We start from the raw sequence: 72,089 nt of genomic DNA on the forward strand, positions 1-72,089 counted from the left end.
ATATATTCATTCCAGACCACAAAATTAGGAAATGAAGTAGGTATCACTAGAGGATGCTTGATATCTGATGATAGGTTACTCTTCTGTAGGTACAGGGAGAAACAACTTTTTGTTTGTAAACTTGATGGATCGAATTCCAAAAGGATTGAATTGGATTATGCACCACAAAATATAAGTTTATATGACAAAAACTATGCTGTAGTAGCTGTAGGTGGTGCAGATATCCAGATCATCGACCTCACATGATTGAAGCCTGATAGGAGAATTAAAATTGAAGGAAGCTGGAGTGGAATCACCAGTGTGAAGGACAAGATATGGGTAAAAAATCAATATAATACTAAAACAATTGTGGATATCAATGGTAAAGTTCTTAAAGTATTACAAACAACATTTGATCCTTATGATATATGTGCCAATCAAGATGGGGATGTATATTGTACTGACATAGCCAGTAATGAAGTATTTTTAGTTTCTTCGGATGGAAAAGAACGTGAAATATGCAGCAGTCCTAACCTGGACGGTTCTTATGGTGTAGCCGTAGATGACCGTGGGGATGTGTATGTAGCAGGATATACATCAAACAACATATATAAAATATATAATGATGGACAGAAACGTGACATTGTCTTTTCAGCAGACGATAGCATCGATCGACCGACCGGTTTATCTTACAACAATGAAACAAAAGAACTATTAGTCGTAAAGGACTATCGTCGATCTATCAATATTTACAAAACCCAATGCACATATGAACACTGGCTAATGAACACTAAAATGTGAGAATTGGTGATTAGCCGAAATATAAACAATAAGTTTTTATATCTTAATGACAAATTGGTTTATATAACCAAGTTTTCTAATGTTGCTTTTGCTTGAAACTTTTTCAGATTAAACTGTTGAACCATACCGAGAGTGATACAATACCTATTAAGTTATGAAGTGTAATGAATAGGAAACTTTTTATAATAAATAATAACACATTAAAAAATCTAGAAACATATATTGATATTTTTTTTGTACTAGTCAGAAGTAACTTTTCAAATTTGCTCAAAGAGGAAGAGAAGAATAATGTAAAGATGGGTATGCATATCTCGTTCACACATTCTATTTTAGTTCATAAAAGACCGAATTGTGAATCAGTAACTTGAGACTTCTACAATTAGATCAAATATTTAAAAAAAAATATACCTGAATGTTTCCTCATTGAAACTAAACAAATTAAAATAGTACCACTTGTTAAAAATAAAGACAAAAGGCTGACTTTTCAAAACCAATGTTTTTTTTTATTCTTTCATCTATTTAGCGGAGAGTAATGTATAAGTTACCGAATGGCCTCAACAATTAGAAACAATAATGTGTCCCCAGTACACGGATGCCCCATACGCACTATTATTTTCTATGTTCAGTTGACCGTGAAAATGGGGGAAAATCTCTAATTTCGCATTAAAAGTAGAAATATAATATCATAGGGAACATGTGTACCAAGTGTCAAGTTGATTAAACTTGAACTTCATAAAAAAGTACCTCCAAAATTGTTTTTTGGTTTTTAACCAAAACTTTAACCAAAACTATAATCTGAAGCGAAACAGACGGAAAAACGGACGAACGGAATATCGAGAACTGCGTCTGTTTAATCTATAGTTCTGTAATGTTGAGCACTGTGTCTGTTTAATATATGGTTCTGTAATGTTGAGCACTGCATCTGTTTAATGTATAGTTCTCTTAGGTTGAGCATTGCGTCTGTTAAATTTATAGTTCTGTAATGTTGAGCACTGCGTCTGATTAATTTATAATTCTGTAGTTTTAACTGCGTCTGTTTAATTTCTAGTTCTGTAATGTTGAGCACTGCGTCTGTTTAATTTATAGTTCTGATATATCAAAAACTGCGTTTATTTAATTTATAGTTCTGTATTATCGAGAAGTGTTTAACATTGTGTTTATTTAATATTCAGTTATGTTATTGCTTAAATTGAATTTGTTTTACCTAACATAAATGTGTTTAAGTAAAATGTTGTTTGTCTTTTGTCATATTTCGTATTTTGGATTGGCGTTGTCCGTTGTCTTTGACCTGTGAGATTTTCATTTCCCGTTTGGTCACGTTCGCCTTTCTCTTTCGTGAAATTCTCTTTTTGATACCAGAAGAACAGAAATAATAAAAGAGGGGGATACCATAGTGCGAATGAAATACTATATGTTAAAGAAAGACAGACTTCTAAATGGACAAACAATAAAAGACGAGGAGACGGATAATTTATAAACACAAAAAAAGCCAGGATGCATTTGAAAGGCTGGGAACGGTTGGGAACTCTAGGTCAATTGATGATACTCCTCAAAATGACAAGTTAATGGTCAGGATTCATAAGGCTATACCAAATGACATACCTTTCGAGAGTTAAAACAAAAATCTAACAATGCTAAGTCCAATCGGAATTCTCAATATGTAATACCGATTCGCTGTCAGGACAGTGGATGGTTTTTAACTAATTTCTATCAAGAAACCAGTTCGAACACGAAAGGAGGTGTTGATTACACGTAACACGTTCTCAATTCTTTTGAATTTAAAAACAATCAATTATAGTTATCACCCCTTAATATGTCTAGATGTAATTTTCTCCATTATTAAACAATTGAAACCTCTTAAGCCAATTACACTTAAAAAGTGAATAGACTGTTAAACAACCATTTTGCAAATGATAGCAAAATAACATACAATTCCTTTATGAAGATTAAACTGCAAGTAATAAATTGGAAAAATACCACAGCAAACATAATTTTTATTGAAATAAAATGTGTCACGTCAAATCTAATGATTTACTCCTCTAATAATGAAGTCTAACTGAAGGTGAGGGTACCGATCTTTGTCGGATACTGGTCGGCAGTGATGTTCTCCTGAAAAGATGGACTTGTTCATTCATAGTCTTAACGGAGCAGAACATAAGCACTGCCTGTTCCAGACACCGCTATGATGTAGCTCCTGCTCGGCTACATATTGCACAGGAACATATCAAGCCTGCATCAGTTTCTAAGGAGTGAAGCAAAGAGTAGGTAAGCAAGAGTGGGTAAGCACGAGTAGGTAGGCAGCAAGAGAGAGAGATAGAGAGCGAGAGTAGAACAGAGCGATTGAGAGAGTGGGAAAGACCAAGAGTAGAACAGAGCGAAGAGTAGAACAGAGCGACAGTAGAACAGAGCGGGAGTAGAACAGAGCGAGAGTAGAACAGAGCAACAGTAGAACAGAGCGGGAGTAGAACAGAGCGAGAGTAGAAAAGAGCGAAAGTAGAACAGAGCGACAGTAGAACAGAGCTAGAGTAGAAAAGAGCGAGAGTAGGAGAGAGTTGGACAGAGTGGAACAGAACGAGTGTAGGTAAGCAACAGAGAGTGAGCGAGAGCGAGAGTACAACAGAGCGAAGAGAAGAACAGAGCGATGGAGAGAGTGGGAAAGAGCGAAAGTAGAACAGAGCGAAGAGTAGAGCAGAGCGAAGAGTAGAACAGAGCGACATAGTAGAATAAAGCGGGAGTAGGAGAGTGGAAGATCGAGGTAGCTAGAGTGGGAAAGCGAGGTAGCGAGAGTGGGAGAGGGAGAGAGTGGTAGGGGAGAGATTGAGAGTTGGGGTGAGATTGAGCGAGAATGGGAGAGAGTGATTGTGGGCAAGAGTGATTGTGGGCAAGAGTGCGAAATTGGTAGAGAGCGAAAGGGAGAGTCGAAAAGGGCGGATTGAGTGAAGCGAGTGGACGAGAGAGAGCGCGTGGATGAGAGAGAGTGAGGATGTGAGATTTAGAAACTGAAGGGGAGTGAAGGCGATGCTGAGTGTTAGAGTAGGAGAATTAGCGAGTGTGAGTGAATGGATGCCTGAGTGTCAAGGTGGAAGACTGGGTTAGAAACCGGGTAGATAAGTGAAAGAGCGGGTGAAACAATTAGTTAGTGGATTGAATGTTTAGTGGGTTAAAGGATGAGAGTGAGAGGCTACGCAAGAGTAGGTGAACGATATAGTGCATGGATGAGTGAAACGGAATGAGTGAATAAATGGGCAAGCGAAACATTGAAGTGAGTAGATGAGACAGAGACCAAGGAAATGACAGGGTTTAAGTTGATATGCGGCAACATATTGAGTAAATGGAACAGTTAGATAATTATGAGTGAAGAGTATCTTCATGAGTCAGCGAGAGAAAACGTGAGTTGTTAGTGGATGACCAAGCGATGAGTGAGCGAGAAGCTGTGTGTATGAACAAGCTAGAGAACGGGGATAAACGTAAGTGGTAGAATGAGCGAAAAGACAAGTGAGAGAATTAGATGGATGAGCGGGTGAACGGTTACACAAATGTTTGAGAGTGAGTAAGTGAAGGAGTAAGAGTAAATAAAACAATTGAATACTTTAATAGTATTTAGATTAAAATAAATTCTATGAAATACAATATAAACAATAAAAAGAAAACCAACATGTGAATAGATGCCGAACAGATATAATGGTTTACATTTTTCAAATTGTAACAAGGCCTTTTTAACTTTTTTTAATATGAGCGTCATACGAAAATGTGGTATGAGTGTCATTGAGACAACTCTCCACACAGTTCACAATTTGTAAAAGTAAACCACCATAGATCAAAGTATGGCCTCAAAACGAAGCATTGGCTCCAACCGAAAAAAAAGCTATAAAGGGCACAAAACAAAAGTTTTGATTGAACATTCTGTCCGGATAGTCTACGAGTTGTATGCCGCAAGAAGTTTTGATTGTACATATATCCAGATAGTCTCCTAGTTGAGTGCCGCAAGAAAATGTGATGGTACAATCTGTCCGGATAGTCTCCTAGTTTTGTGTCACAAGACATTTTGATTGTACATTCCGTCTGAATAGTCTCCTAGTTGTGTGCCGCAAGAAGGTTAATAGGTTATATGTTCAATTCCTAGACAGGTCAAACAACAGATTTTAATACAGTTTTTGACATTTTTTTTTATAGGTTATAAATTCCCAAAAGCCAGGTCAAATCAAGCGTTAAATTAGTCCAAGATACAAAAACGTGTTAAGAGAAATGTCTTTAGGTTTAGTGCAAACTAGCATACTAGCACAAAGCAAGGTTCATAATATGACATTCTAATGTACAATTTTCATATATACATTATAAAGTTCTAGGTTACATAGAATTTCCCGTCTGCTTCAGGTAAATGCTTAAAAGATATTGACGAAACTTGACTTTTACAAACGCATAACTGGTATAAAGAGTTATCGCCATGACCCAAGGTCTATCCTTAAGTAATTGTTAGTCTTTCAATTTCTTTGAGGTAAATTCAGCACTGTTAAGACAATCTGGTTGTTGTCGGTTAATAACTGTTCAGTCTATGCCTAGACTTTCAGTATCCTTTTGATTTTAGTTGCAGAAACCAACATCATACGTATTTTTTTCTGAAAAGTATCTAATAAGTATTGGAATAATTTCAAGCGAAGTGAACATGACTGAACGACTTGATTGTTCAAACATTCACATGCTTTTCAGATAAAACTTGGTTTCCTGACACAGGTACATGTATTAATGCATAGTAATCCAGGAATTGAATATAAGCTACTATTTTTCGAAGATAAACATAGATTGATTTGTTGATTACTGAGTTCCCTTTAATTTCTTATCTTTTGGGTAGATGTTCTTACTATACGCCGCTCTTAAGACACCGCTAATGTATCCCTGCCCATTCCCATTCCCATGAAATCACTGTTTATTAAAGATGTGTAATTTAGTATATACAAAGCTTGCAATCAATTTAATTATGGTGCAAAAAATAATATATTTCCCTTTTCTTGTCATATGTTTCGGGTAGATGTACGCCCTATATACAGATCTGAACACGCAAAAATAACCCGCTAAACGGTATGTTGTGTAACCATTAAGGCAACTATATAAGCGACAGAACATTTGTAATGACCCATTTACTATAAATAATTGTACTCACAAACTGGTTAGCTTCACGGTCTTTAAATATCTTTTTCTTTTTATCAACATTAATACAAATGCGATTTAAATTTAACCACCGATTCAGTCAAATCACCTTTGGAGCATTTAAATAATCTCCCTTTAATTGAATGGGAATTTCCACTGAAAACGAAAGTAATTTTAAGTTACCTTGATTGATAAAAGCAAAAGACAAAGTTTTTGTTTCAAACAAACTGGATAGGTAAGTTAAATCAAACAATCATATTTATAATAGAAAAGTAAAACTTCTAATGATAAAGATGACAATACAAATTGTTTGTTTACGTCGGTCACCAAGGTTGTTCAAAGTAGCTTACAAACCGCAATTTCGAAAATAACATATAAAAAATATGTATGTTATGATTATTTGAAAACTACATGCAAAGGCATTTTGAGGTGTTTTTATTTTTAATTGAGATACTGAATTGTCTGGATTTTCTTTCTGTTTAGCCACGGCGTTGTCTGGTTTTTTTTTCTTTTTTAGCCACGGCGTTGTCTGTTTATTTTCTTTTTAGCCACGGCGTTGTTTGTTTATTTTCTTTTTAGCCACGGCGTTGTCTGTTTATTTTCATTTTAGCCACGGCGTTGTCTGTTTATTTTCTTTTTATCCACGGCGTTGTTTGTTTATTTTCTTTTTAGCCACGTTGTTTGTTTTCTTTTCTTTTTAGCCACGGCGTTGTTCGTTTATTTTCTATTTAGCAACGGCGTTGTTTGTTTATTTTCTATTTAGCCACGGCGTTGTCTGTTAAATTTCTTTTTAGCCACGGCGTTGTTTGTTTATTTTCTTTTTAGCCACGGCGTTGTTTGTTTATTTTCTTTTTAGCCACAGCGCTGTCTGTTTATTTTATTTTCAACCACGGCGTTGTTTGTTTATTTTCTTTTTAGCCACGGCGTTGTCTGTTTATTTTCTTTTTAGCCACGGCGTTGTTTGTTTATTTTCTTTTTAGCCACGGCGTTTTCGTTTATTTTCTTTTTAGCCACGGCGTTGTCTGTTTATTTTCTTTTTATCCATGGCGTTGTTTGTTTATTTTCTTTTTAGCCACGGTGTTGTTTGTTATTTTTTTCTTTTTAGCCACGGAGTTGTTTGTTTATTTTCTATTTAGGCACGGCGTTGTCTGTTTATTTTCTTTTTAGCCACGGCGTTGTTTGTTTATTTTCTTTTTAGCCACGGCGTTGTTTGTTTATTTTCTTTTAAGCCACGGCGTTGTTTATTTATTTTCTTTTTAGCCACGGCGTTGTCTGTTTATTTTCTTTTTTATCCACGACGTTGTCTGTTTATTTTCTATCTTTGAGTTTGAATGTGACGTATATAATTTTTCTGACGTCAGACACTCAAATCAATCCATGTGTTCGTAGATAGTAGATGTTTTTGTGTCCTGTTAAATTGTTCCTTTTAAAACTTTTGGATTCTCATAAATTCTATGTATAACTTTTGGACTAGTTTGAATCTCGGTCTATTTCTGTAATTTATTCTTACATACTTTTGATTTTTTAACCCTGTATGCGTACATTGCCTATGTAAATTTTAAAATGGTTTGTATGCACATTGAACGACAAATGTATGTGACGTATATAATTTTTCTGACGTCAGACACTCAAATCAATCCATGTGTTCGTAGATAGTAGATGTTTTTGTGTCCTGTTAAATTGTTCCTTTTACAATTGTTATACGATGATGACTGATGTACCCATATTTTGACTATTTTATTAATTGTGACTGTTTATTTAACGCATCATTTAAATGTAGCGGAATTTGATGAGACTGTTATTAAAGTGAGAGGGTTAGGGCTATAGAACCAGGTTATATCCACCATTTCCTACATTTGAAAATGCCTGTACCAAGTCAGGAATATGACAGTTCTTGTCCATTCGTTTTTGATGCGTTTTGTTTTTTTGATTTTGCCATGTGATTATGGACTTTCCAAATTGATTTTCCTCTGAGTTCAGTATTTTTGTGATTTTACTTTTTCCTCTGCAAGGTATCTTTGGCCCTTCATTTGTAGTATGCTGACATTTTCAAGAAAGACGTTATTCGTTTCTGCATTATAATGAAAAGATATGGAGACATTATAATGAACACGCAAACACTAAAGCTGTGTTCATATACCAATTTTTCCCTTGAATTTGATTATGCATGTAGTTATTTCACATTAAAAGTGACAGTGTTAATCTCTGGTAAATACAAATCGATATTATGTGTGACAATGTTTTTGACATTTGTCTTGACCAAATACGCTAATGCACGGAATCCCCTCCCGAGTCCCATTTGTTTTAATTGTTATAAGAGTTCATTATTTTCACTATTTGATGTTTTCTTACGATATTAAGATAACAGTATTATATTTCCGTACTATGTTCTTTACCTTTTTACTCGTCTATTTATTCCAACTGATATTTTATTTTTTCAAAAGATTTATTCCTAGAAATTCTTTACACTCTTAATAATGTGAAATATATTTTGTAGTGTCACAAACTATCATGTTGTCTTATATAATATGGAGAACTTGATGTACTGTAATTGTGTAACATTTAGTTTTTGACCTCATTCTTGATTTCTTGTTTTTTCTTGAAAACTTGCAGTTATTCAGCTGTTATCTGATAAGTAGTTGGGACAGGTCAGAGTGATCACTCTCGCTTTAAAAGAATAATTTTTTTTTTATATCTTTTCTTCTGAAAAATGCAATAAGATAAAATACTATCTATGTTTATATTTTACAGACTGATGAGGTCAAAGAAGGCCGCAACACTTTTCATTCTTTTAGTGAATATCTTAACTGCAGACGCTATGTTTTTTTATTCTTACAGAATGGCGGACAGTAAATTCTGTGCTGGTTGTCAGCGTAGTGATGAAGACATTACAGCTGTATCTTGGTGCAGTGACTGCAGTGAACTTGTATGCAAGACGTGTTCTAGAGTTCACGAAAGGATGTCCCCGCCTCACAAGGTAGTACCAATGAAAGAGATACAACAACTCAGTTCGTCACTTCTTACATTGTCCAAGAACTGCGACAATCATCCAGATCAACAGATTGCACTGTACTGCTGTCAACATGACAAGGTAGTCTGCGTGTCATGTGTTCCGATATCACATCAAAATTGCAAGTCTATCATTTCAATTGAAAAAGCTGCTAGAGGCGTGAAAGATGGTACCGCTATTTCTGATCTAGAGAGAAGGATTTCAAACCTATGTCAAGTTACAGAGAACAGACGGAGTCAAAGTGAGAAAACCCTTGTAGATTTGGAAAAGATTCGTACCAAAATAAAGACAAGGGTGTCTGAAATCAAACGGAAAGTCATTGCTTATTTAGATACGTTAGAAGCAGAGATACATAAAGATATTGATTTTAAGTATGCAAATTGTACTGAGAGTGTGTCCCGAAATAAAGATAGCATACAATCCAGTGCAGACTCGCTGTCTACATGGAAAAGTGATCTACATTCACTGAAGCAACATACATCAGAAGTTCATTTATTCCAGGTGGTAAAATTTCTAGATGCAAAAGCTTACCAAAAAGAATTAGAAATCAGAGAAATCCAAACAGCTACTGTTCCGATACTCAAATATCATCCGTCAGAATTTAAGTCGAAAATGAAGAAACTAGTCCAAGACTTAGGTACAATAACGGTAGAAAATGTCCAAGTCCAAATGCCTGTACTAGATATCGATCAACAAGGTCAATTTCTCAATAGGGATAAAAGAAAGTTATCACTGGCACATTCATTCCCGACCACAAAATTAGTTACTGACGTAAGTATCTTTAGAGGGTGTTTTATTTCTGATAATAGGTTACTCCTCAGTCAACAAGTTGACAAGCAACTTATTGTTTGTACACTTGATGGATCGAATTCCAACGTGATTGATTTGTATTATACACCACACAATATCAGCTTATATGACAAAACCCATGCTGTAGTATCTGTAGGTGATGCAGGTATCCAGATCATCGACCTGACATCATTGAAGCCTGGAAGGATAATTAAAGTTGAAGGAACCTGTAGTGGAATTACCTGTGTAAAGGATAAGATCTGGGTAAAAAATAAATCTCACACTCTAACCATTGTGAATTTCAATGGTAAAGTTCTTAAAGAAATACAAACAACATTTGATCCTTGTGATATTTGTGCCAATCAGGATGGTGATGTGTATTGTACTGACTGGGGTAGTGATAAAGTATTCTTAGTTTCTTCAGATGGAAAAGAAGATGAGTTATACAACAGCCCTGACCTGAAAGGTGCTAATGGTATAGCTGTAGATGACCGTGGTGATGTGTATGTATCAGGATATTTATCAAACAACATACATAAAATATCTAATGATAGAAAGAAACATGACATTGTCTTAACAGCAGATGATGGCATCGATGGACCGTTCGGTATATCTTACAACAAAGATACAAGAGAACTGTCAGTCGTAAACGGATTTGGTAGCTTTATTAATATCTATAAAACCCAATGAACACTGGCTAATGAACACTAAAAAAACTGTGATAATTAGTGGTTAGCTGAAAGATAAACAATAAGTGTTTATATCTTAATGACAAATTGATTTATATAACCTAGTTTTCTAATGTTGCTTGAAACTTTTTTTAGATTTAGCTTTACTGACAAGTCGGACCATACCAAAAGTGATCCAATGCCTATTTGAATATGAAGTGTAATGCATATGAGACTTTTTAATAAATAATGACTTTAAAAATATCTTGATAGTTTTTTTGTACTAGTCGGAAGTAACTTTTCAAACTTGCACACTGAGCAAGAGAAGGGGACTATAAAGGTTGGGTATGCATATTTTGGTCACACATTCTATGTAAGTTCATGAACGACTAAAAGTGTGAGTCAATTATATGAGACTTCCATAATTAGATCAAATATTTAAAAACAAACACCTGAAATTTTCCTCATTGAATCAAGACAAAGACATATAGCACCAGTTGTTAGAAATAGAGACCAAAGGCTGACTTTTTTTATTCTTTCATCTATTTAGTGGAATGTAATGCATAGGTTAGCGACTGGCGTTCAACAATTGAAGAAAAAACGAATACTGTATAAACATCAATAAATGGCCCGACATGAAAACCGCGAAACGTGTCCAACTAACGGTCAAAGTTAAGTGATATAGATACAATGGATAAGGGTTGATTTGAAAAAAAAACCATGAGCCCGGAGGGCGAATGGTTTGTTTTTCATTAATCAACGCTTGTCCATTGTATCTAAAATTTACAATGTTGTGTTAATGCCGTTGAAAATTTAACTCCTATTCTGAATTAGAAGGTATTGTAAGTGAGTTTAAATAACCATGTAATCGTGTCTAACGATCCATTACATTAAATTAAATGTTACAATTAAAATTATTTTAATTGTAATTAAAAAATACAAATACATTATAACACAAAGCGTCTGCCCTTAAAGATCTTCATACTATCAGGCAGCTTAATATTGCCGGTTTTTACAAAATAAAATATATTCGAAAATATTTCTATTAAAACTGGAAACTAAAAATGGAATTGGAGAATGTGTCAAAGGGAAAACAACTCGACAAACAACATATATATAGTGCATAAATAATAAACATGTTTCCGAAATTTCTAACAAAAGCCTAATTCTAGTCACATCACGATTTTCTAGCATAGGAATTTGCGAATTAACAGTTGTAAAATAATGTAGTAAAACAGATGAAATCATATTATATTAATTTATAAAACAGAATATAATCATTTTTTGTTTCAAACATATGGAATAGCCAACAATTATCCAAAATTGAACGACCAAACTCGCTTTTATTACACAAAATATTCACAATAACATACAAAACAAGAACAAAAACAAAAAGTGCAAAACTAGAGAATAGGGACAACAAAGATAAATCAGGGATACGAACCTAAACAGACAAGTCCGTACCTTAAACTCATGTATCGTACAATGTTACCAATTCATACTATCAATTGCCTATTATGTATAATATATATAGGTACAAGCCCTGTCTGTCAGTTGTACCGATGTATATTATATTTTCATTCATATTATTAATAACACCTTGTGTAAGAATCATGGATTTTGATTGGTTGATAGACAGTTTATTTTTCACCAATTTCCTGTTATCAAATGAATATCGTTCATTTTTTAACGCCGCCGGGGTTTTTGCTAAAAGGATATGCCTTTTTTACCCTCCCTACCGTGGTTTTGCCAAAAAATACTCTATCCGACTGGGCGCTTGTAACGTCACGATCATCAATGCGTTTTTGAGCATTAACATTCAGTGTAATTAAACAGATATAGCATGTTCTTGAGGGGTATTTGCGAAAAATACCAGTCTTGAGAATGAATTTCTCTCGCCTTACGGCTCGCGAAATTTAACATTCTCTCGACTGATATTTTTCGCAAATATCCCTCCTTAACATGATATATCCGTTTAAAATTAGACATTTAAATCGTAACCGATTGGTAGCCCAGAGGTTTCATGGAAATGTTGATGTCATTAACATCTATACTATTAAACGAGAAGACCTCATTTTTTGTGTTCCTTCTCTTCCTTCCACAATAAATAAATCATCATGCCTCTGTGTCCTATAGGTAACATGCACAGTCGCATTTGTCATCCATTCTTATGATTATTCAGATTGCGTTATTTTGGGAGAAAAACGACAAAAAGGAGTCCGGAAATGATTCCGTCATCAGACTGACTTTTAGTCATAGATCAGACTACCTGTGCGAAACGAAAACATGCACAAAAAAACAATCGTATAACAGATAACAAAAAAGAAAAATAGATACACCATTCAGAGCGTTCTCCATATAATGGTGTTTAGATCGCAAGAACCACAACTATTATACCTCCTTAGAGAGGATAATTATTTTTCGCATTTATCTACATGTAAACTACAATAATACTTTTTTAAGATATAGAGAATATCTGTATTCTGTCTACTGTTTTTTTTAATGTTTACTATTCAAGGTGTCATGGCATACCAGTTGTATTTATATTAAGATAAGTAAAACATGTGACACAAGTACAACCAATCGAAGAGCGTTCTCCTTATCATAGTGTTTAGATCGCAAAAATCACAACAATTATATCCCTTAGAGAGGACAAATATTTTTCGCGTTTATCTACATGTTAACTACGATAATACTACTTTAATATATAGAGACTCTCTGTATTCTGTGAGGGAATTTCTATATATAATTTATTGTTAAAAGGGAAAATAGTGATTTGGCAAAAAAGAAAGTAAGGTAGAGATTAGAGGGAGGCATGACCTTTTTCGGGGCGTCGGGATCGGGTGTTTTAAGCTCGGGGTTTGTGGATTGGTCCTTACGGGATCCGGGAATATATTTTTCGATTTCAGGATATGAATTTCTTTAAATAATGCATCTCGGGATATAATGGTTTTAAGCCCGGGATTTCGGGGTAAGGACCCCTCCGATCGACAACCCCTCAAATTAGCCTTAGTCGGTATTAGTAATTTATACATGATTCAAATCCTACCATTTGCATGTTAATAAGGCTCTAAAAAAAGCGCTGATGGATTGTCATAGAAGCATATTTTTTAGACTAATAATGGTCTAAAGTATGCATTTGTTTAGGGGCCAGCTGAAGGACGCTTCCGGGTACGGGAATTTCTCGCTACATTGAAGACCTGTTGGTGACCTTCTGCTGTTGCTTTTTTATTTGGTCGGGTTGTTGTCTCTTTGACACATTCCCCATTTCCATACTCAATTTTAGATATAAGCAGTTACATTTATTTCATGTTTGAAACGTAGCAAAGGAGAGGAATAATTGTGATCGTAGATCAGAAACACGAATATAATTGAATTTAACAGAAAGGAAACAAATATCGGACTTTGGAAAAAGGGAGATACCTTTTATGTAATTCTCAATACATAATATCTTTTACAAAAAAATCATCCTACAACAGTTCAAAAGCTGTATATGCCCGCGATTTCGCGGGTGTGTTCTAGTATAACATAATTCATGGACGGGTTCGATTCCCAGTGAAGGCATGTGGAAATTTCAAGATTTATAGGTAAGTTTTTAAAACAATTCCACTAGAGAGCAAAAATCAGTAAATTAGTCAATTCAAACTTAATGAAATTAGGCACACAAAGGAAACAAAGTATATAACATGGTGAGCTCATTTCAGCGACAGAGTTACAGTGGGATTTCCAGTGACACCAGAACAATAGAAAAGTCACTCTTCTTATGAAAGAGATAGAAAAGGTCTAAAAACCGGAGAGACAATTTATGCATAAAACCCGATATGCATAGGGATGAATATCTCTTAAAACACAAAACCATTATATAACTTTTATACAACCACTATAAATAAAGTATTTGTTAAAGCTAAATTTGTTACTATATGATTTTTTAATTGCCAAACATGCTGTTAATTGAACAGCCTATTGTTCAACATAGGGGTGTGTAAAAAACTGCCACATTTGACTGCATATTTTTCTTTATTTTTGAAAAAAAATATATATCAAACCTTAATAATGTAGCTCTCTGGGTATCCAATTTTTAACGTGTTCCGAAATGTAGTTTCGTCACAAGAATTTTTCAAAGTTGTGTCATTTTGTCTATATGAATGTCGGTAAATTCGTATGATCGAGCACACCGACAAGTATATCGTTGGGACAACTCGATATAATGTAATCAATATACGATTACCTAATGTGAAGTTTATCAAAATCATCATAACATAATTGATCAACACATTATGTTTGAACAACAAGAGTCCTACAATATAAGATTTTAAAGGTGCATATCATTTACATTCAACGTTTTTATTGGATTTTTTTTACAACAATGTAACCTCGAGGTTCAACGTTGATAGTAAAAAAAAATACCAGAAATTTTTGAATGATATTGTAAATGATATTAACCTTCAAATTCTTATAATATCGGAATAGAAAATATGTGATCCGAATTAACCATGCACGTGTGTTACAGAAGATAATGAACTTTTATGATGAACAGGGGGTAAGGGTTTTTCTTAAACAATATTATTATCCCAAATTTAATGAATTTTGTTTGGCAATATTTAAATATAAACACTACATATAGCAAAGTATATATTAAATCTCAATGTATTATTATTAGGAAAAATGTTTGACTCGGTAAAAAAAATCTCCCCCTCCCCCCGTATTGCATGTAAAGGTTGAAACCTAAAGAATTCGCACTAACTGCCTAAAAGGGGTCCGCTCCAGTCTTGAATCATTAATTTTGTTTGTCATAAACAAAATATTGTCTCACACTGAAAGAGGCAGCCGGTCAACCTGTACAGCCCAGCTTGTCAAAACAACTAAGATTTACAAAACATTACAAACAAAAACAATCAGTTGGGCAATCTTACTGGAATCTGATTATCTCTACTGATAAATAATGCAACACTTATGACACATTTAAGTTTTGGAATGATTTTATTCACAAAGAATGTTTCTCATTGGCATATACATTTCTATGCTCTTGTCTTTTCGGAGTTTATATTGGAAATTAAAAATTGCTGCATGAAGGACACTAGCTCCACATTCCTATGCATATGATTGTCGTATGTATGAGAATCATTTTATAAAATATCCGTTTGATATCCTTTCAATGCATGACACTGTCTAGTGGTTTTTCTGCCACAATTACAAGGAAAACCTGGCTAAACTTGTGCTAAATCAAACACTTGAAGGCATCGCTATTGATGTTAAGCATTTATTTAAAGGGCCTTCCGGAACTGTTGGGTTTTATGACAGTCTTCCTTCCATACAGACCATCGCTGCAAAATAATTTGAACATTCAATTAGATGATTATAATATTATTTGACAATCCAAAGAGAACCTGAAAATATCAGACCATAATTTACAGACCCCCCAAAAAAAAGCCAATTTTACTTTACAATGAAATTGAAAAAGTAGTTAGTTGCATGTCAAATCATCTTTTGGCTATCGACAACAAATAAATAAAATCTAAATTTCGAAGCATTTACCCCCCCCCCCCCCTTTTTTTACTGAATTTGTTCAAGGTATGATGGTTTTACCAATTTTCAAATTTCAGTATGTCATGTTGTATATCTTTTATAAATTAGATGAATTTCTAGCAAGTTTCTACGATATTCTTTATCATTTGACAAAATACTATGCATCTGAATGAAATTGTTTACTATTTGAAAAAGCCCGCCTTCTTTTACTTTAATTTACTTCCCTTTATTTCACATAGCAACAAATATTAAAAACTGCCACATTTGACTGCATATCTTTTTTTTCCCCCAAAAAAATATATGTCAAGCAGCATAATTAACTTTACAAATTGGGAGAAAATCAAGATGTTCCGACTATAGGTTAGTATCAAAAAAAAATTATGAAAGGATGGCAAGATTACAGGTTTGAGCCCTGACGACACTTAAAATCGAAAATTTACTTATTTACCTATCATATGAAAATACGATGATGTGATAAACTTAACAATTTATAATTTACCTGGAGCATTATCATATTCACATTACGTTGATACGTCTTAGTTTGTCTGTGTTAGCTCATTTCAAGCTCGTAAACAATGTACAACATTTTCCGCTCTTCTTTACCGATTACCTCTAGTCATAAGAGCGCACTGTTTACAGGGGAGGTAATATTTTATCACCGGTTCACGCACTGTTAGGGAGCGTTGATTCTATAAAAAGAATTTACGGCAAATGAATAGGCTGACGTCACCACAGTTGTTAAACAACACTTTAGTTTGGAAAAAACAAATATGACAGACATAGATAAATGACAACCACTGAATTACAGGATCCTGACTTACACTGTAACATGACTTAGGAGAGATACATAAAAAAGTAGTTTTATTTGAAACTAGTAGTCAATAGTTAAATATAGTAAAAGTCGTGGCGAGCTCATTTTGAGGGATAACATTATTGTAAGGAACTGCAAATATAAGCAGAGTACCCGTCCTCTTAAAAGAAAACATGTTATCAGAGCGCCACTGATAATTTTACTGCAGGCATAATGCGCACCTGTCTCGTCTCACAAAGTAATACATTTTATATCTTTTCAAACTTTTTCAAATTATTGACAATTAAAGACTATTGTTTGCGTTAATACTGACTTTTTACTCCGCAGTTCATATCTTTTAAACAGGTTACAGACTTCGCCAGTTGCACATTCTGGTACACTTTCAAGTAAGAGCAAATTTTAATGATCGTATAACGATCGTGTAGATCGCGGTAAGGTGGTATCACGGTCGTGGTGAGGTCTTCAAGATCTTGAAGATCGTGGCCAACATTGAACATGTTTAAAACAACCGTGGTGCGGTCGTGGCGAAATCAGGTCGTAGTAGAAGCGTAGTGTGAGCGCACTAAGATCGTAGTAAGATCGCAAAGGTCGCTGTACAATCGTAGCGAGAACGTAGCGAGAGCGTGATTCTATTCGGAAAGATTGCGCTACGATCTCACAGCGACGTTATCACGACCTCACTACGACCATCACGTTTTCACCACGACCCAACTTTGCTTTCACTACGACTATTTAACGCTGTTCCAGCCATTGTACAATTGTAGCACGCCCTTACCGTCTTTATCACGCTCACCCCATGACCTGACTACGTTCACACTACGACCATCATTCTCATTGTCATGGTTTACATGAAATATATAAATAAAAAAACTCCCTAGATTTTGTTTGTCTGAATGTAATTATCCATTTGCTCTAACGGCACTACCATGCTTCTCTTTTTTATACAGATTATACCGCTTGTTTTCCCGTTTAAATGGATTTACACTAGTATTTTTGATCTGGAGTAATTACATAGTTGTTTTTCTGCCGATTGAGTCCAGATTGCATCAAGATCTTGTCGATTGCGAACCGTTTTTTGCCGAAACCGTCCCGTTATTAATACGAAATTAATCAATGATTCCCACGTTAGAGTCCCGACAGTAACAGAATACAATACGACTGAGACCAGACAAAGCCGTTTGCAATGCGATAGAGCGGACCGTGATAGGATTACGTTCCGACAGTACCTGATCATCCCGAATATGCCGACAGTTTTCTAACGGTAATCTTCCGTCAGCGTCGGTTCACTGTCTTGTCACTGTCTGATCTCTGTCGGATTACTTTCGGTAGAGTCGGGACGAAGTCGTGGCATACTCGGTCGAATTTTACCTGGCGAAAATTACAAATCGGGTTAGAAACGGATTCAGAACGGGATTATCGGGACTAATTCGCTTAAAAAACGTTGAATATCGTCGATTCCTGAGCACTATCTGATTGTTGTCTTGATCAAATTATTTTTTTTTTATAAATTTTGATTTAAGTTTGAATTTCCATCCACGATTCACAGGATCTTGATCAGACTTTTGATAAATTTTAATCGGGAATGGTCCTGTCGAGGACGGTAGTAAAAATCGTGAATGTGTGACCCCAGCTTAAGGTCGCAAATTAAGCGCGGTGAGAACGTAGTGTAATCGTAGCGGGATCGTTGTAGAAGCGTAATGAGGACGTAGTAGAATCGTGTAAGCAACGAAAATTTACATTTTCATGCCGCTCGTACCGCGACTTGACCACGATCTAAATGTATTTTTTTAGATCGCGGTGAGCGTGGTGCGATCGTGGTCTAGTTTTACTGGGGATTTGAATGAGTCTATTGAAGAGTGAAATTGTCAATTTTAAAAGCTTTTTTTGAATCATTATTTCCAATTATACATCTTCAATACTCGCAAGAAAAAGTAAGCAACATTTTGTTAAGATTGAAATGCAAATATTACTATCGAATTTATAAACCAATCAAAATTATCAACTAAGTAAAGATTACTATTAGCGACAAGGTCGAATTGTGATAATTTCTATGTAAATATAAGTCACATATTTAGATCTGTATCAACGATATTTAATCAGTATATGACGAAGCATTTTTTCAAACTATCTACCTGTATTATACCTGTAATAAGTATAACCACAACTATCACAGGAGGATCTCTGTATAAAGAAAACTAAAAAGGAAAAAATAAAGATGGGCGTCAAAGTTCATGTAGAGTACTGGTATGTTATTGTTTTTTTATTCACATTTGTTGTTTAAATATTTTTTTAAAATTAAACGGATTCAGCTGTGATATTGATTTTTCACTAGTATAGTTTCAGGTGAATTTCAATTTAAATAAATGAAAAAGCAATGTGCATAATACCTGGAATTGAATCTATAATTATGTCGGTCTAGAAAATATATGAAGGTCCCATTGCAAAAATAAAAATTATGTTTACACTTGAAGAAATCGTATGATAGGTCAAAATGTACCACTGATAAAAATGTCAGAGCTTAAGTAATGGTATCATTTGAATAAATAAAGAAGTGTGTGTTACTATTTTAATTAAGCAACAATTATAGTAACAATGCGAGTATTTGTTTGTATGTTTCGGAAATAAGTGCGGCATCTGATGTCTCTTTCAAACATTACCCGTTTCCATTTTCTAATAATTCTATCTATATTTTAAAAAACATTTGTTTTTATCAAATTTAAGTCGTTTACCTTAAATATCAATTTATCATAAAATCAATAGCGAATTTGACTTGTTTTTAAGTACAAGCATTATACAAATTGAAAACTTTCATAAATATCGATATATAATGCATGACCTAGACTTCTTTTCTAATTAAGTTATTTTTAAAGGTATATAATACATTAAACACATAGTATATGCTATATTATAAAATGGTCTGTGAACATATAAAGGATTATTCAGTTAATCATGACACAGCAAGTTTTTAATTTCGAAAATAATACCGGAATAGGTAGTAATTCTATATTTTATATTTTAAATTCATATGTTCCTCGACATGAGAACACCATCAGGGTTACAATCAATTAATCGATCTTCCGACCTGTAGTAAAGCGACAACCGCATCCCCTTAATTAGGGAGGGGTAAATTAGATGCCTCATGTATAAATAGTACGTCGCTCAATGCAAGTGATGAAACTGTCGAAAACCGGGGGGGGGGGGGGTGCTATTGCAACGAATCATTCAACTGTCATACAATTGTGAACTTTAGCTAGCTACAAAACCAGGTTTACTCCACGTTTTTCTACAAAAGAAAATACCTATACCAAAACAGGAATATTTCAAATGATATCCATTTGTTTGATGTGTTTGAGCTTTTGAATTTGCAATTTGCTTAGGGACAATCCGTTTATAATTTTCCTCGGAATTTGGCATTCTTATATTTTTACTTTTTATATATAAATTGATAACATATGACTTTACTTTATTTTACGTTTCAGTTCATTGAGGTTAAACAGGCAAGCTGACCATGGTATGGAACCAAATGAGTTATCAACGTGCAGGAAAGCTAGTTGTGTGATTTATTAAACCGGGATGTCATTAAAAAGACGGGCATAAAAATGAAGCATTTTGCAAAATGTAAATTTTTTTTCTGCTTGCAATGACATTCATAACGTTAACTGAATGAAAGAAAAGATGTGATAATAACCAAACATTTAACAAACTAAATTTAAAAAAAAGTTGAACTCTGAATAAAAAAAAAAAAACCCCGAAAATTGAATATTTAATCTTTGTATACTAAACTGAAACTTTACGATACAATACAATAATTGTGTTTCTGATAAAGCAGTTACAGTCTATGGGGAAATAAAGTATGATAAGTGATGGAATATTTTGATAAAGATTTATACATCTTTACATTAAAAACTTAAAACTATTCCGTTACTTGTATAGACAAATAAATTGGCGAAAATCTTAAGGAGACAACCACTACATTAAACAAAACTAGATTTAGTTGATAAACTACACAAGACGAAACTATTCGTCTTTGGTTAGCTCAAATCAAAATTATAAAAAAAAAGGTTCATCAAAAAGTCGAGTTCACCGTTCATATTTTTGATTTTTTTAATCGCTCTCATTTTATCAATAAATGAAAACTGTGGTAAAAAGCGATGAAGCCACAGTTTGATGTAGACTTGATGAATGACAGGTTTCTTAATCAATCACAAACAAAATTGTTCTGTATTTAGACTCAAAATTATTAAAAACATTAAAAATGAAAGTGTTTTTTGTCTGTTTCTTTATTTATACTATGTTGAACATTTCGTCTGTTCTGGTTTTTTTTTACCGGAAAAAAATAAATGACGATAAAGGGGGTAATACCATAGAGCGAATACAATTATACTATATGTTGAATTCTACAGACTAAACAATCAAAGACGAGGAGACAAATAATTGTCGACAAAGCACTACATACTACATGTTAAATTACCGAACATCCCCCTCCTAAAAAAAAGGTTGGGAACGGTTGGGAACTCTAGCTATATATATATATATATATAGGTGAATTGATGACACTCGTCAACATGACGAGTTTACAAATAGGATTCATAAAGCTATACGAAATGACATACATTCTATTGGCTTGTCGAGAGTTAAAACAAAAATCTAGCAAAGCTAATCCCATACAATGTAGGAAGACATTCTCACTATGGAAGACCGATTCGCTGTCAGGACAGTGGATGGTTTTTGACTAATTTTTATCAAGGAACAAGTTCGAACACAGTAGGAGGTGTTGGAACTTACACGTAACACGTTCTCAATTCATTTGCAATCACAAATAAAACAACTACAGTTATCACCCCTGAATATGTCTAGTTGTAATTTTCTCAATTATTAAACAATAGAAACATCTTAAGCCAATTACACTCAAAAAGTGAATAGAATGGTTAACAACCATTTTGTAAATCAAATCAAAACAACATGCAGTTCCTTTATGAAGATTAAACTGCAAGTATTTAATTGGAAAAATACCACAGCATACAAAATTTGTATAGATATAAAATGTTTCACGTCCAATGTAATGTTTTGCTCTTCTCCTAATGAAGTTTAACTGAAGGTGAGATGCCGATCGGATACTGGTGGGCAGTGGTGTTCTCCTGAATACATGGACTTGTTCATTCAAAGTCTTGACGGAGCAGAACAGAAGCACTGCCTGTACCAGACACCGCTATTATGTATATCTTGTTCGGCCGTTAATTGTGCAAGGACAGATCCATGACATCGGCTTCTAAGAAGGGAACCAAAGAGTAGGTAAGCAAGAGAGATTGTGAGGAAGCGAGAGTGGGAGAGAGAGGGACAAAGCTAGAGAGCAAGAAATTAAGAGAGTGGTACAGAGCTAGTGAGCCAAAATATGAGAGTGTTAGAGTGCTTGAGTGGGAGAGAGTGATAGTGCGAGAGAGCGAGAGTGGGAGAGAGCGAGATTGGTAGAGAGCGATAGTGGGAGAGAGTGATAGTGCGAGAGAGCGAGAGTGGGAGAGAGCGATATTGGTATAGAGCGATAGTGGGAGAAAGCGAGAGATTGCGCGAGAGTGGGAGAGCGGGGTAGCGAGAGTGGGAGAGTGGGAGTGTCGGGATGAGAGAAAGTGAGGCTGGCTGAGAGAGAGCGAGGAGGTAACAGTGAAGACGAGAAGGAGAGAAACAATCACTAATAACGACATCTCTTTCTTCGTTTTTGCTTTAAGAATATATTTTCATCATTTTACCCATTTTGAAACACAAAACGCATGTAAAGTTATTGACGGAAACTTTAAACGGAGAATATGAGAAGTCCTTGCGCACGCAAAACTCATGATACGCATAGATTGTGTTTTATTCTTTAGGTGGCAATACATGTTGTTTACCACAGCTGTACTTTCTTTTTTTTCTAGTATTTTGAGTTGAGCTACTGTTTAAAGGGACCAACTTGTAGGATATTTTTAATGTAAAGATAGTTTATTCACAAAACAATTTTCATTCTTGATGAAAATAAGTCTTTCCTTGCGTTTGCCTTTGTTTTACCTATTTCAGTCTTTCCTTGCTTTTTCTTTTGTTTTACCTTTTCGACGTTTTAAACAATGTTTTAAGTAAGATATAAGCATTTAACAATCCATTCTGTATAATATTGAAAATAATAAACTGTTATTGGCTTATATCCCTTACCTAATTATCTGGCCTTTTATCAAATTTCACAAAAACAATCGAAATGATATATTTCATTCATATGTGTAATTAACAAAGTGGAAACTGGCATTTGAAAAACCTAATGCACTACTATAAAGAAAAAACAATATACCAAAGAAAAGCGTTCAAATATTGCCCTTTTTTATATTCTAAAGGTTAAACCTGAAACCAAATGGTCTAGGGTGACTTGTACAGGCACCTAGATACTACATTTGTAATTTACTTAGGGTGTAAGTTGTAATCTGTTTACAAAAAAATGAAAATGTTCATGTGTTCAAAATGAACGAAGTGGTTCTCATTGCGATTGTGAAAGTTTTCATTTATTAGGTTGTTATTTGTGAGTTGAGTAAAATCCTATAATGAAGAAAACAAGCCCTTTTATTTAACATCAGATTGGATGAACGTTAAAATGGCATTTGATTCACAATACTTCGGAATCATTTATTTTCGTGGATTTAGGACACCTTACATTTACATGAATATCTAATTTCGTGGTTTTGCCAAAGTTTGCATACAAGCCTATAGGAAATCTGTCATTGGTTGAAAATTTCGTTTCATGGTGTCACCCTCACCAACGAAATGAACGAAAAATGGTATCCCACGAATAATAAGGTATCCACAGTATTTCATTGTTGATGTAAAATCCACGAAACATAGACATTAAAACAAAAGGATTGCCTATATACATTATTTTCCATACAAAATTGCAGTCAGTCAAGGGAGGCAAAAAAATTCTCTTTCAGAAATGAACATATGACTATGTAATATATTAAGCATGTTGCGATTCGAGAGTGAGAGGACAAATATTTTAATATGAAGAACATTCGGGTGTCTGAAATATCCATGTGGGTGGTCTAACTCATCTTCTTTTGCATTAGATATCCACCATTTGGTTTTCAAAGGTGGAGGAGGGGGAGTTAGGATGAGATAAAAAAAGGCAGGACATGATTTTTGAGAAAAAAATAAGGCAGGGTGTCATTTTATGTAAACAAATCAGAAAACTATACTAAAAAAACTAGACCAAATAGAGTGATAAATTAAAACGCAGGACAGAGATTACAACTAAACAAATGCAGGACAATTTTTTTTATCCAAGCCCCACCATCCCCTCTCCCAGTAATACAAACGGTAGCTCCTTAATGAGTAGTTTTAAATGTTTTCTTGTATAGACTCGGACGACTCAGAGCTTGACGTAATGACATATTTACACCTTTCATTGTTTGAGACTATCACATATATAGTTCTTGTCTTACATTTTGTAGTTATTTTCTTTGTTCGGTTGCTGTCCCATGGACAAGGGAGGCAACCATTTTTATGTTTGGACGTACCGTAAAGAGGGTTATTTTCTCTTATTTTTCGCGGAAAGAACAAAATCGCCAAAATGAATTCCGCCAATTTAAAAGCGCACATGTAAAAGTATTGATAAAAGTTTAAATCCTCCAAATTTATAACCGCCAAAATATTTTGTATACCTAATTCAATGAAAATCACGAAATTTTCTCCCGCAAACATTTCCTGCTATACGGTATATCCCACATATCCTTTTATTCATCTTTGTAGGTTGAGGAATTTAGCCATTGTCCTGTTTCATTAATTTTATTTCTATTTTAAATATCTTGAGAAGAATTTTTCTGTGCCCCTTAACTGAAAACTAGAGATATGAATTAAAGTTCATTTACAAGGTTGTTTCTCATCGAAACATTTTAAGAGAGATAAATATGGTCAGATTTTACTCCCAATATTTTCTATAGAAAATGATTCGCTCGATATGTCTCAGTTTTGTTTGTCTTTGTCTTACAATAAGCTATGTTTACGGAAACCTGGAAAACGACGGAATTAATTTAAAAATAATGTATGAAGAAATGTTAAAATAATGCGAGATCGTTCAGAAATTAGACAAAATTTCGTTCAGCAACAACGTGTTCGTATTCCCGACCTAAATGGATCGGCCAAATAAATGATTAATCCTAGAATAAATGCATTTTTGCGGAAAGGTAAGGTTTGAACACCCTTCATTTTTGATATTTTGATATGGGATGTAACTGTCGATTCAAGACTTAAAACTAGATGTCTGTAAAAGTACATCATAAAATTATTTATAAGCCGAATCAAAATTAAAAAAACAAACACTATATATCGGTACTATGAAGATTTTAAATTGTGTGATTTTAATATTTTTGTTAGTTTTAGTTTAAAATATGTTATTCGTCGCACAAAGAGGCATAACTCGGGCTTAACTAGGGATTTGTTTTTGTGATCTTTGTTATTGTTCACCCTCAGAATAATTGTAACAATTGACAAGGAGGGAAGCCTTCATGATATTAAAAATAACTAAAAAGTAACATTATAATACGGTTTGTATTTTGTTTAGTTTTGATGCGGACAGGTGTTTATCAACAGTGTTTTCGTAAATCCTCACATAACTATTGCTAAGTAAGCCAGAATGCCTAGTAATATGTTGTTAATGATAATTTTGGGCTGTTGATATATACCGCATAGTCAAATGTAAAACAATATTCCAACGAGAAAACTAACAGCCTATATATAAATATTTATATACTAATGCATGTTCAAATTAAAACAATAAACGACAAAACAAATATGGAATCTTCACCGCAAGAGGTTAAATGTTTAATTCCTGGACAGGTCAAACAAATTTTTTAAAACAGTTTTTATTTTTTATTTTTTATGGGCTAGTTCCCAAAGCCAGGTCAAATCAGGATTCAAATAAGTCCAAGATACAAACACGTGCTCTTTGACATGTCATCAGGTTCAGTGCAAACTTGCATACTAGCACAAAGCAAGGTTCACAATATAACATTCTAAATTAAATGTCTGTAACACATGCCGACGGACGTTAAGTATCAGATCTATCGTTGATAAGTGCGCACAGTACATAGTAAGTCTTGTTGCTTCGCATAACTGTGTGGAGCTATTAGTTTCAGTCGAAATACACGCCATCTTGAATATATTACTTATCACGTATATATTCTGATTGGTTGCATTATAATGAGGCTGAGATACAGCAACAGCTATTGGCTTAATTGAGACTTTTTTCGTCCAGGATAAGACATCAAATGCCGGAAAATAACTATGTGTATTTCTATTCGAATCAGCTGTCATTAATTCATGTGCGTTTTATTATGCATACATTTCACAGTTGAATACATTATTGAAATATCAATTGTTAATACGTGTTTAATTGCTTTGTTACCCTTCAATTTGCACGATTTGCTTTGCTAAACAATGTTCCTTTACAATGTTTACAAATATGCATTATCTGGGTCATGAACCAAGGTCTACCCTTTAGTAATTGTAAAACTTTCAATTTCCTTGAGGTATTTTAAGCACGGTTCAGTCTATGTCAATACTTTTCAGTTATCTTCTGTGTGTACTAGTATACATCAACATCATAATTAATTGTCTGAAGAGCATCTTATCAGTACTGGAATAATGTCAAGCGAAGTGAACATGACTGAACGACTTTATTGTTCAGACTTTCACATCATTTCAGATAAAGCTTGGTTTCCTGGCACCGGTATCAATGCACAGTAATCCAGGAATTTAATGTCCGTTTATACACTACTCATTTTATCGAAGATAAACGTAGATTGATTTTTTAATAAATTAGTTCCCTTTTCTTTTCATATCTTTTGGGTAGATGTACGCGCTATACACCGCTCTTACCCAGCCGTGAATGTTTCCCCGCCCCATTTCAATGGACTCATTGTTTATTAAAGATTTGTAAGGTAATTAATACAAAGCCTTTGATAAATTTAATTATATTGTAATAAATAACATAGTTCCCTTTTTTCACATGTTTCGGGTAGATATACGCCCTATACCCAGCTCTGAACACTAACCCGCTAAACAGTATGCTGTGTAACAATAAAGGCAACTATATTAGGGACAACACTTTTCTTATGACCAATCTACTATTGTAAACACAAATTGGTTAGCTACTCGGTCTTACAATATCTTATTCTTTTTATCAACATAAATACGAATGCGATTTAAATTTACGCGCCGATTCAGTCGAATCACCTTTGGAACATTTAAATGATATCCCTTTAATCATTGTTAATTGAATGGGAATTTCCACTGAAAACGAAAGTAAATTTAAGTTACCTCGGTTGATAAAAAACAAAAACCACAGTTTTTGTTTTAAACAAACTTGCCAGGTAAGTTTAATCTAACAATCATACTAGTCTCCAAAATAGAAATGTAAAACTTTAATGATAACGATGACAATACAAATGGTTTGTTTACGTCGGTAACCAAGGTTAATTATAGTAGATGTCAAACCACTATTTTTAAAATAACATATAACAATTTTTGAAAACTACATGCAAAGGCATTTTGAGGTGTTTTTATATTTAATTGAGATACTGAATTGTTTGGATTTCGTTTTCTTTTTTAGCCACGGCGTTGTCTGTTTATTTTCTATCTACGAGTTTGAAAGTTTCTCTGCATGGTATCTTTCGCCCTTCATTTGTAATATACAGACATTTTCAAGAAAGACGTTATTTTTTTTCTGCATTATGGTGAAAAGAAATGGGGACATATAATGAACACACAAACACTAAAGCTATGTTCATATAGCAATTTCCACTTTGATTTTACTATAAACTGTTAATCCAAATCAAAAGTGACAGTATTTTTCTCTGAATACGAATCGATGCTGTTTTTTTACAATATTCCTGATATTTCTCTGGACCAAAGACGCTTATGCAGAGACTCCCCTCTACATTGCGTTTTTTGCATTCTTACTTGAGATCATTATTTGCACTATTTGAAGTTTTCTTACGATATTACGATATTAAGATAACATTATTATATTGCCGTACTATCTTCTTTCCAATTTTCTTAAATTATTTAAGACATTCTTACTCGTCTATTTATTCCAACTGTAGTATATGATATTTTAATTATTCAAAAGATTTACACTCTTTATAATGTGAAATATATTATGTAGTGTCACAAACTATCATCCAGTTGTCTTATTTAACGTGGAGAACTTGATGTACTGTAATTGTGTAACATTTAGTTTTTGGTCTCATTCTTAATTTCTTTTTTTTTCTTGAAAAGAAAAACTTATAAATATAAAATTTCTTTTTTTTTCTGAAGTTTTTATCTGATAAGGAGTTGAGACAGGTCAGAGAGAACACTCTCGCTTTTAAAGGATATTTTTTTTTATATCGTTTCTTTTGATAAATGCAATAAGATAAAATACCGTCTATGTCTATGTATGTCTATGCTCTCTAACTTTTTACTTGTTTGGCTTTGTAAATATTTTGACATGAGCGTTACTGATGAGTCTTATGTAGACGAAACGCGCGTCTGGCGTACTAACTTATAATCCGGGTACCTTTGATAACTTCTATCTATACCGTACCTTGACTTATAATGGTTTACTTTTATAAATAGTTATTTGAATGGAGAGTTGTCTCATTGGCACTCATACCAAACCTTCCTATATCTATTTATGTTCAGCTTGGACTTCTCTTGAACTGAATTTAAATTTGCGTATTGTTATGAGTTTACTTTTCTCCATTGCCTAGAGGTATACGGGGAGGGTTGAGATATCATAAATATGTTTAACCCCGCCGCAATTTTGCGCCTGTCCCAAGTCAGGAGACTCTGGTCTTTGTTAGTCTTGTATTATTTGAAATTTTAGTTTTTTGTGTACTATTTGGAGTTCAGTATGGCGTTCATTATCACTGAAGTAGTATATACATGTGTTTAGGGGCCAGCTGAAAGACGCCTCCGGATGCAGGAATTTTTCGCTGCATTGAAGACATGTTGTGACCTTCTGCTATTGTCTGTTCAATGACCGGGTTGTTGTCTTTTTGACACATTCCCCATTTCCATTCTCATTTCTAAATTTAACCAAAACCTCTTTACAGACCACATGAGGTCAAAGAAGGCCGCAAACATTTTCATTGTTTTAGTGAAAATCTTTACTGCAGATCCCATGTTTTTCTATTCGTACAGAATGGCTGACAATACATTATGTGCTGGTTGTAACATTACAGCTGTATCTTGTTGCAGTGACTGCTGTGAGTTTGTATGTAAGGCGTGTTCTAGAGTTCACCAAAGAATGTCCCCGACTCACAAGGTAATACCAACGCAAGCGATACAACAACTGAGTTCTTCACTTCATACATTGTCCTAGAACTGCGACAATCATCCAGATCAAAAGATTGCACTGTACTGCTGTCAACATGACAAGGTAGCCTGCGTGTTATGTGTTCCGGTATCACATCAGAATTGCAATTCTATCATTTCAACTGAAAAAGCTGATAGAGGCGTAAAAGATGGTAACACTATTTCTGATCTAGAGAGAAGAATTTCAAACCTATGTCAAGTTACAGAGAACAGACGGAGTCAAAGTGAGAGAACACTTGTACATTTGGAAGAAAGTCGTACCAAATTAAAGACAAGGGTGTCTGAAATCAAACGGAAAGTCATTGTTCATTTAGATACGTTAGAAACAGAGATACATAAAGATATTGATTTTAAGTATAAAAATGGTACTGAGAGTCCCGAAACAGAAATAGCATACAATCCAGCGCAGACTCGCTGTCTACATGGAAAAGTGATCAAAATTCACTGAAGCAACACACATCAGAAGTTCTTTTATTCAAGTTGGTATAATTTCTCGATGCAAAAATTTACCAGAAAGAATAAGAAATCAGAGAAATCGAAGCAGCTACTGTTCCGATACTAAAATTTTTTCCGTCAGAATCTCAGTCGAAAATTAAAAAACTAGTCCCAGACTTGGGTACAATAACGGTAGAAAATGTCCAAGTACCAAAACCTGTACTAAATATAGACAAACAATATCATTTTCTCGTTAGAGATGAAATAAAGTTGTCGCTGATATATTCATTCCAGACCACAAAATTAGGAAATGAAGTAGGTATCACTAGAGGATGCTTTATATCTGATGATAGGTTACTCTTCTGTAGGTACAGGGAGAAACATCTTTTTGTTTGTAAACTTGATGGATCGAATTCCAAAAGGATTGAATTGGATTATGCACCACAAAATATAAGTTTATATGACAAAAACTATGCTGTAGTAGCTGTAGGTGGTGCAGATATCCAGATCATCGACCTCACATGATTGAAGCCTGATAGGAGAATTAAAATTGAAGGAAGCTGTAGTGAATCACCAGTGTGAAGGACAAGATATGGGTAAAAAATCAATATAATACTATAACAATTGTGGATAAAGTTCTTAAAGTATTACAAACACCATTTGATCCTTATGATATATGTGCCAATCAAGATGGGGATGTATATTGTACTGACATAGCCAGTAATGAAGTATTTTTAGTTTCTTCGGATGGAAAAGAACGTGAAATATGCAGCAGTCTTGACCTGGACGGTTCTTATGGTGTAGCCGTAAATGACCGTGGGGATGTGTATGTAGCAGGATATACATCAAACAACATATATAAAATATATAATGATGGACAGAAACGTGACATTGTCTTTTCAGCAGACGATAGCATCGATCGACCGACCGGTTTATCTTACAACAATGAAACAAAAGAACTATTAGTCGTAAAGGACTATCGTAGATCTATCAATATTTACAAAACCCAATGCACATATGAACACTGGCTAATGAACACTAAAATGTGAGAATTGGTGATTAGCCGAAATATAAACCATAAGTTTTTATATCTTAATGACAAATTGGTTTATATAACCAAGTTTTCTAATGTTGCTTTTGCTTGAAACTTTTTCAAATTAAACTGTTGAACCATACCGAGAGTGATACAATACCTATTTAGATATGAAGTGTAATGAATAGGAGACTTTTTATAATAAATAATAACACATTAAAAAATCTAGAAACATATATTGATATGGTTTTTTGTACTAGTCGGAAGTAACTTTTCAAATTTGCTCAAAGAGGAAGAGAAGAACAATGTAAAGATGGGTATGCATATTTCGTTCACACATTCTATTTTAGTTCATAAAAGACCGAATTGTGAATCAGTAACTTGAGACTTCTATAATTAGATCAAATATTTAAAAAAAAAATACCTGAATGTTTCCTCATTGAAACTAAACAAATTAAAATAGTACCAGTTATTAAAAATAAAGACAAAAGGCTGACTTTTCAAAACCAATGTTTTTTTTTATTCTTTCATCTATTTAGCGGAGAGTAATGTATAAGTTACCGAATGGCCTTCAACAATTAGAAACAAGAATGTGTCCCCAGTACACGGATGCCCCATACGCACTATTATTTTCTATGTTCAGTTGACCGTGAAAATGGGGGAAAATCTCTAATTTCGCATTAAAAGTAGAAATATCATATCATAGGGAACATGTGTACCAAGTGTCAAGTTGATTAAACTTCAACTTCATAAAAAAGTACCTCCAAAATTGTTTTTTGGTTTTTAACCAAAACTTTAACCAAAACTATAATCTGAAGCGGGACAGACGGAAGAACGGACGAACGGAATATCGAGAACTGCGTCTGTTTAATCTATAGTTCTGTAATGTTGAGCACTGCGTCTGTTTAATGTATAGTTCTCTTAGGTTGAGCATTGCGTCTGTTACATTTATAGTTCTGTAATTTTGAGCACTGCGTCTGATTAATTTATAATTCTTTAATGTTGAGCACTGCGTCTGTTTAGTTTATATAGTTTTGCTATATCAAAAACTGCGTTTATTTAATTTATAGTTCTGTATTATCGAGAACTGCGTCTGTTTGATATTTTAAAAGTTCGGTAGTGTTTAACATTGTGTTTATTTAATATTCAGTTATGTTATTGCTTAAATTGAATTTGTTTTACCTAACATAAATGTGTTTAAGTAGAATGTTGTTTGTCTTTTGTCATATTTCGTATTTTGGATTGGCGTTGTCCGTTGTCTTTGACTTGTGAGTTTTTCATTTCCCGTTTGGTAACGTTCGCCTTTCTCTTTCGTGAAATTCTCTTTTTGATACCAGAAGAGCAGAAATAATAAAAGAGGGGGGATACCATAGTGCGAATGAAATACTATATGTTAAAGAAAGACAGACTTCTCAATGGACAAACAATAAAAGACGAGGAGACGGATAATTTATAAACACAAAACACTACACACTACATTGGAAATTACAGATTGAGCAACACAAACTCTACACCCCCTCCGAAAAAACAAAAACATAATTGATTGATTGATTGTTGGTTGCTAAACGTAACAAAAAAAAAAAAAAAAAAATGCCAGGATGCATTTGAAAGGCTGGGAACGGTTGGGAACTCTAGGTCAATTGATGATACTCCTCAAAATGACAAGTTAATGGTCAGGATTCATAAGGCTATACCAAATGACATACCTTTCGAGAGTTAAAACAAAAATATAACAATGCTAAGTCCAATCGGAATTCTCAATATGTAATACCGATTCGCTGTCAGGACAGTGGATGGTTTTTAACTAATTTCTATCAAGAAACCAGTTCGAACACGAAAGGAGGTGTTGATTACATGTAACACGTTCTCAATTCTTTTGAATTTAAAAACAATCAATTATAGTTATCACCCCTTAATATGCCTAGATGTAATTTTCTCCGTTATTAAACAATTGAAACCTCTTCAGCCAATTACACTAAAAAAGTGAATAGACTGTTAAACAACCATTTTGCAAATGATAGCAACATAACATACAATTCCTTTATGAAGATTAAACTGCAATTAATAAATTGGAAAAATACCACAGCAAACATAATTTTTTATTGAAATAAAATGTCTCACGTCCAAGATAATGATTTACTCCTCTAATAATGAAGTCTAACTGAAGGTGAGGGTGCCGATCTTTGTCGGATACTGGTCGGCAGTGATGTGTTCCTGAATAGATGGACTTGTTCATTCATAGTCTTAACTGAGCACAACATAAGCACTGCCTGTTCCAGACACCGCTATGATGTATCTCCTGCTCGGCTGCAGATTGCACAGGAACATATCAAGCCTGCATCAGTTTCTAAGGAGTGAAGCAAAGAGTAGGTAAGCAAGAGTGGGTAAGCAAGAGTAGGTAGGCAGCAAGAGAGAGAGATAGAGAGCGAGGGTAGAACAGAGCGATTGAGAGAGTGGGAAAGACCAAGAGTAGAACAGAGCGAAGAGTAGAACAGAGCGACAGTAGAACAGAGCGGGAGTAGAACAGAGCGAGAGTAGAACAGAGCAACAGTAGAACAGAGCGGGAGTAGAACAGAGCGAGAGTAGAAAAGAGCGACTGTAGAACAGAGCGGGAGTAGAACAGAGCGAGAGTAGAAAAGAGCGAGAGTAGGAGAGAGTTGGACAGCGTGGAACAGAGCGAGTGTAGGTAAGCAAGAGAGAGTGAGCGAGAGCGAGAGTACAACATATTGAGTAAATGGAACAGTTAGAGAATTATGAGTGAAGAGTATCTTCATGAGTCAGCGAGAGAAAACGTGAGTTGTTAGTGGATGATCAAGCGATGAGTGAGCGAGAAGCTGTGTGTATGAACAAGCTAGAGAACGGGGATAAAAGTAAGTGGTAGAATGAGCGAAAAGACAAGTTAGAGAATTAGATGGATGAGCGGGTGAACGGTTACACAAATGTTTGAGAGTGAGTAAGTGAAAGAGTAAGAGTAAATAAAACAATTGAATACTTTAATAGTATTTAGATTAAAATAAATTCTATGAAATACAATATAAACAATAAAAGAAAACCAACATGTGAATAGATGCCGAACAGATATAATGGTTTACATTTTTCAAATTGTAACAAGGCCTTTTTAACTTTTTTTAATATGAGCGTCATACGAAAATGTGGTATGAGTGTCATTGAGACAACTCTCCACACAGTTCACAATTTGTAAAAGTAAACTACCATAGATCAAAGTATGGCCTCAAAACGAAGCATTGGCTCCAACCGAACAAAAAGCTATAAAGGGCACAAAACAAAAGTTTTGATTGAACATTCTGTCCGGATAGTCTACGAGTTGTATGCCGCAAGAAGTTTTGATTGTACATATATCCGGATAGTCTCCTAGTTGTGTGCCGCAAGAAAATTTGATGGTACAATCTGTCCGGATAGTCTTCTAGTTTTGTGCCACAAGACATTTTCATTGTACATTCCGTCTGAATAGTCTCCTAGTTGTGTGCCGCAAGAAGGTTAATAGGTTATATGTTCAATTCCTAGACAGGTCAAACAACAGATTTTAATACATTTTTTTGCCATTTTTTTTATAGGTTATAAATTCCCAAAGCCAGGTCAAATCAAGCGTTAAATTAGTCGAAGATACAAAAACGTGTTAAGAGAAATGTCTTTATGTTTAGTGCAAACTAGCATACTAGCACAAAGCAAGGTTCATAATATAATTTTCTAATGTACAATTTTCATATATACATTATAAAGTTCTAGGTTACATAGAATTTCCCGTCTGCTTCAGGGAAATGCTTAAAAAATATTGACGAAACTTGACTTTTACAAACGCATAACTGGTATAAAGAGTTATCGCCATGACCCAAGGTCTATCCTTAAGTAATTGTTAGTCTTTCAATTTCTTTGAGGTAAATTCAGCACTGTTTAGACAATCTGGTTGTTGTCGGTTAAGAACTGTTCAGTCTATGCCTAGACTTTCAGTATCCTTTTGATTTTAGTTGCAGAAACCAACATCATACGTATTTTTTTCTGAAAAGTATCTAATCAGTATTGGAATAATTTCAAGCGAAGTGAACATGACTGAACGACTTGATTGTTCAGACATTCACATGCTTTTCAGATAAAACTTGGTTTCCTGACACAGGTACATGTATTAATGCATAGTAATCCAGGAATTGAATATAAGCTACTATTTTTTCGAAGATAAACATAGATTGATTTGTTGATTACTGAGTTCCCTTTAAATTCTTATCTTTTGGGTGGATGTTCTCACTATACGCCGCTCTTAAGACACCGCTAATGTATCCCTGCCCATTCCCATTCCCATGAAATCACTGTTTATTAAAGATGTGTAATTTAGTATATACAAAGCTTGCAATCAATTTAATTATGGTGCAAAAAATAATATATTTCCCTTTTCTTGTCATATGTTTCGGGTAGATGTACGCCCTATATACAGATCTGAACACGCAAAAATAACCCGCTAAACGGTATGTTGTGTAACCATTAAGGCAACTATATAAGCGACAGAACATTTGTAATGACCCATTTACTATAAATAATTGTACTCACAAACTGGTTAGCTTCACGGTCTTTAAATATCTTTTTCTTTTTATCAACATTAATACAAATGCGATTTAAATTTAACCACCGATTCAGTCAAATCACCTTTGGAGCATTTAAAAAATCTCCCTTTAATTGAATGGGAATTTCCACTGAAAACGAAAGTAATTTCAAGTTACCTTGATTGATAAAAGCAAAAGACAAAGTTTTTGTTTTAAACAAACTGGATAGGTAAGTTAAATCAAACAATCATATTTATAATAGAAAAGTAAAACTTCTAATGATAAAGATGACAATACAAATTGTTTGTTTACGTCGGTCACCAAGGTTGTTCAAAGTAGCTTACAAACCGCAATTTCGAAAATAACATATAAAAAGTATGTATGTTATGATTATTTGAAAACTACATGCAAAGGCATTTTGAGGTGTTTTTATTTCTAAATGAGATACTGAATTGTCTGGATTTTCTTTCTGTTTTAGCCACGGCGTTGTCTGTTTTTTTTTCTTTTTTAGCCACGCCCTTGTCTATTAATTTTCTTTTTAGCCACGGCGTTGTCTTTTTTTTTTTAGCCACGGCGTTGTGTTTATTTTCTTTTTAGCCACGGCGTTGTCTGTTTATTTTCTTTTTAGCCACGGCGTTGTTTGTTTATTTTCTTTTTAGCCACGGCGTTGTTTGTTTATTTTCTATTTAGCCACGGCTTTGTCTGTTTATTTTCTTTTTAGCCACGGCGTTGGTTGTTTATTTTCTTTTTAGCCACGGCGTTGTGTTTATTTTCTATTTAGCCACGGCGTTGTCTGTTTATTTTCTTTTTAGCCACGGCGTTGTTTGTTTATTTTATTTTTAGCCACGGCGTTGTTTGTTTATTTTCTATTTAGCCACGGCGTTGTCTGTTTATTTTCTTTTTTATCCACGGCGTTGTTTGTTTATTTTCTTTTTAGCCACGGCGTTGTCTGTTTATTTTTCATTTTAGCCACGGCGTTGTCTGTTTATTTTCTTTTTATCCACGGCGTTGTTTGTTTATTTTCTTTTTAGCCACGTTGTTGTTTTTTGTTTTGTTTTTTTTAGCCACGGCGTTGTTTGTTTATTTTCTATTTAGCAACGGCGTTGTTTGTTTATTTTCTATTTAGCCACGGCGTTGTTTGTTTATTTTCTTTTTAGCCACAGCGTTGTTTGTTTATTTTCTTTTTAGCCACGGCGTTGTTTGTTTATTTTCTTTTTAGCCACGGCGTTGTTTGTTTACTTTCTTTTTAGCCACGGCGTTGTCTGATTATTTTCTTTTTTATCCACGACGTTGTCTGTTTATTTTCTATCTTTGAGTTTGAATGTGACGTATATAATTTTTCTGACGTCAGACACTCAAATCAATCCATGTGTTCGTAGATAGTAGATGTTTTTGTGTCCTGTTAAATTGTTCCTTTTAAAAGTTTTGGATTCTCATAAATTCTATGTATAACTTTTGGACTAGTTTGAATCTCGGTCTATTTCTGTAATTTATTCTTACATACTTTTGATTTTTTAACCCTGTATGCGTACATTGCCTATGTAAATTTTTAAATTGTTTGTATGCACATTGAACGACAAATTTATGTGACGTATATAATTTTTCTGACGTCAGACACTCAAATCAATCCATGTGTTCGTAGATAGTAGATGTTTTTGTGTCCTGTTAAATTTTTCCTTTTAAAATTGTTATACGATGATGACTGATGTACCCATATTTTTACTATTTTATTAATTGTGACTGTTTATTTAACGCATCATTTAAATGTAGCGGAATTTGATGAGACTGTTATTAAAGTGAGAGAGTTAGCGCTATAGAACCAGGTTTAATCCACCATTTTCTACATTTGAAAATGCCTGTACCAAGTCAGGAATATGACAGTTCTTGTCCATTCGTTTTTGATGCGTTTTGTTTTTTTGATGTTGCCATGTGATTATGGACTTTCCAAATTGATTTTCCTCTGAGTTCAGTATTTTTGTGATTTTACTTTTTCCTCTGCACGGTATCTTTCGCCCTTCATTTGTAGTATACTGACATTTTCAAGAAAGACGTTATTCGTTTCTGCATTATAATGAAAAGATATGGGGACATTATAATGAACACGCAAACACTAAAGCTGTGTTCATATACCAATTTTCCCCTTGAATTTGCTTATACATGTAGTTACTTCACATCAAAAATGACAGTGTTAATCTGTGATAAATACGAATCGATATTATGTGTGACAATGTTTTTGACATTTGTCTTGACCAAAGACGCTAATGCACGGAATCCCCTCCCGAGTCCCATTTGTTTTAATTGTTATAAGAGTTCATTATTTTCACTATTTGATGTTTTCTTACGATATTAAGATAACAATATTATATTTCCGTACTATGTTCTTTACCTTTTTACTCGTCTATTTATTCCAACTGATATTTTATTTTTTCAAAAGATTTATTCCTAGAAATTCTTTACACTCTTAATAATGTGAAATATATTTTGTAGTGTCACAAACTATCATGTTGTCTTATATAATATGGAGAACTTGATGTACTGTAATTGTACTTGCAGTTATTCAGCTATTATCTGATAAGTAGTTGGGACAGGTCAGAGTGATCACTCTCGCTTTAAAAGGATAAAAATGTTTTTATATCTTTTCTTCTGAAAAATGCAATAAGATAAAATACTATCTATGTTAAATTTTATATTTTACAGACCATATGAGGTCAAAGAAGGCCGCAACACTTTTCATTCTTTAAGTGAATATCTTAACTGCAGACGCTATGTTTTTTTATTCTTACAGAATGGCGGACAGTAAATTCTGTGCTGGTTGTCAGCGTAGTGATGAAGACATTCCAGCTGTATCTTGGTGCAGTGAACTTGTATGCAAGACGTGTTCTAGAGTTCACGAAAGGATGTCCCCGCCTCACAAGATAGTACCAATGAAAGAGATACAACAACTCAGTTCGTCACTTCTTACATTGTCCAAGAACTGCGACAATCATCCAGATCAAAAGATTGCACTGTACTGCTGTCAACATGACAAGGTAGTCTGCGTGTCATGTGTTCCGATATCACATCAAAATTGCAAGTCTATCATTTCAATTGAAAAAGCTGCAAGAGGCGTGAAAGATGGTACCGCTATTTCTGATGTAGAGAGAAGGATTTCAAACCTATGTCAAGTTACAGAGAACAGAAGGAGTCAAAGTGAAAAAACACTTGTAGATTTGGAAAAGAGTCGTACCAAAATAAAGACAAGGGTGTCTGAAATCAAACAGAAAGTCATTGCTCATTTAGATACGTTAGAAGCAGAGATGCATAAAGGTATTGATTCTAAGTATGAAAATTGTACTGAGAGTGTGTCCCGAAATAAAGATAGCATACAATCCAGTGCAGACTTGCTGTCTACATGGAAAAGTGATCTACATTCACTGAAGCAACTTACATCAGAAGTTCATTTATTCCAGGTGGTAAAATTTCTAGATACAAAAGCTTACCAGAAAGAATTAGAAATCAGAGAAATCCAAACAGCTACTGTTCCGATACTTAAATATAATCCGTCAGAATTTGAGTCGAAAATTAAGAACCTAGTTCCAGACTTAGGTAAAATAACGGTAGACAATGTTCAAGTCCAAATGCCTGTACTAGATATCGATCAACAAGGTCAATTTCTAGTGAAAGACGAAAGAAAGTTATCACTGACACATTCATTCCAGACCACGATATTAGGGAATGAAGTATGTATCATCAGAGGATGCTTTATTCCTGATGATAGGTTACTACTCTGTCAATACCAGGGCACACAACTTTTTGTTTGTAAACTTGATGGATCGGACTCCAGCGTGATTGATTTGTATTATACACCACACAACATAAGCTTATATGACAAAAACCATGTTGTAGTATCTGTAGATGATAAAGGTATCCAGATCATCGACCTGACATCATTGAAGCCTGGAAGGACAATTAAAGTTGAAGGAAACTGTTATGGAATCACCAGTGTAAATGAAAAGATATGGGTAAAAAATAAATCTTACACTCTAACCATTGTGAATATCAATGGTAAAGTTCTTAAAGAAATACAAACAACATTTGATCCTTGTGATATTTGTGCTAATCATGATGGTGATGTCTATTGTACTGACTTTAATAGTAGTAAAGTATTCTTAGTTTCTTCGGACGGAAAAGAACGTGAGATATACAACAGTCCTGACCCGGAACATGCTGGGGGTGTAGCTGTAGATGAACGTGGTGATGTGTTTGTATCAGGATGGTTATCAAACAACATACATAGAATATCTAATGATGGATAGAAACATGACATTGTCTTGACAGCAGACGATGGCATCGATTTACCGTCTGGTATATCTTCCAACAATGAATCAAAAGAACTTCTAGTCTTCAATCACAATGGTGAATCTGTCAATATTTATAAAACCCAAATGAACACTGGCTAATGAACACTAAAATGACTGTAAGAATTGGTGATTAACCGAAAGATAAACAATAAGCTTTTATATGTTAAATACAAATTGATTTATGTAGCCGAATTTTCTAATTTTACTCTTGCTTGAAACTTTTCAGATTTAGCTGTTAAACCATACCGAGAGTGAATCAATAATACCTATTTAATTATGAAGTGTAATGAATAGCAGACTTTTAAGAATCAATGAGTTTTATATCTAATGACAAATTGATTTATGTAACCCAGTTATCTAATTTTGTTTAGAACGCTTTCAAATTTACCTTTACTGACAATTTGAACAATACCAAGAGTGATACAATATTTATTTAGATATGAAGTGTAATGAATATGAGACTTTTTAATAAATAATGACACATTCAAAAATCTAGAAAAATATATTGATAGTTTTTTGTACTAGTAAGTAGTAACTTTTTAAACTTACACAAAGAGGAAGAATAGAGCACTAAACAGGTGGGTATGCGTAGTTCGGTCACACATTCTATTTCAGTTCATGAAAGACCGACATTGAAGTTAGTAATTTGAGACTTCTATAGTTGGATCAAATATTAAAAAAAAATATCTGAACGATTCCTCATTGAAATTAAACACATAAAAATTGCACCAGTTGTTAAAAAATAAGATCAAAGGCTGGCTTTTAAAAACCAATGATTTTGTTTATTCTTTTATCTATAGAGCGGAAAGTAATGTATAGGTAACCGAATGGCCTCCAACAATTCTAACCAATAATATGTTCCCGGTACACGGATGCCCCATCCGCACTATGATTTTCTATGTTAAGTGGACCATGAAAATAGAAATTTGGCATTACAATCAGAAAGATCACATCATAAGAAACATGTGAAACAAGTTGATTGGAATTCAACTTCGGCAAAAACTACCACGACAAAAACTTTTAACCAAAACATTAACCTGAAGCGGGACAGACAGTCAGATAGGGGAACGGACGTACGGAAGGACGGAGGGACGAACAGACGGACAGACGAACGGACGGACGGACAAACGGACGGACAAACGGAGGGACGGACGTACAGACCATAAATCATAATGCCCAGAAATGGAGCATAAAAACCAAAGAAATACTGTTTATTCACAAAGTAATGGCTCGACATGAAAACCGCGAATATGTCATACTACAACAACTAACAGCATTAGTTACAACATTTAAGTTTTGGAAAAACAAATATGAAAGGCATAAACAAATGACAACCACAGTGTCACACGATCCTAACTAAGGAGAGATACGTTAAGAAAGTAGTATTATCTAAAACAAGTAGTCAATATATTTAGATAGTAAAAGTCGTGTCGAGCTAATTTTTAGGGATAAAATTATTGTAAGAAAGGAACTGCAATCATAAGCAGAGAAACCCATTCTCTTAAGAGAAACTTTCTATCAGAGCGCTACTGATAATTTTACTTCTGCTTAATGCACAACTGGCTGACAAAATAATACATTTGATATCCTATAAGAGTGTTTGCCAAAATTTATAAAATTATAAAATCTCGTAATATTAATTGAAAACAATAATAAATGTAATGCGCTAATCTTAAACAAAAATGACCCCGAATTTAAAATACTTTACATTTAAGTAGAAATGATTTTCACCGTGATTGTCATAAAAGCCATTTCCAGCACTGATATGAAATTTAAGGTTGTTTTCAATCCAAAGAAGCCTTTAATTTAATCAATTTGATATTATATTTATAATAAGTTTGATATTTTTTTCCGGATATACTTTCATCAGGAATGCTCAAACCTGAACATTAAAAAGCAGACGATCTCCACAAGACCACGTGACCTTTCAAATGGCCTTCGAACAACAACAACACTGTTAGTTGAGGCTGAGCTAATAGCATACAGATAATTATCAAAGGTACCAGGATTGTATTTTAATACACCAGACGCGCGTTTCATCTACATAAGACTCTTCAGTAACGCTCAGATCAAAATAGTTATAAAGCCAAACAAGTAAAAAGTTGAAGAGCATTGAGGACAAGTAATTCCAAAAAACTGTGCCAAATGCTGCTAACGTTATCTATTAATATAATTGATATTCATGTCAACACGGAAATGCTGACTACTAGGCTGGTGATACCATCGGGGACAAAACCAGCAGTGGCATCGACCCAGTTGTGTAAATTTATTTTGCAATTATCAAAGGTATTATAGGTCACAGTATTGTCTTTAATACGGAGTCTTGACTCACACCGAACAGCAAGCTATAAAGGTAAACTTGTGTAAAACTGTTCAAACTGGACTACCAACGGTCTAATATATATATTATACGAGAAACACTTATGAACCACATCAACAAACCACAACTACTGATTATCAGATTCCTGTTATACATGAACAGAAGTTGATTAATAATTAAGAATTGACTTCTTTCTTTTTAAAACTTTATTATGGTGTAAAATCATGAACCTAAGCATATTTGGTATGAAAGGCGGACATAAAAATAATGGACTCCTATGGAACGTATTTGCAATGTTTTATTGATTGACTAAAAATAAATTAATTAAAATGAAAAGAGTGAACGATGTGGGTCTTTTTCTAAAATTTTCATTTATATACGGCTGTGAATTTTTCTTGCTGTATTGACGACTCATTTGGGACGACCTTCTGTTGTTTGTTTCTTTTTGGGTCGGGTTGGTGTTGTTTTTAAACTTTTCCAATTAACAATTTATCTTATCAAATTAACTATAATAAATTTAGAATGAAGTATGGCAATGTTCGATAACTTGCAAAACTCGAATCTGCGCATGCTTTTTAATTTTCTAATTCGAACTTCCAGTCTTGACATTTATAGACTATTTGTTATAATACTGACTTTTGACTACGAAGTTGATATCTTTTAAACAGGAAACCGACTTCGTTGGTTTAACATTCTAATACAATTTCAAGTAAGAGAAACGTAAAAATGTAAAATCAAGCTTTCAGTTGGCACGTTCTTTCAGGAAAATAGTAACCCCCCCCCCCCCCCCCCCAAAAAAAAGAAAGAAAAAAAAAAGAAAAATTTGTACTGTTTATGTATTTGATTTTACTTCTGTAGGTAGCTCTTACTTGACCGAGTACCAGGATGTCCTACCACAGATATGGTAACCTGTCGAAAAGTTATACAATCCGATGTCAAAAGTCGGTAATATGAAAATAATCAGTCTTTTGAAATGCAGAGGGAAATCGTCAATTTTGTGCTTACAATGTAACTATAGATATTAAAATTACTTTGAAAGCTTCTTTTTGATCTTCATTTCCGGGAAAGATTACCAAGTAAACATTCTCAATCTTTCAAGAAAAAGTAAAAAGAATAATTTCTATCAAAATAAACCAATAAAAAATATCAATTAAAGAAAAATTACTAGCCACGACAAGGTCGAATTGAGATCATTTTTATGTGCCTTTAACAATGTTTGATGACGATATTTTAGTCTAGTTTTTAGATGTATTGACGGATAATTTATTTCTTTTCTTTTAACTAATTGGCCTTTTATCAATTTTCACAAAAACAATCGAAATGAAATATTTCATTCATATGTGCAATTAACAAAGTGGAAACTGACGTTAACATTTTGTTTGAAGTTTTTAACCCGTATTCAATTAAACGGGGAAAAAGAAAAGTTAAGTTTCAACTTTTTATTTATTGTTTTTGTTAGTCTTATATACCATGTAGCAAATGTGATTCCTAATTAAAACAGAACTATTCCGTATAAACAAATTAAACTCACTGTTTATATTGGATGACACAAGTTTAAAATTACAAAATTGAATATAGAGATCATGCATCTTCAATATCAAGTGTTAAATCACCTAGAATCATAGTTCCTAATAAACAAGTGAACTTATTTGAAGAAAAATAAAGAAATATCATTACATTTAAAAGACGGAAGAGGAATTGACCGTCGTATAAATTGTCCTTTTTCATGATACAATATTGAAAATGAGGGGGAAACGGGCGGATAAAGATGACACAAAAGCTCTGTAGGTACAAAAGAAAAGCGTTCCACCATTTCTCTTTTCATATTTAATTTATAGGTTAAACCTGATACAAAATAGTCATTGCAGTAAGTTAAAGTAGGCTATTTTCATAAATGAACATGCGACTATGTAATGTATTATACACTAAGCAATCTGGGAGATAGGACACATTCACTATTGTAAATATATATTACTTTCGGGAGTTAAAAGTATTCTATAGATATACACAGATGTTACATACGGGTGCTAATGTCATGGGACAACTCTCCATCCAAGTCACAATTTGTAAATGAAAAAAACATTAAAGGTCATAGTAATTTTGATTTTCAACACGTCGCTTTGACTAACACCGAACAGTAAGCCATAGAGAGCACAAGAAATAACTAGTGTAAAACCATTCAAACGGGAAACCCAACGAGATAATCTATATAAAAAAACAAGAAACGAGAAAAAACTTATGAACAACATCAACCAACGACAACTACTGAACATCAGATTAAGACTCAGACCATTCAGAGCTTGACATAGTGACCTACTGACAACTATCATTGTATGAGATGATCAAAGAGGGTTACTTTCTTACATTTTGTAGTTGTTTTCTTTGTTCGAATGCTGTCTCATTGACGTGTATCCCACAATTCCTTTTACTCATATTAGTTTAAATTGAGGAATCTTGGCTGTGTCCTTTTTTTTTTTATTCAATATCTTAAACAGACGGGATCAATTTCCCATCCTTACTTGGATTTAAACGTCCCAGAACTAAAAAAACAGCGATACGAATAGTTCATTAATAAGGTTGATTATTATCAAAACTTTGAAAACGAGATAACTTAAAATACGGTCAGATTTTATACCGTAACTTTTCTATAGAAAATGATTCGCGTTGTATGTCTCAGTTTTGTTTGTTTTTGTCTTACAATAAACCATGTTTAAGGTCAATGATTGCAATTGTAAAAAAAAAATAAGCTCCTGTACAGTTTCGAAGTTCACTTGAAAAACTTGTTTCCACTGGATCATAACATAAAGGTTACTAACATGAGGTCTTTTCCTGAAAACGGAACTTTCTTTTTTGTACATAAATTAGGCTGCTAGTTTTCTCGTTTGAATTGTTTTATATTGTCATTTCGGGGCCTTCTAAAGCTGACTAAGCAGTATGAGCTTTTCTCATTGTTGAAGACCGTACGATGCCCTATAGTTGGTAATTTTTGTGTCATGTTTGTCTTTTGTGGAGAGATGTCACATCGGCAATTACACGACATCTCCTTTTATTTTCATTTTAACAGAAAACAAATCAAAGTCTTATCAAGGAGAATCTTCAATTTGCTAAAGGATGATTTTGTCCATGCAGACAGAGAAACAATACCATAATTTTGAAATTTTTGATTTGACAAAACAATTGAATAATACCGAAAGGACTGGACATATTACATATACCACCCCAACCCCCTCCCCCTTTTTAGCTTTGGGTTTGTTTCTGTTTATCTCCTAACATTCCACACTTTACCCACCGAAATTACGATTTCAAAGCAAGTCACTTTTATAATCTTGCACTTTTGTATATTTTCTCTTTAGTTTTAAATGCTGTTTTTTGGAGGGGGGGAGGGGTACAAGTTGCGATAAAAATCCAAATACATCTCTCATATCGTAGTTTTATTGGTTAAATACCTATACATATTTTTTCACCACAGTGCGACGCATTGTGGAGTACATGAAATATCGCACGTCCATGCCTCTGTCTGTCTTTTATGTCCTTCTGGTGGTTAATTAGATTTTTCAAGTATACAATTCTTGCCAAATTTTTATAAAACTAATAACGTATTGACACGTTAGAAAATCAGGGCATATCAACTATTCCTTAAAAGAGTTGTGCCATTTGGAAATTGCATTGCATTTGATGTCAATCCCTGTGCAGGAAATGCTTACCCTTCCGGAGCACCTGATTTCACTCCCGTTTTTAGTGAAGTTCGTGTTGTTTCTTATATATTATTTGTAACTGTTGATGTAAATGTCTTTCGGTTTTATGATTCTTTGTTTAGTCCTTGCTTTTTATTGTTATTGTCTCTGACAAATTTGTAAAAAAAAAATAAAGAACAAAATAAACAGCTGTGTGGCACCGTTAAAGTCCACAATTCCTTTAAAGTCCACAACACCGCTAAAGTCCACAACATATTTCCGCTAAAGTCCACAACGCCGCTAAAGTCCACAAACTTTCCGCTAAAGTCCACAAAATGACCTCCGCTAAAGTCCACAAGAAAACGCCGTTAAAGTCCACAATAGCAAGTTCCGCTAAAGTCCACAAAAAAGCACCGTTAAAGTCCAAACCATTTTTTTATTGTTGAAAACATATTATTCGTTATTTTTATCCCGTTAGTACAATACAAAGCATGGGCCTTTTTCTAGGTAGTATTTTTTTATCAGTTCGATACATGAAAAAAGTACAGTATCTGTATATGATTTTGTTCCATTAATTCTGATCTTTGTATTATGATGATGATGGCCAATTTGGACATCATTTCTAAAAAGTTTGTAAATTCGTTAGTTATTATTACTGCATTCTACAAGTACTTTATTTTCTCTTATTCTTTGCATATAATTACTTTTTGACATAATTAATGTAGAAAGCAAAGGTGCCTCCTAATCTATAACATTTGAACGGCATTCATTCCGGCATTAAACAAAAAAATACTAAATTTACGAATTTCCGAAGTTCTGATGTCGCAAAACTTTTAACCAACGCTTAAAATGTTATTTGTGTTATGATTTTCAGAACGGAAAAATGAAGCCAGTATCATAAATTCTAAATAAAAAAGAAAATATTCTATACTTTAAATTATATTCTTATCGATTAGTATCGGATATCGATGCGTTGAATGGGTTTCTACCAAAATGTTACAATAAAATCTGATTTGATCGATATATAGGAATATGTGGTATGAGTGCCAATGAGATAACTCTCTATCCATTGTTAAAATTTATAAAAGTAAACCATTATAGATCAAGGTACAGCCTTTAAGGGGGCTCCTGGGTATAAATGATTTTTTTTTTCTAATATAGGATTTAGCTGTATTTTTTCATAAATGTACTTTATCATATACTTAAAAGAAAAATGAAATAAAAAAATGGGGTCACCGTTCATTTAAGCTAAAATCTGCCTCTGGAAGAAGCATACATTTTTGTTAATGTCCTTTTTTTCTGTTGAACTAATAGGAGAAAAAGAGGAAATATCGAAATAAAAAAATAACCTAATATAAGAAATCCCTTAAATTTTACTATTATTAAGTTTATGTACAGCTTATTTGAAAACAATAATAAAAAATATAGGTCACCGATGAGTTAAAAAAGATATTTAAAATTTAAGGCCAAAAAAATGGCATTTTTGCACCAAAGGGAGATAATTTGGAGCTTTTTTAATTTTTAAAGTCATCTGGGGCCAAACCAAATAATTTTTTGGGGTTGTTTTTTGTACCATATCATAAAGTAACAACTAATAGTGTAACAAATAAAATTTGTAATGAAAAAATTAAGGTTTATTTTTTTGCTAAAATTTTTGTACCCACGAGCCACCTTAACAAGGAACCTTGGCTCACACCGAACAGCAAGCTATAAAAGTCCCCCAAAATGACAAGTGTTAAACCCTTCAAACGGGGAAACCAATGCCCATAAATATACATACACTAGTTGTTTATCTTGGTAAAGAATTTTAATCATGTAAAATTACTCACAAGATCAATATGTATAAACTCACAAAACGCTAAATCTGTTCTACAGTAACCAATATAATTGTATTAAAAAGAACAGAAACATTCTTTGATATTATATAATTCGTAAAAGTTTTGCTAAAACTTCATATTAGTCTTCCATTTAGCCTTTTCAAAATACTAAAAAAGTATCATTAAAAGAGAATAAAGAAAGGAAATTAACTCTGAAAGCGATTCCGTGAACTTTGATGTGACGAACATTTTATCAATCAATATGACTATAGGATATACAATGTATATATATGAGAAAAGAGATAATAAGTTGTACAACACGATATCTTTGAGTTATATTTGTTTCTTCTTTTGACTTAAATGTTTTATTCAAACACTCCTTTCTTAGGGTTTGTAGGTCTGGATTTTTGTTGTCAATTGTTGGGTATTTTTTTTTTACTTATTTATAATTATTTGTTTATTCATTTTTTTCTTATCATTCAGTGTATGTTTTTTTATAAAGCTTGGTTGTGTTTTTTTCTTTCATTTTTTTCAACTGTGTACATGTATTAGTATTATTTTTTAAATGTTAGAAGATTACTGTAACAGACAAACGACGGACGCAAAGTAACATCATAAGCTAACATGACTTCTTGAACAAATAAAAAGCTTAGCAGCGTGATAGCACATACGGACTAATGGTGCAAAGTGACAAAGTCGTTAAAAGCAAAAATTTAAAAAGACCTTCGGTTCTAAAATTTATTTAAAAACAAAAGTCATAATCAAAAGTAGCATATGTAATATCATATATTGGAAACAAACGTAAAGCCTAATAGATCAAATAGCCTATTTGTTTGCACAAGACAAAGAAGCATGACATTTGGAGTTACACAATAAGCCAGCTTACTCTTTTGTAATTACATTTGCCCGTCTTATAGCCACCCTGACAGCTGCAGTAAACATGGCCTTGTTCACCACTTAAAGAAAGCAATTGTACTGCTTTCGTGACATTAACCTCAGTGTTCTCTGGTATGTATAACATTGTCTCTAAATCTTTTCGATTTGAGTTCGACTCATTAAACCAATCATGATTACATTTTTTCCTATTTTGTATCAATTTTTGGCAATATTCCGCACAACTCCTTTGATATTTCTAGAGTCAATCGGACCTCGGTCTACTCTTTGCACTGACATTGTCTCAAATTTCTAAATCTTTAATCATCTTTTGGAATATGCTGTTCTAATCAAAGGGTGAAGTTTATCAACTGTACAATAATAAATAATGTCGTCTCTTTGCGTACTATATAGTATGATTTTTTCACTCTTTGCACTGACATTGTCTCAAATTTCTAAATCTTTAATCATCTTTTGGAATATGCTGTTCTAATCAAAGGGTGAAGTTTATCAACTGTACAATAATAAATAATATCGTCTCTTTGCGTACTATATAGTATGATTTTTTCACTCTTTGCACTGACATTGTCTCAAATTTCTAAATCTTTAATCATCTTTTGGAATATGCTGTTCTAATCAAAGGGTGAAGTTTATCAACTGTACAATAATAAATAATGTCGTCTCTTTGAGTACTATATAGTATGATTTTTTCACTCTTTGCACTGACATTGTCTCAAATTTCTAAATCTTTAATCATCTTTTGGAATATGCTGTTCTAATCAAAGGGTGAAGTTTATCAACTGTACAATAATAAATAATGTCGTCTCTTTGCGTACTATATAGTATGATTTTTTCACTCTTTGCACTGACATTGTCTCAAATTTCTAAATCTTTAATCATCTTTTGGAATATGCTGTTCTAATCAAAGGGTGAAGTTTATCAACTGTACAATAATAAATAATGTCGTCTTTCTGCGTACTATATAGTATGATTTTTCACTCTTTGCACTGACATTGTCTCAAATTTCTAAATCTTTAATCATCTTTTGGAATATGCTGTTCTAATCAAAGGGTGAAGTTTATCAACTGTACAATAATAAATAATGTCGTCTCTTTGCGTACTATATAGTATGATTTTTTCACTCTTTGCACTGACATTGTCTCAAATTTCTAAATCTTTAATCATCTTTTGGAATATGCTGTTCTAATCAAAGGGTGAAGTTTATCAACTGTACAATAATAAATAATGTCGTCTCTCTGCGTACTATATAGTATGATTTTTTCAAACTTTGCTACATTAAAAAAACCAAGAATAATGATTTGTTCAAGTTATTATCTTTTTCTCAGTAAAAATCGTACTAGTAATTACTTGTTCAATTGTATTTGTACAAGTAATAACTTGTATGATGGCTTCATACAAGTAATTACTTGTATAAAATGTTTGTACAAGTAATAACCTGTACAAAATAATAACATGTACGCGACATAAATAACGTTCAACAATTGTTGGTGTTCGGGCTCAATGCAAGATCAACGTTCCGTTCCTATCGTCTTTATTCTATATCCACACCCTGCCTTTGTCCTATATCCACACTCTCCAATGCTCATAGACACTTATTTTATTAGTTCTGGATTTCTCAACACACAAATACATCGGCAAGTGAATGCAAAACAAAATCACAAACCATTTGTTGAAAGACGCAGAATTGTCTGAATATATATTAGTTTATTTGGTCATATTTTCTTCGGTTAGTTTTGTTTTTCTCCTGGTGCAAATCAATTTTTTTGATAAAATATAAACTTTGTGTTATATGAACAGAAATTGATAATTAACGCTTCAAACTAGATATTACCAAATAAACCTATGAGAGTTCTGTTTCTATTTGTACTAATTTCGATTAAAATCTTACATGAACTAGTCCCTTAATATTTGTTATGAAAAAAAACCCGTAGATTTTCATGATATATACAACAACTTATTGTAGGTGACAAATAGTTCTGACCATTATACTTTAAGCCCCAGTCCCACTAGACCACGATCGCACCACGCTCACCGCGATCTTAAATAAATTTAGATCGTGGTGAGGTCGCGGTATGAGCGGCATGAAAATGTAAATTTTCGTTGCTTTCACGATGCTACTACGTCCTCATTACACTACTTCAACGATCTCGCTACGATTATACCATGTTATCACCGCGCTTATTCTGCGACCTCACTACGCTTATCAAGATCTTTCTACGCTCTTCACGTTCTCACTACGACCATACCACGAGTTATCCAATTGCAACACGTTCTTACCACGATTATACTACGTTCATACCGCGATCTTACTACGTTCTCAGCAATAATGTCAACATCGTGTTCCATATCAATACAGTTCCATACCTTCTATTTCTGATTAAAACGTAGACTTCTCGGAAACAATGCAGTCATGCCACCAAAATCAACTAGAACGCGTAGGCGTGGTGGTAGACGTTGATGTAGAGGCAGAGGGAGCAAAGTAACGAATTCTGATCAAACAGAGATGTCGGACCAACCAATCAAACCTTTTGTTCTTAAGTCTATATTAAGTTAAACTTTCCAAAGTTAGAGTAAGCTTGTCATACAACTTTAGGTCCACACTAATAGATATAGAATTTTTATTTTCAAAATGAAAGGGTGTGTTATATGTCAAAAATTTTCCAAAATTCTGTGATGCATTGAAATTCAGTCTCTTTTTCAATGCATCATTCTGTAGTTAAGAAGACATGTCGTCGTGGAGCACAACAGTTTCACACTAACTGTTTCTGTAAAGTTCCTATGTGCAAAAATGACCAAAACTAGCTTAGAGTTAAGTCCCTGCTAAACTGAAGTCTTCATGTTTCAGCTCTGGAGTTCCCAGTGAAGACATATTTTTTGGTTTCACACATTATCGGTATACAGTTACTAAATGAAGAAAAAGTTGAAAATCTCTTGAGCATCTTGACATATACTCAATTATAAACACATTTGAACTGCTTAGATATTTAAATGGCGTCAATAGACACATTGGAAAAGTCGCATTTTTTAACATACAATTTTCTATTTCATTTGTTGAATAGACAGATTTGCCATCCATACAAATCTGACACTGTAATCCACAATGCCATCTGAAAAATAAAATAATGTTTCAAAAATGATGGTAATCTTCCCTACAAAAAAAGCGTAACTGATCATTTTTAGCCATTGATGTCCCCTTTAAAGACACAGTACTTATAGATTATATTCATAAAAATGGCAGGAACTATATTTATAGACAACGGAAATACGAACGACCAAACAGGTCATTTTTGTCTTTAAATAAGATCATTTCTTCTCCTTTCTATTGGGTCATTTTTGTCTCCTCTTCATCGCTTATCAGATATGAAATAACACCTTAACTGTATGTTTGAAAATTTACAATGTCCATCAAAAACAAGTGTGGTGTAAACGTCAATGAGCCGCATCCTACCGACACAAATAACCAAAAGAGGTGTGCAAGTTTGACGTTAAACAAATAGATGCGAGTTTCCTTCAATGAGACAGCATCCCAGCGAAAAAATATAGGTATGAATGAACTATTAACTTGTCTCATGCTTCCAATTATTAATTTTTCTCTCTCGATTTGTTGGTATTTTCCCAAAATAAAAATTACTGTGTGCGTACTGATGAAAGTGGCATTACACACTAAAAATCGATAAATCCATCATTGTTTATTTCAGACGTGTTCAACCCCGCTCATTCCTTTGGTAACAAGAATCTATCAACTGGAGTTGTTATTTCCATAGAGCAATGTTTTGCATCACACACTTGTTACTATATATTTTGCATTATGACTGTAATATTTGCCGCTGGTCATGAAGCAGTTTCAGGGAAATAAATGATTTCTTCAATACCTCTAACAAAAGATTCTTTTAAACCCGAAGTATGATGAAAACGTCAATCAACTTTAGGTAAAGAAAAAGAAAAAAGTACATGGTAAAGAAGTATAAAGGGTTTGAAGGACAAAACGATATAGGTAGGACCTGCTTTTTAAGGTCTTTGTGTCCATCACAGGTTATGTGTGGTGACCTTTTGTTCTTAAGTCTATATTAAGTTAAACTTTCCAAAGTTAAAGTAAGCTTGTCATACAACTTTAGGTCCACACTAAAAGATATAGAATTTTTATTTTCAAAATGAAAGGGTGTGTTATATGTCGAAAATTTTCCAAAATTCTGTGATGCATTGAAATTCAGTCTCTTTTTCAATGCATCATTCTGTAGTTAAGAAGACATGTCGTCGTGGAGCACAACAGTTTCACACTAACTGTTTCTGTAAAGTTCCTATGTGCAAAAATGACCAAAACTAGCTTAGAGTTAAGTCCCTGCTAAACTGAAGTCTTCATGTTTCAGCTCTGGAGTTCCCAGTGAAGACATATTTTTTGGTTTCACACATTATCGGTATACAGTTACTAAATGAAGAAAAAGTTGAAAATCTCTTGAGCATCTTGACATATACTCAATTATAAACACATTTGAACTGCTTAGATATTTAAATGGCGTCAATAGACACATTGGAAAAGTCGCATTTTTTAACATACAATTTTCTATTTCATTTGTTGAATAGACAGATTTGCCATCCATACAAATCTGACACTGTAATCCACAATGCCATCTGAAAAATAAAATAATGTTTCGAAAATGATGGTAATCTTCCCTACAAAAAAAGCGTAACTGATCATTTTTAGCCATTGATGTCCCCTTTAAAGACACAGTACTTATAGATTATATTCATAAAAATGGCAGGAACTATATTTATAGACAACGGAAATACGAACGACCAAACAGGTCATTTTTGTCTTTAAATAAGATCATTTCTTCTCCTTTCTATTGGGTCATTTTTGTCTCCTCTTCATCGCTTATCAGATATGAAATAACACCTTAACTGTATGTTTGAAAATTTACAATGTCCATCAAAAACAAGTGTGGTGTAAACGTCAATGAGCCGCATCCTACCGACACAAATAACCAAAAGAGGTGTGCAAGTTTGACGTTAAACAAATAGATGCGAGTTTCCTTCAATGAGACAGCATCCCAGCGAAAAAATATAGGTATGAATGAACTATTAACTTGTCTCATGCTTCCAATTATTAATTTTTCTCTCTCGATTTGTTGGTATTTTCCCAAAATAAAAATTACTGTGTGCGTACTGATGAAAGTGGCATTACACACTAAAAATCGATAAATCCATCATTGTTTATTTCAGACGTGTTCTACCCCGCTCATTCCTTTGGTAACAAGAATCTATCAACTGGAGTTGTTATTTCCATAGAGCAATGTTTTGCATCACACACTTGTTACTATATATTTTGCATTATGACTGTAATATTTGCCGCTGGTCATGAAGCAGTTTCAGGGAAATAAATGATTTCTTCAATACCTCTAACAAAAGATTCTTTTAAACCCGAAGTATGATGAAAACGTCAATCAACTTTAGGTAAAGAAAAAGAAAAAAGTACATGGTAAAGAAGTATAAAGGGTTTGAAGGACAAAAGGATATAGGTAGGACCTGCTTTTTAAGGTCTTTGTGTCCATCACAGGTTATGTGTGGTGACCTTTTGTTCTTAAGTCTAGTCGTGGAGCACAACAGTTTCACACTAACTGTTTCTGTAAAGTTCCTATGTGCAAAAATGACCAAAACTAGCTTAGAGTTAAGTCCCTGCTAAACTGAAGTCTTCATGTTTCAGCTCTGGAGTTCCCAGTGAAGACATATTTTTTGGTTTCACACATTATCGGTATACAGTTACTAAATGAAGAAAAAGTTGAAAATCTCTTGAGCATCTTGACATATACTCAATTATAAACACATTTGAACTGCTTAGATATTTAAATGGCGTCAATAGACACATTGGAAAAGTCGCATTTTTTAACATACAATTTTCTATTTCATTTGTTGAATAGACAGATTTGCCATCCATACAAATCTGACACTGTAATCCACAATGCCATCTGAAAAATAAAATAATGTTTCGAAAATGATGGTAATCTTCCCTACAAAAAAAGCGTAACTGATCATTTTTAGCCATTGATGTCCCCTTTAAAGACACAGTACTTATAGATTATATTCATAAAAATGGCAGGAACTATATTTATAGACAACGGAAATACGAACGACCAAACAGGTCATTTTTGTCTTTAAATAAGATCATTTCTTCTCCTTTCTATTGGGTCATTTTTGTCTCCTCTTCATCGCTTATCAGATATGAAATAACACCTTAACTGTATGTTTGAAAATTTACAATGTCCATCAAAAACAAGTGTGGTGTAAACGTCAATGAGCCGCATCCTACCGACACAAATAACCAAAAGAGGTGTGCAAGTTTGACGTTAAACAAATAGATGCGAGTTTCCTTCAATGAGACAGCATCCCAGCGAAAAAATATAGGTATGAATGAACTATTAACTTGTCTCATGCTTCCAATTATTAATTTTTCTCTCTCGATTTGTTGGTATTTTCCCAAAATAAAAATTACTGTGTGCGTACTGATGAAAGTGGCATTACACACTAAAAATCGATAAATCCATCATTGTTTATTTCAGACGTGTTCTACCCCGCTCATTCCTTTGGTAACAAGAATCTATCAACTGGAGTTGTTATTTCCATAGAGCAATGTTTTGCATCACACACTTGTTACTATATATTTTGCATTATGACTGTAATATTTGCCGCTGGTCATGAAGCAGTTTCAGGGAAATAAATGATTTCTTCAATACCTCTAACAAAAGATTCTTTTAAACCCGAAGTATGATGAAAACGTCAATCAACTTTAGGTAAAGAAAAAGAAAAAAGTACATGGTAAAGAAGTATAAAGGGTTTGAAGGACAAAAGGATATAGGTAGGACCTGCTTTTTAAGGTCTTTGTGTCCATCACAGGTTATGTGTGGTGACCTTTTGTTCTTAAGTCTATATTAAGTTAAACTTTCCACAGTTAAAGTAAGCTTGTCATACAACTTTAGGTCCACACTAATAGATATAGAATTTTTATTTCAAAATGAAAGGGTGTGTTATATGTCGAAAATTTTCCAAAATTCTGTGATGCATTGAAATTCAGTCTCTTTTTCAATGCATCATTCTGTAGTTAAGAAGACATGTCGTCGTGGAGCACAACAGTTTCACACTTACTGTTTCTGTAAAGTTCCTATGTGCAAAAATGACCAAAACTAGCTTAGAGTTAAGTCCCTGCTAAACTGAAGTCTTCATGTTTCAGCTCTGGAGTTCCCAGTGAAGACATATTTTTGGGTTTCACACATTATCGGTATACATTTACTAAATGAAGAAAAAGTTGAAAATCTCTTGAGCATCTTGACATATACTCAATTATAAACACATTTGAACTGCTTAGATATTTAAATGGCGTCAATAAACACATTGGAAAAGTCGCATTTTTTAACATACAATTTTCTATTTCATTTGTTGAATAGACAGATTTGCCATCCATACAAATCTGACACTGTAATCCACAATGCCATCTGAAAAATAAAATAATGTTTCAAAAATGATGGTAATCTTCCCTACAAAAAAAGCGTAACTGATCATTTTTAGCCATTGATGTCCCCTTTAAAGACACAGTACTTATAGATTATATTCATAAAAATGGCAGGAACTATATTTATAGACAACGGAAATACGAACGACCAAACAGGTCATTTTTGTCTTTAAATAAGATCATTTCTTCTCCTTTCTATTGGGTCATTTTTGTCTCCTCTTCATCGCTTATCAGATATGAAATAACACCTTAACTGTATGTTTGAAAATTTACAATGTCCATCAAAAACAAGTGTGGTGTAAACGTCAAAGCCGCATCCTACCGACACAAATAACCAAAAGAGGTGTGCAAGTTTGACGTTAAACAAATAGATGCGAGTTTCCTTCAATGAGACAGCATCCCAGCGATAAAATATAGGTATGAATGAACTATTAACTTGTCTCATGCTTCCAATTATTATTTTTTCTCTCTCGATTTGTTGGTATTTTCCCAAAATAAAAATTACTGTGTGCGTACTGATGAAAGTGGCATTACACACTAAAAATCGATAAATCCATCATTGTTTATTTCAGACGTGTTCTACCCCGCTCATTCCTTTGGTAACAAGAATCTATCAATTGGAGTTGTTATTTCCATAGAGCAATGTTTTGCATCACACACTTGTTACTATATATTTTGCATTATGACTGTAATATTTGCCGCTGGTCATGAAGCAGTTTCAGGGAAATAAATGATTTCTTCAATACCTCTAACAAAAGATTCTTTTAAACCCGAAGTATGATGAAAACGTCAATCAACTTTAGGTAAAGAAAAAGAAAAAAGTACATGGTAAAGAAGTATAAAGGGTTTGAACGACAAAACGATATAGGTAGGACCTGCTTTTTAAGGTCTTTGTGTCCATCACAGGTTATGTGTGGTGACCTTTTGTTCTTAAGTCTATATTAAGTTAAACTTTCCACAGTTAAAGTAAGCTTGTCATACAACTTTAGGTCCACACTAATAGATATAGAATTTTTATTTTCAAAATGAAAGGGTGTGTTATATGTCGAAAATTTTCCAAAATTCTGTGATGCATTGAAATTCAGTCTCTTTTTCAATGCATCATTCTGTAGTTGAGAAGACATGTCGTCGTGGAGCACAACAGTTTCACACTAACTGTTTCTGTAAAGTTCCTATGTGCAAAAATGACCAAAACTAGCTTAGAGTTAAGTCCCTGCTAAACTGAAGTCTTCATGTTTCAGCTCTGGAGTTCCCAGTGAAGACATATTTTTGGGTTTCACACATTATCGGTATACATTTACTAAATGAAGAAAAAGTTGAAAATCTCTTGAGCATCTTGACATATACTCAATTATAAACACATTTGAACTGCTTAGATATTTAAATGGCGTCAATAGACACATTGGAAAAGTCGCATTTTTTAACATACAATTTTCTATTTCATTTGTTGAATAGACAGATTTGCCATCCATACAAATCTGACACTGTAATCCACAATGCCATCTGAAAAATAAAATAATGTTTCAAAAATGATGGTAATCTTTCCTACAAAAAAAGCGTGACTGATCATTTTTAGCCATTGATGTCCCCTTTAAAGACACAGTACTTATAGATTATATTCATAAAAATGGCAGGAACTATATTTATAGACAACGGAAATACGAACGACCAAACAGGTCATTTTTGTCTTTAAATAAGATCATTTCTTCTCCTTTCTATTGGGTCATTTTTGTCTCCTCTTCATCGCTTATCAGATATGAAATAACACCTTAACTGTATGTTTGAAAATTTACAATGTCCATCAAAAACAAGTGTGGTGTAAACGTCAATGAGCCGCATCCTACCGACACAAATAACCAAAAGAGGTGTGCAAGTTTGACGTTAAACAAATAGATGCGAGTTTCCTTCAATGAGACAGCATCCCAGCGATAAAATATAGGTATGAATGAACTATTAACTTGTCTCATGCTTCCAATTATTATTTTTTCTCTCTCGATTTGTTGGTATTTTCCCAAAATAAAAATTACTGTGTGCGTACTGATGAAAGTGGCATTACACACTAAAAATCGATAAATCCATCATTGTTTATTTCAGACGTGTTTAACCCCGCTCATTCCTTTGGTAACAAGAATCTATCAATTGGAGTTGTTATTTCCATAGAGCAATGTTTTGCATCACACACTTGTTACTATATATTTTGCATTATGACTGTAATATTTGCCGCTGGTCATGAAGCAGTTTCAGGGAAATAAATGATTTCTTCAATACCTCTAACAAAAGATTCTTTTAAACCCGAAGTATGATGAAAACGTCAATCAACTTTAGGTAAAGAAAAAGAAAAAAGTACATGGTAAAGAAGTATAAAGGGTTTGAAGGACAAAAGGATATAGGTAGGACCTGCTTTTTAAGGTCTTTGTGTCCATTACAGGTTATGTGTGGTGACCTTTTGTTCTTAAGTCTATATTAAGTTAAACTTTCCACAGTTAAAGTAAGCTTGTCATACAACTTTAGGTCCACACTAATAGATATAGAATTTTTATTTTCAAAATGAAAGGGTGTGTTATATGTCGAAAATTTTCCAAAATTCTGTGATGCATTGAAATTCAGTCTCTTTTTCAATGCATCATTCTGTAGTTGAGAAGACATGTCGTCGTGGAGCACAACAGTTTCACACTAACTGTTTCTGTAAAGTTCCTATGTGCAAAAATGACCAAAACTAGCTTAGAGTTAAGTCCCTGCTAAACTGAAGTCTTCATGTTTCAGCTCTGGAGTTCCCAGTGAAGACATATTTTTGGGTTTCACACATTATCGGTATACATTTACTAAATGAAGAAAAAGTTGAAAATCTCTTGAGCATCTTGACATATACTCAATTATAAACACATTTGAACTGCTTAGATATTTAAATGGCGTCAATAGACACATTGGAAAAGTCGCATTTTTTAACATACAATTTTCTATTTCATTTGTTGAATAGACAGATTTGCCATCCATACAAATCTGACACTGTAATCCACAATGCCATCTGAAAAATAAAATAATGTTTCAAAAATGATGGTAATCTTTCCTACAAAAAAAGCGTGACTGATCATTTTTAGCCATTGATGTCCCCTTTAAAGACACAGTACTTATAGATTATATTCATAAAAATGGCAGGAACTATATTTATAGACAACGGAAATACGAACGACCAAACAGGTCATTTTTGTCTTTAAATAAGATCATTTCTTCTCCTTTCTATTGGGTCATTTTTGTCTCCTCTTCATCGCTTATCAGATATGAAATAACACCTTAACTGTATGTTTGAAAATTTACAATGTCCATCAAAAACAAGTGTGGTGTAAACGTCAATGAGCCGCATCCTACCGACACAAATAACCAAAAGAGGTGTGCAAGTTTGACGTTAAACAAATAGATGCGAGTTTCCTTCAATGAGACAGCATCCCAGCGATAAAATATAGGTATGAATGAACTATTAACTTGTCTCATGCTTCCAATTATTATTTTTTCTCTCTCGATTTGTTGGTATTTTCCCAAAATAAAAATTACTGTGTGCGTACTGATGAAAGTGGCATTACACACTAAAAATCGATAAATCCATCATTGTTTATTTCAGACGTGTTCTACCCCGCTCATTCCTTTGGTAACAAGAATCTATCAATTGGAGTTGTTATTTCCATAGAGCAATGTTTTGCATCACACACTTGTTACTATATATTTTGCATTATGACTGTAATATTTGCCGCTGGTCATGAAGCAGTTTCAGGGAAATAAATGATTTCTTCAATACCTCTAACAAAAGATTCTTTTAAACCCGAAGTATGATGAAAACGTCAATCAACTTTAGGTAAAGAAAAAGAAAAAAGTACATGGTAAAGAAGTATAAAGGGTTTGAAGGACAAAAGGATATAGGTAGGACCTGCTTTTTAAGGTCTTTGTGTCCATTACAGGTTATGTGTGGTGACCTTTTGTTCTTAAGTCCATATTAAGTTAAACTTTCCACAGTTAAAGTAAGCTTGTCATACAACTTTAGGTCCACACTAATAGATATAGAATTTTTATTTTCAAAATGAAAGGGTGTGTTATATGTCGAAAATTTTCCAAAATTCTGTGATGCATTGAAATTCAGTCTCTTTTTCAATGCATCATTCTGTAGTTGAGAAGATATGTCGTCGTGGAGCACAACAGTTTCACACTAACTGTTTCTGTAAAGTTCCTATGTGCAAAAATGACCAAAACTAGCTTAGAGTTAAGTCCCTGCTAAACTGAAGTCTTCATGTTTCAGCTCTGGAGTTCCCAGTGAAGACATATTTTTGGGTTTCACACATTATCGGTATACATTTACTAAATGAAGAAAAAGTTGAAAATCTCTTGAGCATCTTGACATATACTCAATTATAAACACATTTGAACTGCTTAGATATTTAAATGGCGTCAATAGACACATTGGAAAAGTCGCATTTTTTAACATACAATTTTCTATTTCATTTGTTGAATAGACAGATTTGCCATCCATACAAATCTGACACTGTAATCCACAATGCCATCTGAAAAATAAAATAATGTTTCAAAAATGATGGTAATCTTTCCTACAAAAAAAGCGTAACTGATCATTTTTAGCCATTGATGTCCCCTTTAAAGACACAGTACTTATAGATTATATTCATAAAAATGGCAGGAACTATATTTATAGACAACGGAAATACGAACGACCAAACAGGTCATTTTTGTCTTTAAATAAGATCATTTCTTCTCCTTTCTATTTGGGTCATTTTTGTCTCCTCTTCATCGCTTATCAGATATGAAATAACACCTTAACTGTATGTTTGAAAATTTACAATGTCCATCAAAAACAAGTGTGGTGTAAACGTCAATGAGCCGCATCCTACCGACACAAATAACCAAAAGAGGTGTGCAAGTTTGACGTTAAACAAATAGATGCGAGTTTCCTTCAATGAGACAGCATCCCAGCGAAAAAATATAGGTATGAATGAACTATTAACTTGTCTCATGCTTCCAATTATTATTTTTTCTCTCTCGATTTGTTGGTATTTTCCCAAAATAAAAATTACTGTGTGCGTACTGATGAAAGTGGCATTACACACTAAAAATCGATAAATCCATCATTGTTTATTTCAGACGTGTTCTACCCCGCTCATTCCTTTGGTAACAAGAATCTATCAATTGGAGTTGTTATTTCCATAGAGCAATGTTTTGCATCACACACTTGTTACTATATATTTTGCATTATGACTGTAATATTTGCCGCTGGTCATGAAGCAGTTTCAGGGAAATAAATGATTTCTTCAATACCTCTAACAAAAGATCCTTTTAAACCCGAAGTATGATGAAAACGTCAATCAACTTTAGGTAAAGAAAAAGAAAAAAGTACATGGTAAAGAAGTATAAAGGGTTTGAAGGACAAAACGATATAGGTAGGACCTGCTTTTTAAGGTCTTTGTGTCCATCACAGGTTATGTGTGGTGACCTTTTGTTCTTAAGTCTATATTAAGTTAAACTTTCCAAAGTTAAAGTAAGCTTGTCATACAACTTTAGGTCCACACTAATAGATATAGAATTTTTATTTTCAAAATGAAAGGGTGTGTTATATGTCGAAAATTTTCCAAAATTCTGTGATGCATTGAAATTCAGTCTCTTTTTCAATGCATCATTCGGTAGTTAAGAAGACATGTCGTCGTGGAGCACAACAGTTTCACACTAACTGTTTCTGTAAAGTTCCTATGTGCAAAAATGACCAAAACTAGCTTAGAGTTAAGTCCCTGCTAAACTGAAGTCTTCATGTTTCAGCTCTAGAGTTCCTAGTGAAGACATATTTTTTGGTTTCACACATTATCGGTATACAGTTACTAAATGAAGAAAAAGTTGAAAATCTCTTGAGCATCTTGACATATACTCAATTATAAACACATTTGAACTGCTTAGATATTTAAATGGCGTCAATAGACACATTGGAAAAGTCGCATTTTTTAACATACAATTTTCTACTTCATTTGTTGAATAGACAGATTTGCCATCCATACAAATCTGACACTGTAATCCACAATACCATCTGAAAAATAAAATAATGTTTCAAAAATGATGGTAATCTTCCCTACAAAAAAACGTAACTGATCATTTTTAGCCATTGATGTCCCCTTTAAAGACACAGTACTTATAGATTATATTCATAAAAATGGCAGGAACTATATTTATAGACAACGGAAATACGAACGACCAAACAGGTCATTTTTGTCTTTAAATAAGATCATTTCTTCTCCTTTCTATTGGGTCATTTTTGTCTCCTCTTCATCGCTTATCAGATATGAAATAACACCTTAACTGTATGTTTGAAAATTTACAATGTCCATCAAAAACAAGTGTGGTGTAAACGTCAATGAGCCGCATCCTACCGACACAAATAACCAAAAGAGGTGTGCAAGTTTGACGTTAAACAAATAGATGCGAGTTTCCTTCAATGAGACAGCATCCCAGCGAAAAAATATAGGTATGAATGAACTATTAACTTGTCTCATGCTTCCAATTATTAATTTTTCTCTCTCGATTTGTTGGTATTTTCCCAAAATAAAAATTACTGTGTGCGTACTGATGAAAGTGGCATTACACACTAAAAATCGATAAATCCATCATTGTTTATTTCAGACGTGTTCAACCCCGCTCATTCCTTTGGTAACAAGAATCTATCAACTGGAGTTGTCATTTCCCTAGAGCAATGTTTTGCATCACACACTTGTTACTATATATTTTGCATTATGACTGTAATAATTGCCGCTGGTCATGAAGCAGTTTCAGGGAAATAAATGATTTCTTCAATACCTCTAACAAAAGATTCTATTAAACCCGAAGTATGATGAAAACGTCAATCAACTTTAGGTAAAGAAAAAGAACAAAGTACATGGTAAAGAAGTATAAAGGGTTTGAAGGACAAAAGGATATAGGTAGGACCTGCTTTTTAAGGTGTTTGTGTTCATCACAGGTTATGTGTGGTGACCTTTTGTTCTTAAGTCTATATTAAGTTAAACTTTCCACAGTTAAAGTAAGCTTGTCATACAACTTTAGGTCCACACTAATAGATATAGAATTTTTATTTTCAAAATGAAAGGGTGTGTTATATGTCGAAAATTTTCCAAAATTCTGTGATGCATTGAAATTCAGTCTTTTTTTCAATGCATCATTCTGTAGTTAAAAAGACATGTTGTCGTGGAGCACAACAGTTTCACACTAACTGTTTCTGTAAAGTTCCTATGTGCAAAAATGACCAAAACTAGCTTAGAGTTAAGTCCCTGCTAAACTGAAGTCTTCATGTTTCAGCTCTGGAGTTCCCAGTGAAGACATATTTTTTGGTTTCACACATTATCGGTATACAGTTACTAAATGAAGAAAAAGTTGAAAATCTCTTGAGCATCTTGACATATATACTCAATTATAAACACATTTGAACTGCTTAGATATTTAAATGGCGTCAATAGACACATTGGAAAAGTCGCATTTTTTAACATACAATTTTCTATTTCATTTGTTGAATAGACAGATTTGCCATCCATACAAATCTGACACTGTAATCCACAATGCCATCTGAAAAATAAAATAATGTTTCAAAAATGATGGTTATCTTCCCTACAAAAAAAGCGTAACTGATCATTTTTAGCCATTGTTGTCCCCTTTAAAGACACAGTACTTATAGATTATATTCATAAAAATGGCAGGAACTATATTTATAGACAACGGAAATACGAACGACCAAACAGGTCATTTTTGTCTTTAAATAAGATCATTTCTTCTCCTTTCTATTGGGTCATTTTTGTCTCCTCTTCATCGCTTATCAGATATGAAATAACACCTTAACTGTATGTTTGAAAATTTACAATGTCCATCAAAAACAAGTGTGGTGTAAACGTCAATGAGCCGCATCCTACCGACACAAATAACCAAAAGAGGTGTGCAAGTTTGACGTTAAACAAATAGATGCGAGTTTCCTTCAATGAGACAGCATCCCAGCGATAAAATATAGGTATGAATGAACTATTAACTTGTCTCATGCTTCCAATTATTATTTTTTCTCTCTCGATTTGTTGGTATTTTCCCAAAATAAAAATTACTGTGTGCGTACTGATGAAAGTGGCATTACACACTAAAAATCGATAAATCCATCATTGTTTATTTCAGACGTGTTCTACCCCGCTCATTCCTTTGGTAACAAGAATCTATCAATTGGAGTTGTTATTTCCATAGAGCAATGTTTTGCATCACACACTTGTTACTATATATTTTGCATTATGACTGCTATATTTGCCGCTGGTCATGAAGCAGTTTCAGGGAAATAAATGATTTCTTCAATACCTCTAACAAAAGATTCTTTTAAACCCGAAGTATGATGAAAACGTCAATCAACTTTAGGTAAAGAAAAAGAAAAAAGTACATGGTGAAGAAGTATAAAGGGTTTGAAGGACAAAACGATATAGGTAGGACCTGCTTTTAAGGTCTTTGTGTCCATCACAGGTTATGTGTGGTGACCTTTTGTTCTTAAGTCTATATTAAGTTAAACTTTCCACAGTTAAAGTAAGCTTGTCATACAACTTTAGGTCCACACTAATAGATATAGAATTTTTATTTTCAAAATGAAAGGGTGTGTTATATGTCGAAAATTTTCCAAAATTCTGTGATGCATTGAAATTCAGTCTCTTTTTCAATGCATCATTCTGTAGTTAAGAAGACATGTCGTCGTGGAGCACAACAGTTTCACACTAACTGTTTCTGTAAAGTTCCTATGTGCAAAAATGACCAAAACTAGCTTAGAGTTAAGTCCCTGCTAAACTGAAGTCTTCATGTTTCAGCTCTGGAGTTCCCAGTGAAGACATATTTTTTGGTTTCACACATTATCGGTATACAGTTACTAAATGAAGAAAAAGTTGAAAATCTCTTGAGCATCTTGACATATACTCAATTATAAACACATTTGAACTGCTTAGATATTTAAATGGCGTCAATAGACACATTGGAAAAGTCGCATTTTTTAACATACAATTTTCTATTTCATTTGTTGAATAGACAGATTTGCCATCCATACAAATCTGACACTGTAATCCACAATGCCATCTGAAAAATAAAATAATGTTTCAAAAATGATGGTTATCTTCCCTACAAAAAAAGCGTAACTGATCATTTTTAGCCATTGTTGTCCCCTTTCAAGACACAGTACTTATAGATTATATTCATAAAAATGGCAGGAACTATATTTATAGACAACGGAAATACGAACGACCAAACAGGTCATTTTTGTCTTTAAATAAGATCATTTCTTCTCCTTTCTATTGGGTCATTTTTGTCTCCTCTTCATCGCTTATCAGATATGAAATAACACCTTAACTGTATGTTTGAAAATTTACAATGTCCATCAAAAACAAGTGTGGTGTAAACGTCAATGAGCCGCATCCTACCGACACAAATAACCAAAAGAGGTGTGCAAGTTTGACGTTAAACAAATAGATGCGAGTTTCCTTCAATGAGACAGCATCCCAGCGATAAATATAGGTATGAATGAACTATTAACTTGTCTCATGCTTCCAATTATTATTTTTTCTCTCTCGATTTGTTGGTATTTTCCCAAAATAAAAATTACTGTGTGCGTACTGATGAAAGTGGCATTACACACTAAAAATCGATAAATCCATCATTGTTTATTTCAGACGTGTTCTACCCCCTCATTCCTTTGGTAACAAGAATCTATCAACTGGAGTTGTTATTTCCATAGAGCAATGTTTTGCATCACACACTTGTTACTATATATTTTGCATTATGACTGTAATATTTGCCGCTGGTCATAAAGCAGTTTCAGGGAAATAAATGATTTCTTCCATACCTCTAACAAAAGATTCTTTTAAACCCGAAGTATGATGAACACGTCAATCAACTTTAGGTAAAGAAAAAGAAAAAAGTACATGGTAAAGAAGTATAAAGGGTTTGAAGGACACAACGATATAGGTAGGACCTGCTTTTTAAGGTCTTTGTGTCCATCACAGGTTATGTGTGGTGACCTTTTGTTCTTAAGTTTATATTAAGTTAAACTTTCCAAAGTTAAAGTAAGCTTGTCATACAACTTTAGGTCCACACTAATAGATATAGAATTTTTATTTTCAAAATGAAAGGGTGTGTTATATGTCGAAAATTTTCCAAAATTCTGTGATGCATTGAAATTCAGTCTCTTTTTCAATGCATCATTCTGTAGTTAAAAAGACATGTCGTCGTGGAGCACAACAGTTTCACACTAACTGTTTCTGTAAAGTTCCTATGTGCAAAAATGACCAAAACTAGCTTAGAGTTAAGTCCCTGCTAAACTGAAGTCTTCATGTTTCAGCTCTGGAGTTCCCAGTGAAGACATATTTTTTGGTTTCACACATTATCGGTATACAGTTACTAAATGAAGAAAAAGTTGAAAATCTCTTGAGCATCTTGACATATACTCAATTATAAACACATTTGAACTGCTTATATATTTAAATGGCGTCAATAGACACATTGGAAAAGTCGCATTTTTTAACATACAATTTTCTATTTCATTTGTTGAATAGACAGATTTGCCATCCATACAAATCTGTAACTGTAATCCACAATGCCATCTGAAAAATAAAATAATGTTTCAAAAATGATGGTTATCTTCCCTACAAAAAAAGCGTAACTGATCATTTTTAGCCATTGATGTCCCCTTTAAAGACACAGTACTTATAGATTATATTCATAAAAATGGCAGGAACTATATTTATAGACAACGGAAATACGAACGACCAAACAGGTCATTTTTGTCTTTAAATAAGATCATTTCTTCTCCTTTCTATTGGGTCATTTTTGTCTCCTCTTCATCGCTTATCAGATATGAAATAACACCTTAACTGTATGTTTGAAAATTTACAATGTCCATCAAAAACAAGTGTGGTGTAAACGTCAATGAGCCGCATCCTACCGACACAAATAACCAAAAGAGGTGTGCAAGTTTGACGTTAAACAAATAGATGCGAGTTTCCTTCAATGAGACAGCATCCCAGCGATAAATATAGGTATGAATGAACTATTAACTTGTCTCATGCTTCCAATTATTATTTTTTCTCTCTCGATTTGTTGGTATTTTCCCAAAATAAAAATTACTGTGTGCGTACTGATGAAAGTGGCATTACACACTAAAAATCGATAAATCCATCATTGTTTATTTCAGACGTGTTCTACCCCCTCATTCCTTTGGTAACAAGAATCTATCAACTGGAGTTGTTATTTCCATAGAGCAATGTTTTGCATCACACACTTGTTACTATATATTTTGCATTATGACTGTAATATTTGCCGCTGGTCATGAAGCAGTTTCAGGGAAATAAATGATTTCTTCCATACCTCTAACAAAAGATTCTTTTAAACCCGAAGTATGATGAACACGTCAATCAACTTTAGGTAAAGAAAAAGAAAAAAGTACATGGTAAAGAAGTATAAAGGGTTTGAAGGACACAACGATATAGGTAGGACCTGCTTTTTAAGGTCTTTGTGTCCATCACAGGTTATGTGTGGTGACCTTTTGTTCTTAAGTTTATATTAAGTTAAACTTTCCAAAGTTAAAGTAAGCTTGTCATACAACTTTAGGTCCACACTAATAGATATAGAATTTTTATTTTCAAAATGAAAAGGTGTGTTATATGTCGAAAATTTTCCAAAATTCTGTGATGCATTGAAATTCAGTCTCTTTTTCAATGCATCATTCTGTAGTTAAAAAGACATGTCGTCGTGGAGCACAACAGTTTCACACTAACTGTTTCTGTAAAGTTCCTATGTGCAAAAATGACCAAAACTAGCTTAGAGTTAAGTCCCTGCTAAACTGAAGTCTTCATGTTTCAGCTCTGGAGTTCCCAGTGAAGACATATTTTTTGGTTTCACACATTATCGGTATACAGTTACTAAATGAAGAAAAAGTTGAAAATCTCTTGAGCATCTTGACATATACTCAATTATAAACACATTTGAACTGCTTATATATTTAAATGGCGTCAATAGACACATTGGAAAAGTCGCATTTTTTAACATACAATTTTCTATTTCATTTGTTGAATAGACAGATTTGCCATCCATACAAATCTGTAACTGTAATCCACAATGCCATCTGAAAAATAAAATAATGTTTCAAAAATGATGGTTATCTTCCCTACAAAAAAAGCGTAACTGATCATTTTTAGCCATTGATGTCCCCTTTAAAGACACAGTACTTATAGATTATATTCATAAAAATGGCAGGAACTATATTTATAGACAACGGAAATACGAACGACCAAACAGGTCATTTTTGTCTTTAAATAAGATCATTTCTTCTCCTTTCTATTGGGTCATTTTTGTCTCCTCTTCATCGCTTATCAGATATGAAATAACACCTTAACTGTATGTTTGAAAATTTACAATGTCCATCAAAAACAAGTGTGGTGTAAACGTCAATGAGCCGCATCCTACCGACACAAATAACCAAAAGAGGTGTGCAAGTTTGACGTTAAACAAATAGATGCGAGTTTCCTTCAATGAGACAGCATCCCAGCGATAAATATAGGTATGAATGAACTATTAACTTGTCTCATGCTTCCAATTATTATTTTTTCTCTCTCGATTTGTTGGTATTTTCCCAAAATAAAAATTACTGTGTGCGTACTGATGAAAGTGGCATTACACACTAAAAATCGATACATCCATCATTGTTTATTTCAGACGTGTTCTACCCCGCTCATTCCTTTGGTAACAAGAATCTATCAACTGGAGTTGTTATTTCCATAGAGCAATGTTTTGCATCACACACTTGTTACTATATATTTTGCATTATGACTGTAATATTTGCCGCTGGTCATGAAGCAGTTTCAGGGAAATAAATGATTTCTTCAATACCTCTAACAAAAGATTCTTTTAAACCCGAAGTATGATGAAAACGTCAATCAACTTTAGGTAAAGAAAAAGAAAAAAGTACATGGTAAGGAAGTATTAAGGGTTTGAAGGACAAAACGATATAGGTAGGACCTGCTTTTTAAGGTCTTTGTGTCCATTACAGGTTATGTGTGGTGACCTTTTGTTCTTAAGTCTATATTAAGTTAAACTTTCCAAAGTTAAAGTAAGTTTGTCATACAACTTTAGGTCCACACTAATAGATATAGAATTTTTATTTTCAAAATGAAAGGGTGTGTTATATGTCGAAAATTTTCCAAAATTCTGTGATGCATTGAAATTCAGTCTCTTTTTCAATGCATCATTCTGTAGTTAAAAAGACATGTCGTCGTGGAGCACAACAGTTTCACACTAACTGTTTCTGTAAAGTTCCTATGTGCAAAAATGACCAAAACTAGCTTAGAGTTAAGTCCCTGCTAAACTGAAGTCTTAATGTTTCAGCTCTGGAGTTCCCAGTGAAGACATATTTTTTGGTTTCACACATTATCGGTATACAGTTACTAAATGAAGAAAAAGTTGAAAATCTCTTGAGCATCTTGACATATACTCAATTATAAACATATTTGAACTGCTTAGATATTTAAATGGCGTCAATAGACACATTGGAAAAGTCGCATTTTTTAACATACAATTTTCTATTTCATTTGTTGAATAGACAGATTTGCCATCCATACAAATCTGACACTGTAATCCACAATGCCATCTGAAAAATAAAATAATGTTTCAAAAATGATGGTAATCTTCCCTACAAAAAAGCGTAACTGATCATTTTTAGCCATTGATGTCCCCTTTAAAGACACAGTACTTATAGATTATATTCATAAAAATGGCAGGAACTATATTTATAGACAACGGAAATACGAACGACCAAACAGGTCATTTTTGTCTTTAAATAAGATCATTTCTTCTCCTTTCTATTGGGTCATTTTTGTCTCCTCTTCATCGCTTATCAGATATGAAATAACACCTTGACTGTATGTTTGAAAATTTACAATGTCCATCAAAAACAAGTGTGGTGTAAACGTCAATGAGCCGCATCCTACCGACACAAATAACCAAAAGAGGTGTGCAAGTTTGACGTTAAACAAATAGATGCGAGTTTCCTTCAATGAGACAGCATCCCAGCCATAAATATAGGTATGAATGAACTATTAACTTGTCTCATGCTTCCAATTATTATTTTTTCTCTCTCGATTTGTTGGTATTTTCCCAAAATAAAAATTACTGTAAGCGTACTGATGAAAGTGGCATTACACACTAAAAATCGATAAATCCATCATTGTTTATTTCAGACGTGTTCTACCCCGCTCATTCCTTTGGTAACAAGAATCTATCAACTGGAGTTGTTATTTCCATAGAGCAATGTTTTGCATCACACACTTGTTACTATATATTTTGCATTATGACTGTAATATTTGCCGCTGGTCATGAAGCAGTTTCAGGGAAATAAATGATTTCTTCAATACCTCTAACAAAAGATTCTTTTAAACCCGAAGTATGATGAAAACGTCAATCAACTTTAGGTAAAGAAAAAGAAAAAAGTACATGGTAAAGAAGTATAAAGGGTTTGAAGGACAAAACGATATAGGTAGGACCTGCTTTTTAAGGTCTTTGTGTCCATCACAGGTTATGGGTGGTGACCTTTTGTTCTTAAGTCTATATTAAGTTAAACTTCCCAAAGTTAAAGTAAGCTTGTCATACAACTTTAGGTCCACACTAATATATATAGAATTTTTATTTTCAAAATGAAAGGGTGTGTTATATGTCGAAAATTTTCCAAAATTCTGTGATGCATTGAAATTCAGTCTCTTTTTCAATGCATCATTCTGTAGTTAAGAAGACATGTCGTCGTGGAGCACAACAGTTTCACACTAACTGTTTCTGTAAAGTTCCTATGTGCAAAAATGACCAAAACTAGCTTAGAGTTAAGTCCCTGCTAAACTGAAGTCTTCATGTTTCAGCTATGGAGTTCCCAGTGAAGATATATTTTTGATTTCACACATTATCGGTATACAGTTACCAAATGAAGAAAAAGTTGAAAATCTCTTGAGCATCTTGACATATACTCAATTATAAACACATTTGAACTGCTTAGATATTTAAATGGCGTCAATAGACACATTGGAAAAGTCGCATTTTTTAACATACAATTTTCTATTTCATTTGTTGAATAGACAGATTTGCCATCCATACAAATCTGACACTGTAATCCACAATGCCATCTGAAAAATAAAATAATGTTTCAAAAATGATGGTAATCTTCCCTACAAAAAAAGCGTAACTGATCATTTTTAGCCATTGATGTCCCCTTTAAAGACACAGTACTTATAGATTATATTCATAAAGATGACAGGAACTATATTTATAGACAACGGAAATACGAACGACCAAACAGGTCATTTTTGTCTTTAAATAAGTTCATTTCTTCTCCTTTCTATTGGGTCATTTTTGTCTCCTCTTCATCGCTTATCAGATATGAAATAACACCTTAACTGTATGTTTGAAAATTTACAATGTCCATCAAAAACAAGTGTGGTGTAAACGTCAATGAGCCGCATCCTACCGACACAAATAACCAAAAGAGGTGTGCAAGTTTGACGTTAAACAAATAGATGCGAGTTTCCTTCAATGAGACAGCATCCCAGCGATAAAATATAGGTATGAATGAACTATTAACTTGTCTCATGCTTCCAATTATTATTTTTTCTCTCTCGATTTGTTGGTATTTTCCCAAAATAAAAATTACTGTGTGCGTACTGATGAAAGTGGCATTACACACTAAAAATCGATAAATCCATCATTGTTTATTTCAGACGTGTTCTACCCCGCTCATTCCTTTGGTAACAAGAATCTATCAACTGGAGTTGTTATTTCCATAGAGCAATGTTTTGCATCACACACTTGTTACTATATATTTTGCATTATGACTGTAATATTTGCCGCTGGTCATGAAGCAGTTTCAGGGAAATAAATGATTTCTTCAATACCTCTAACAAAAGATTCTTTTAAACCCGAAGTATGATGAAAACGTCAATCAACTTTAGGTAAAGAAAAAGAAAAAAGTACATGGTAAAGAAGTATAAAGGGTTTGAAGGACAAAACGATATAGGTAGGACCTGCTTTTTAAGGTCTTTGTGTCCATCACAGGTTATGGGTGGTGACCTTTTGTTCTTAAGTCTATATTAAGTTAAACTTTCCAAAGTTAAAGTAAGCTTGTCATACAACTTTAGGTCCACACTAATATATATAGAATTTTTATTTTCAAAATGAAAGGGTGTGTTATATGTCGAAAATTTTCCAAAATTCTGTGATGCATTGAAATTCAGTCTCTTTTTCAATGCATCATTCTGTAGTTAAGAAGACATGTCGTCGTGGAGCACAACAGTTTCACACTAACTGTTTCTGTAAAGTTCCTATGTGCAAAAATGACCAAAACTAGCTTAGAGTTAAGT

General features: G+C 33.5%; 2 protein-coding genes across 2 annotated transcripts; both read left to right on the forward strand.

Annotated features, from left to right (window-relative positions):
• Nucleotides 1-9,547: 9,547 nt before the first annotated feature.
• Nucleotides 9,548-10,414, forward strand: LOC134694265 (uncharacterized). Its single transcript, XM_063555268.1, has one exon. The coding sequence runs from the start codon at nucleotides 9,548-9,550 to the stop codon at nucleotides 10,412-10,414; it is 867 nt and encodes a 288-aa protein (XP_063411338.1).
• A 27,491-nt stretch (nucleotides 10,415-37,905) lies between these two features.
• On the forward strand, nucleotides 37,906-39,414 carry LOC134694266 (uncharacterized). The gene has a single exon (XM_063555270.1). It carries the CDS (start codon nucleotides 37,906-37,908, stop codon nucleotides 39,412-39,414), a length of 1,509 nt encoding a protein of 502 aa, XP_063411340.1.
• The last annotated feature ends 32,675 nt before the right edge of the window (nucleotides 39,415-72,089 follow it).

Source organism: Mytilus trossulus, chromosome 13 (assembly GCF_036588685.1).
Source record: "Mytilus trossulus isolate FHL-02 chromosome 13, PNRI_Mtr1.1.1.hap1, whole genome shotgun sequence".
Lineage (NCBI taxonomy): Eukaryota > Metazoa > Mollusca > Bivalvia > Mytilida > Mytilidae > Mytilus > Mytilus trossulus.

Bases quoted from the DNA above. Each gene is read 5' to 3' on its own strand.
- LOC134694265 (XM_063555268.1), top strand. From the start codon at position 9,548: ATGAAGAAACTAGTCCAAGACTTAGGTACAATAACGGTAGAAAATGTC.
- LOC134694266 (XM_063555270.1), top strand. From the start codon at position 37,906: ATGGCGGACAGTAAATTCTGTGCTGGTTGTCAGCGTAGTGATGAAGAC.